Source organism: Callospermophilus lateralis, unplaced genomic scaffold (genome assembly GCF_048772815.1).
Source record: "Callospermophilus lateralis isolate mCalLat2 unplaced genomic scaffold, mCalLat2.hap1 Scaffold_45, whole genome shotgun sequence".
NCBI lineage: Eukaryota > Metazoa > Chordata > Mammalia > Rodentia > Sciuridae > Callospermophilus > Callospermophilus lateralis.
This window is the reverse complement of record NW_027514398.1, coordinates 6064471-6136559: the sequence shown is the minus strand read 5'-3', so window position 1 is coordinate 6136559 and position 72089 is coordinate 6064471. Positions and strand designations below refer to the sequence as shown.

General features: G+C 37.4%; 2 pseudogenes; both read right to left on the bottom strand.

The window, feature by feature from the left end:
* Positions 1–21535: 21535 nt before the first annotated feature.
* LOC143388976 (small nucleolar RNA U13) lies at positions 21536–21644 on the bottom strand (annotated as a pseudogene).
* An 8713-nt stretch (positions 21645–30357) lies between these two features.
* LOC143388933 (semaphorin-4C-like) lies at positions 30358–68166 on the bottom strand (annotated as a pseudogene).
* Between the last annotated feature and the right edge of the window lie 3923 nt (positions 68167–72089).

Here is a 72089-nt window from a genome sequence, read left to right as displayed (position 1 = left end):
TGAATGACTGTTTCACTTTCCATACTATACTAAAAGTTGATCCATTTAGATATTATATAATTTCTTTTCTTTGTAAAGTTTTAAAAAATATAATTTCCTCCAAATTGCCTTCAATCTATCATGGGAAATGACATTTGATTGAATTTTCATATTTCCTCTCTTGATTGTTGTTGTAATGATCATAGATCTGTAAGTATATTTTTCATTTGACCATAAAGTTGAGGGCTAATTGATGTAATGTCAATTTTATTACTTATGGCTTGTTCATTTAACCCCAAGTTTACATAAATCGATTGAATATTTTAGCTTTTTATCATTTTTATATCAGGAAGCATTTTTTAAAATTTTTAATATGTGTAATTATTTATGTACCCAGAATATTCTATAGAATTTTTAAAATAACCTATTTTGTTTATGAAAAACTAATTTTGATTGTTTGATTGGTATTACATGAAATTCTTAGATTGCTTTGGGTGCTATAGGCTGCTTTTTTTTTTTTTTTGATAACAGACATGCTTAAGCACTGAGACACATTGACAGCCATTTTGGGGGGAAGGGTACTGGGGACTCAATTCAGGAGCACTCACCTACTGAGCTACATCCCAAGCCCCATTTTGTATTTTATTTAGAGACATGGCCTTCTAGAGTTCCTTATATCTTGCTTTTGATGTGGCTGGCTTTGAACTCACAATCTGGCTTTCTCAGCCTTCAAAGCTGCTTGAATTACAGGCATGTGTTACTGCGCCTGACCAGCAGCTGGGTTTTATTTTACTTTGTGACAGTGTGTAGCTAAGTTGCTTAGGGCCTTACTTAATTGCTCATCTGGCTTTAAACTCATATGCATAAATTTTTGGATTTCACTTTCACTTTTGGTTTCCAAATTATTATGTTATATAATATTATTTATATAATATTATACTTTGTTTCTTATTTGCATAATTATTATCATCTTTACAATTTTGAATGTAACATTTGTTTTATCCTTTTGTTTCTAGTCTATTTGTGAGCTTATATTTGAAGAGAATCTTCTGTAGACTTACATCTGACATATTTAATATATTTTTAGGTTTAATCTTGTTAGTCACACTTTGGGTTCTTATTAGTTTTTCAAAATAGTTTATTTGAACTTAAATTACTGATGAAAAAGAACTTACTACCTTACTTTTCAACTTTTGTTGATTTCTTATATTTTTTTCAAATATTAAAAAACCCTTAATTTATAGTTAATAGATTTTTATGGTGATATTTTATCCTCCTTATTTCTTTTATTATCTTCTATGTCTATTTTGTCATTGCTTTGAAATTATATAAAAGTAATTAAAAACAGTAGAATACAGGCTGGGGTTTTGACTCAGCAGTACAGTGCTCGCCTAGCACATGTGAGGCCCTGGGTTTGATCCTCAGCACCACACTAAAAAAATAAATAAATGAAAATATGTAAATAAAGATATTGTGTCCAACTAAAAAATAAATATTTTAAAAATAGTAGAATAAATTGGAAATAACTTTCTTATGTTTATATATAAATACACAACCAGTGTAACTCCACAAAATTTACCACCACAAGAATAGGTAGTTATACTTTATGAATGTATGATATTCACAATTTATTTATTTATTTATTTATTTATTATTTATATATTTATTTTAATGTAGTGCTGAGGATCAAACTCAGGGTCTCACACCTGCAAGGCAAGTTCTCTAACACTGAGCCACAGCCAAAGCACTGTTTTGCATTTTATTTACAGACAGAGTTGCTTGGGGCCTCACCATTCCTGAAGCTGAAGCTAGCTTTGAACTCTTGATCCTCCTTTTTTCGCCTCTTGAGCTGGAATTTTTTGAGTTCTTTGTACATACAGAAAACTAATGTTCTGAGGTGCAGTTAATAAAGATTTTTCTACATTTTGTAGGGTTTCTGTTCCTGTTCTTTTAATTTTTTTTTGTGAGAAAGCTTTTTACTTTGTTACCTTCCCATTTATTGATTCTTGATTTTATTTGTTGGAATTTAGAAGTCTTGTTGAGGAAGTCAGTACCTAAGCCAAGATGGTGGAGAGTTTGGCCTATATTTTCTTCTAGTGGGTACTTTGAGTTGAGTTTTGTGCAGGGATAGGATAGGAGTTGAATGCCCCTGAGTTGAATCCTATAGTCTCTCCTAGTTGGCACAAGATGTCAATAAATGTGCAAAGGATCTGAACTGGTAGTTCACAGAAAAAGAAATATAATTGGTCAACAAATACATTTTTAAAATGCTCAACATCTCTAGAAATTAGAAAAATGCAAATTAAAACTACATTAATGTTCCATTCTTGTTCTAGTCAGAGTGGCAATTATCAAGAATACAATTATCAATAAATGCTGGAGAGGATGTGAGAAAAAAGTTACACTCAAAATTTGCTAGTGATGTTGCAAATTGGTGCAAGCACTCTGGAAAACAGTAAGGAGATTCCTCAGAAAATTTGGAATGGAAACACCATTCAACCAGTTATCAACTCAGTTGATGTTTTATTTTATTTTTTGCAATTTAGAAGTATTGTTAAGGAAGTCAGTTCCTAGGCTAACATGATGGAGAGTCAGGCCTACATATATAACCAAATAACTTAAAATCAACATACTAAAGTGACACAGCCACATCAATATCTAGAGCAGCACAATTCACAATAGTTAAGCTATGGAAACAACCCAGGTGCCCTTCAACAGATGAAAGGTTAAAGAAAATGTAGTACATATACACAATAGAGTATTTCTCATCCATAAAGAAGACTAAAATTTATGGCATTTGCTGGTAGATTGATGGAACTTGAGACTATTATATTAAGTGAAACAAGTCAATACCAAAAAAAAAAAAGCCAAATGTTCTCTCTGATAGTAAATATAATAAGTTAAAGTCCATGTATGTACAAAATGCACTTTTCTGTCATATATATCTAAAAAAATAAAACCTGGATAGGCAGAGTTAACATTTTTAAAATGGCCATATGACCAAAAGCACTCTACATATTCAACACGATTCTGATCAAAATCCCAATGGCATTCCTCACAGAAATAGAAAATGCAATTATGAATTTCATCTGGAAAAATAAGAGACTCAGAAGAGCTAAAGCAATTCTAAGCAGAAGAGTGCAACAGGTGGTAGAGCTATACCAGATCTTAAACTATACTGCAGAGCTATAGTAACAAAAACAGCATGGTACTGGCACCAAAACAGGTTGGTAGACCAATGGTACAGAATGGAGGACACAGAAACCAACCCACAAAATTACAACTACCTTATATTAGACAAAGGTGCTAAAAGCATGCAATGGAGAAAGGATAGCATCTTCAAAAAATGGTGCTGGGAGAACTGGAAATCTATATGCAACAAAATGAAATTGAATCCCTATCTCTCACCATGCACAAAAGTTAACTTAAAATGGATGAAGGATCTAGGAATCAAACAAGAGACTCTGCAACTAATAGAAGAAAAAGTAGGCCCTAATCTCCATCACTTGGGGTTAGGCCCCAAGTTCCTTAATAAGATGCCTATAGCACCAGAATTAAAATCAAGCATCAACAAATGGGATGATATCAAACTAAAAAGCTTTTTCTCAGCAAGAGAAATAATATGTGAAGTGAATAAGGAGCCTACATTCTGGGAACAAATCTTGACTCCTCACTTATCAGAAAGAGATCTAATCTCTAGGATATACAAAGTACTCAAAAAGTTAAACAACAACAACAACAAAAAAAAACCCAAATAACCCAATCAACAAATAGGCTAAGGACCTGAACAGACACTTCTCAGAATAGGATACACAATCAATCAACAAATACAAGAAAAATGCTATCTCTAGCAATGAGAGAATTGCAAATTAAAAGTTTTCTAAGATACCATCTCACTCCAGTAAGAATGGCAGAAATTATGAAGTCAAACAACAACAAGTATTGGCAAGGATGTGGGGAAAAAGGTATACTCATACATTGCTGTTGGGACTGAAAATTGATGCAGCCAATTTGGAAAGCAGTATGGAGATTCCTTGGAAAACTGGGAAATGAACCGCCATTTGACCCAGCTATTCCTCTTCTCAGATTATACTCAAAAGACCTAAAAATGGCATACTACAGGGACACAGCCACATCAATGTTTATAGCAGCACAATTCACAATAGCTAGACCACGGAGCCAACCTAGATGCCCTTCAATGGATGAATGGATAAAAAATGTGTGCAGCCAATTTGGAAAGCAGTATGGAGATTCCTGGGAAAGTTGGGAATGGGACCACCATTTGACCCAGCTATTGCCCTTTTCGGACTATTCCCTGAAGACCTTAAAAGAGCATACTATAGGGATACTGCTGCATCGATGTTCATAGCAGCACAATTCACAATAGCTAGACTGTGGAACCAACCCAGATGCCCTTCAATAGATGAATGGATAAAAAATGTGGCATTTATACACAATTGAGTATTACTCTGCACTAAAAAATGACAAAATCATGGAATTTGCAGGGAAATGGATGGCAGTAGAGTAGATTATGCTAAGTGAAGCTAGCCAATCCCTAAAAACAAATGCCAAATGTCATCTTTGATATAAGGAGAGGAACTAAGTACAGAATAGGGAGGAAGAGCATGAGAAGAAGATCACCATTAAACAGGGTCCAGAAGGGGGGAGGGAAAGAGAGAGAGAAGGGAAATTGCATGGTAAAGGAAGGAGACCCTCATTGTTATACAAAATTACACATAAGAGGAAGTGAGGGGAAAAGGAAAAAAAACAAGAGAGCTAAATGAATTACAGTAGATGGGGTAGAGATAGAAGATGGGAGGGGAGGGGAGGAAAGGGGAGGGGGTAGTAGAGGATAGGAAGGGGAGCAGAATACAACAAACACTAGTATGGCAGTATGTAAAGAAGTGGATGTGTAACCAATGTGAATCTGCAATATGTAAAAAGGGTAAAAATGGGAGTTCATAATCTGCTTGAATCAAATGTATGAAATATGATATGTCAAGAGCTTTGTAATGTTTTGAACAACTAATAATAATAAAAAAGAATAAGTAAAAAAAATGGCATTTATACACAGTGTAATATTACTCGGCACTAAAAAAATAACAAGATCATGTCATTTGCAGGGAAATGGATGGCATTAGAGCAATTTATGCTAAGTGAAGTTAGCCAACTCCCAATAAACAAATTCCATTCTCTGATATAAGGGAGGTGATTCAAAATGGGGTAGGGAGGAAGAGTATGAGAAGAAAATTACCACTAGATAGGGAAGAGAGCTGGGAGGGAAAAGGAGGAAAAATGGGAATTGCATAGAAGAGGAAAGGGCACCCCCTTTGTTATACAGAATAAAAGTATGATGATGTGAGGGGAAAAAAGAAGACGAAGTGGGTCACATTAGTTTGGGGAGAGAGAAGTGATGAAAGGAAATGGGAGGGGAAGGGGCAATGAAGGACAGCAGAATAAAATAGACAATAATATTGCTGGGGGTACATGCATGACTCCACAACCAATGTTATTCTGCCATTACTTTGAGAAATTATGAGAAATTATGTCCCATCTGATTCAAATGTATGATGTGTCAAGATCATTGTACTATCATGTGTAACTAATTAAAACAAATAAAAAAAGAAAAAAGAAAACCTGGTGCTGAAAAAAATTAAAAATAAGAACAGAGATAAAAAGCCTTTATTTTTACAGACATATTTACAGACAGCACATTATGGACAATTTTGGAGGAACCACCACAGAAAATGCATTTCAGATACTATTCTGCCTATATCCCTATTTACTATTCTACCAACATGACTTTACTCTCACAACACTGACATAGAAAGTTGTTACTTGACAGTGCAAACTATCACAACTCATGAATCACAGATAAGAAATAGGAAACTACAATACAGACACCATTTGGAAAAGAATTCAACATTATACATTTAGCCAATAGCATAGGACACATCATCCAGGGAAACCTATTTCCTAAGCAGTCACTCACATAAATGTGGAAAAGATATATATCCCAGAAGATGTAAAAATTTTAATATAGAAATTTAAGAAATATAAAAAGCAATGTAGCATGACTGTTTCATAGTTTATAACTCTAGTAACTGTTTGCAAAGATAATGCAATAGACAAAAATGCCAGAAAAAAATTTTTAAAAATCGTCAAAATAGTGAATTAATTCAAAGATAAAGCAAAGAAAAACTGAGTAAATTAAGGAAAATGAAGCAGAGCATGAAAGAACAATTCAGTACGTATTCTGGAAAAGAATCAATTAGACATCTTGAAAATAAAGAGCCCAATTACTCAAATAAAAATATCAGTTGAAGTCAGACCGATAGACCAGATCAAGTGAAAGAAAAAATATAAGAGCTTTAAGTTGATGATGAAATACCACATTTAGACACTATCAACAAAAATTAAAATGATTGTAAACAACTTCCAAACCCACTAGACACAATTCATCTTATATGAATCACTGGTACACACAGTGGAGAAGAGGTACAGGCTACAGGCAATGCAAGCTTTCTCAGTGAATAAAAGAAACAATTTCTTATGTCTTGTGAGTTATGGGCATCCAGGTATAAGATTTTAGAATACCAAGTGGACATGGCCAGAAAAGAACCTGTCCCAAATCATAGTATATAAAATTACCAATGGCAAACTGAAATCCATAATAAAGGCCAAAGCAATCATAAACACATCAGAAAAATATTAGATTTTGAGTAGAAATTTTAAGGCCCAATATAGTAGGAAATGGTATATTTAAAACCCCAAATAAAAAGGTTTAAAAACGGAGTAAAAATGGGAGTTCATAACCCACTTGAATCAAAGTGTGAAATATGATATATCAAGAACTATGTAATGTTTTGAACAACCAACAATAAAAAAAAAATAAAAAAATAAAAAAAAAAGCAAAGACAAAAATCTGTGAAATGAATGGAAAGGGTGGTCATTATGTTAACATGAAAAAATCAGAAACAAAAATAAATTTATCACATTCTTTCCCTAATATGTGGAATCTGGGAAGAAAATAAGAATGACTACAAAATGATGGAGGGAATATTAAAGAAGAGGGAAGGTAACTGGGGATGAAAAAGAGAGGGGAGGAGAGAAATGAAAGTAAGCAGAGTGGTCAGGATTCAAGTATTTTATACGAGTGCATTGAAATAACACTGTGCAATTCAGTAATTTAGGCACACAATAGGAGTTGATATTAATAGTTGACAAGAACACCTGTTTTTATAACAAGTCCAATTTGCTATCATGTGACCATATACGAAACACAATGTACTAATTTAAAAATATTATTCTTACTTCTGCAAAGACATAAAATTTCAGGTTCAAAATTAATATAAAATTTCTTCAAACAATATAATTTAGATGATAAATTTCCTATAATTAATTACTAAGTTAGCCTGTATTCTATATGATCAATAAAGACATTAAGAAAAATATGAATGGAATTTGAACATTTATTTTTTTCCACTGTTCTTTTGTGATCAAACCTTCTTACTCTTATTTACACAAGGCATGAACACCAAGAGTAACTCATTTTTGTAAGTATTACCTGGACTGAAATTTACTGATGTTCTAGATTGTGCTTTCATATATTGAAGAATTAGATTCCTGTTGCTATGTTTGAAAAAAAAAGTAATGAAATATGTATTTTCATACTCATATAAAAACACTGATAAAATATAATTCCATACTTAATAATGTTTTAGATCTTGTATCAGAACTTTTTCATATACTCTCCAAATTTTTATGCCCTATAAACATTTTATTAACTTGAAAATTATTTGAACAATGTTTGTTCTGTTCTGTTTTTGAGATGGCATTTCATGATAATGGCCATGCTGATCTTAAATTCCTGAATTCAAGCAATTGTCCTGTCTCATGATCCCAAGTTACTTATAATCTCAACTAGAACTAATGTGTAATTTTCACAGGTTCTATTATTCAAATGTTAAAATTATTTTAAAAATGATCAAGTCCTATTATAATTTGGGCTCTTCTTGTGCTTTATAACTCAGAGCAAATCAGCAATTAATTTATAACTTCTATTTTATAAATATCTCCTTAAATTAGAGAATATAATCATCCCTTCTGTGAGACAATAAAAACAAAGCAAGAAATTAACAAATGCCCCAAACTGGTTTGGACTACTACTATTTCTTCTCTACCTAGTTGAACAGAATCCGCAGACCTTTTTAAGAGTAGCTACATTTCTATGTTGATCTCCAACTGACATGGAACTCAAAATCCTCTTTAACACAACGAATACTGAGGAGTCATGAGGGGGCTTAGCTCTCTTAGATTCAATAAATCTGCTACATGTCTATCTCATTTCACCATGTTTCCTGACACCATGCTCTCTGCCCTCCCTTTCCTCCTCTTTGCCAAATCAAATTTTCATCACTACTTCTGGGCTAGACAAAATTATATAATAATTAATAAACATCAGCCAATAATAATAAGGGCATGTGAATCATACTACACACCCTCATTTTTTTGCTCAGTATGAATAGCTTTTTTTCTCCCTAATTGTAGTTCATGTTCATTTTTTCACTCTATTCCAATGATTATATCATTCTCATTTACTATTTTTAAATTGAGTAATTTTTACTACAATATTAAGATTTTCTTTTTAAAAAATATAGTACTATACCTTCCCTTATCATCAACTGCATGTATGTTTGCTTTATTCTTAACTAAAAATTCTACCATCATGTGTCTGTTTTTCTTTATGGAGAGTAAAAGTGGTTTTTGGCCACTCTGAAAAACAACAAAAATAGTTTATTCACAAAATTACTACTTCCCAACTGAACTTAACCTCACAAAATACTGTATGAATAAAAGCATATAATATTAATGCAAATTAAGAGTAGCCACTCCCTTCTCTTTCCATTCTGCTTCCATATGTGCTGTTCTTTCACACTGAAATCCTTCTAGACTGGACACATGAACTCCAATCATTTCTAAAACTGCTTCAAACATTTACTGTTTCCACAGATCTTTGCCTCTGACACAGCATCCATCATGGCATCTTGGAATTAAGTAATCTGCACCCACCTCCACCAAGAGTGTCTAGAGGACATGAAATATACCTTCTATCTCATTAGCCTCATTACCTAACACATATTAGTAAAGGATGTAAGTATTATGTTTAATTAACAAGCTAAATTTTCAACTCACTAGTAGGGTGAATCAATCATTTTTTAAAAAATGTCTACTTTTCCAGAAATACCAGCCCTCATCAGAAAGATTCCTTGTTTTACTCAGATAAAATGTACAGAATTGTGCATTGTATGTCTAGTGTTACAGAAAAAGCTTTACCATTGCTAAACACCTATTTTACATTGATTTCTCACAGTAGATATTCACATGTGAAGAATTCAAGTTGAAGGAATAGAGTTCTGTCTGAGAGCTTTCCAATGACATGAAAGTTTCCTCCATGTTATACAAGTCCTCTTGATTCTTTTCTATTTATGGAATCAGAATCCCAGATACCAATGTCAGGCATTCCTGCTTAAAACTGAGAGACTCAGAGTAAACTATGTTTTTTATATATATAATTGGTCCCTGTGTCTTCTCTTATTATAAGATGAAAGATATTTATCTTACATGTCAGAAATCTCAATACAAAAATATATTATTCTTACACAATTGGAGAAAAAAAATGACAGCTAATTCACTGATAGGGGTTAACAAACAGAAATAACCAAATCAAAAAAATCAACACCAAGCTGGGGTTGTAGCTCAACAATAGAGCATTCACCTAGCACATGTGAGGCCCTGGGGTTGATCCATAGAACCACATAACATAAATAAAATAAAGTTATCGTGTCCAGCTACAACTAAAATATAAATATTAAAAAAAAACAAAGAAACAACAACAAAACAAAACAAACAAAAACAAACAAAAAACACCAAGTCAATAACTGGGCAAAAGAACTAAACAGAAATTTCTTGAAAGAAATACAAATATCCAAAATATATATGAAAAACTCTTCTGCATCTCTAGCCATTAGGTTAATATGAATAATAACTACACTAAGACTTTATCTTACTCCAGCATGATGGTAATGATCAAGAATACAAACAGTGATACATACTGGTAAGAATGTGGGGGAAGGGCACACTTGTAACACTGCTGGTGGGACTACATACTAGTACAATAACTCTGGAAAACAGTTTGTAGATTCCCCAAAATCTAAGCAGGGAACCACAACAAGAACCAGCTATATATGCATCTGTTGGTTACAATTCCATGTGGAAACAGAGTCTTGGAGGGATAGTGTGGCTCCATGTCTTCTGTGTACACATCATCCTTCTCTTGCTCTCCTACCCCCAAAGCTACTGTGAAATAAACCTTCATTTGCAATCTATTTTAGTATTTAGAGGATTGAAATGAAACTAAGAGTATTGTTTTTTTAACAGAGAGTCCCAGCCAACCATAGTAGGGAGGTCTGAACTGACCAAATGAGACAAACACCATTTGCAACCTGAAAAGCTGACTTTGTAAACAGTTGAGTTGTTTTTGTACCTCACATCTCTTTTCTGTTTGTAAATGCCTCCTGATCCTGTGGCCCTATTCTTCTACTTTTGTGCTGCTGGATTGTGAACTGTTCTTTAAAAAAAAAAATATTCAATAAATTGCTTTGCTTCACTTGGTGAAGTTTCTTCATTTAAAAATGACTTGGGGATGTTTATTATTTTATTTTTTCCCAACCTTTCCCATCTCTCCCCCCTTCTTTCTGCAGCTTTTGGTAACTTCTAGTCTACTCCGAACTTCTGTTATTCTTACTTCTTATATATTTTTAGAATTTTATTAATCTATAAACTTTATAGTTTTTACACAAAGTGCTCAATTTTTAAACAAATCATGTTGGGATTTTAAAAGAACATGTATGAAGCTGTATAAATTAATATGTAAAAATACATTGTAACAAAAATATATATTCCTTATTACTCAGCCATAAAGAAGAATAAAATTATGGCATTTGCTGGAATGGAAGTGTTATGGAGAGGCACTGCAGGAAACACTGTAAGTTTGAATTTGAAATCAAAAGAGAGTTTTATTTACCTTGCCAGGGACTGTCACCCACCATAGAGACTCAACCTCTGTAGGAGGACAGCAGCTTCCTGGTCCATCCAAGAAGAATATAAGCATAAAACCTACAACTTAGTGACTTGCTGATAATCATGTAAGCTAGACAATCAGAGAAATTAAAACATTAACATGTGGGACCTGTGGGCTTTAGGCAGGACAAGAAATTTCCAGTCAGCAAGCAAGTGATAAACAGAAGCACTAATAAGTAGCTGAATAAGAAATAAACATATAGAAATAAATGTTTTTTATGTATGTATTAATCATAACCAGTTAGGAAAAAACATATAGGTAAAAACATTGCCTTCATAATAGCTACAGCAAATTTATAATACATTAAAATTTTTTATTGATCTAGAAGAAAATTATAAATCTTTTTACTGAGATGCTTAATAGACCACAAGTCCTCATAGGAGGAAGGACACAGGTCTGGAGAGGAATACCGTAAATATTTGGTTTTTGCTTAGTTGAGACAAGATTTATGTTGCCCAGGCTGGCCTTGAACTCATGGGCTCAACTGATCCTTTTACCTCAGCCTCCCAAGCAGCTGGAACAACAGGTATGCAGCACCATGCCTGGTTAATAAACCTTTCATGGCCATGATTGTGTTGTATATTTTCTTCATAGATAAATTCTTACTTTTTATAAGTTAAAAAATACTAGAAAGGGCAAGCAGCATAGGCCCTCTCTTCATTCCCTGACCCCAACTTAAGCCTCTGGAGATGGGGCTGCCCAGGGGACTCCGCTGCACAGCCAGTTTGGCAGTGACTCAGAAGCCACTTTTTGCAGAACAGAGACCTCTGAATTTCTTAGCATTCCTGACAAGGAATAGATTTCAAATAAACACTTAATTTAAGACTTTTTAATGATTCAAACTTTGAAGAAGCTGTACTTACACAATTTCAGCATTGTCTTCACAGAATAGTTATGTGCAATACTGTCTGAATTATTTTGCTCTATAGGGAAGCTGCATAAAATATTCTACATCAACCCGAATTCTTAAAAGTGAAACAGAGATAGTTCCATTACAAACAAAAATTCTGAATAATATACTCATTTAAAACATACCTATATAATTATTATGCTTAATGTAAAACAAAACACATACAATTTTTTTTTCTAATGGCACTACTACAGGCAAGGCAAAAGCTCTTTCTTGAAGAATGACAAAAAGATCTTTATTTTTATGTAAAAAGCACAAATATACATATAGTACATAAATTGATGGTGAGCATATGTTGGTATGAAAATTTCAACAAAGAAGCCCAAAAATTTTTTTAAAAAAGTGTTTCAATGAGGATTTGGTGGTTGAGACATAATGAACAAATCTGTGAAGAAATTCTATTTATGATCTTTAAATATCAACATTGGTATAAGACCAGAATTACATGAAAGTTTCTGTAAATAGATGGATTTTGCAATAGTTAGTATTTGCCAATTTTGCACGAAGAAATAAAATACTGACATTGGATAATAAGTTCAATATCAGGCTGGGGGTGGGTATGCAGCTCAGTGATAGAGTGCATGCATGGGTGAGGATAGCATGTATGGGTTCAATACTACAAAACAAAACCAGTACCAAAAAAGTACAATGTTTTTTCTTCAGATTAAGGCAAATGACAGCCCACTTTACCAGATTATTTCAATGTGAACTAGTCTCTTCCCTGGATCCTCATCATGCCTATATGTACATCATCTTTTGTCTCATAAAGTTTAGGAAAAGGTGATTGCCTAATTTCATCATCTTATTCTCCTGTCTCAATACACCTACATCAAAATACCAAATACAAAAAGAAAGTCCCCAAGAGCTCAAAACAAGTTATTTTAATAACAATTGTAGTTATAAACATGCAAAATTACAAGCTGGAGAAGGATCTACCTTTTTCTTAAGTACCTTTAAATCCCCAATATATAGAAATTCCTGCTGTCACATTGTTCTTTCAATTCAGGAGAACCCTCCTATTGCAACTGAAGTTTACTTGGTATTGCTCCTCCTTCAATAGAAGAGTACTCATAGTTATTTATTAAACTGACAGTCTCTTACTCTGAGAAGGAAACTAGAAACATTATCACAATACGCTGAAACTGACTTGTTGCTCATGTTTTCTAGTAAATGTGACATGTGACCCCAGAATCAGTGAAGACTACCCAGTCACCACCCAGTTACCAGCTCATTACGATCTCTCTCTCTACCTTAAGCCACTTTGATAAGCAGGAGAATAAGGAACACACACTTGAGTACACAATCTGATCTCTGCAACCTGAGGCCGGATCAGCAACCTACCCTTCTGGGAAGATAAGTGTTCCTCTCTACTCCTGTTACTGTCTTTCTTGCAGCCACCCTTCCCAAATGGACTTGCTCCATCACAGGAGCAAACTGAGGGAATGCAACAGAGAACAGCTGGTGAAGGCTCCAGGAGATGCAAAGCAAAGTGCCCAAACCCATATGCCCTTTCCAGGAAGGAAGGTGGAGAAGAGAGAGGCTGCCCTGCACCACCACTTTGGCTCCTGGGAATATACCACACAAACGTACAAAAGAAAAGGAAGATTTGGTGTTTATGTTTGATGTCAAGAATCTCTAGTCACATAATTGGACCAAAAGTTCCTTCTGGAAACCATCTCAGCCTACATTTTACCTTACAGAAGAGGAGAGATGTCACCCTCTGGACCTGCTAAGCTAAACACAGTCTCCAAGTTAAAGAATTTCAGGAGGAATACAGGTCTCCCAGATTCTGTTCCACTGTTTTTCTTACTACAGTAGTTCCCTCATCCACAGTTTCAGTGCTCACTGGTTAAATAAAACTTGAACATATTAATAGGAAATTCCAGAAATAAACAATTCACAAGTTTTACGTTATGCTCCATTCTGAGTATTTTGATGAAATCTCACCATCTTCTTCCATCTCATTCCATCAAGACCAGAACATGAAGTATTCCTTTGTATAGTACACCCATGCTGCATGTGTCACCTACCCATTAGTCACTCAGTAACCATATCCATTACAGAATTGATATTGCAGGTGCTTATGTTCAAGTAACCATTATTGGCCCCAAAGTGCAAACTATTAAAGTGTATTATTATTATTATTATTTTACATATTATTATTAATCTTTTACTGTGACTAATCAATAAATTAAAGTATCATAAATATTAATGTACATGGAAAAACCCAACCTATATTCAGAGGTTTTCACTTGGGGTTTTAGAACATATCACCCACAGGTTAGGGGGAGTACTATAAAATCATTGTGACTCCTTAACTTAGGAAAATTTTTAGAAAGTAAAAATTTAAAAATGCATTGCTCTAGCTTCTGAAATCAGAAAGCTTACAAATGATTGTCAGTCATGTCATGTGTGATACTAATATAAAACTGCAACCACACGGTTATCCTCTCCGTTCACTTGCACAGCTTTTTCCACCCTCTAAGTTTGTTTACATCCTGTCACAAATGGATTTTGGCTCTATGAAGATGCGTATTTTTATTTGTTTTTCTTACTGCCATATTTCCAGGACCCACCACAGTGTCTGGCACATAGTAAGTCTTCAAAAACTACTTATTGAGGGGCTGAATGAATAAATACTTGCAGCTTCTCTTAAGGGGAACCACTTCCACTTAAGTGACATGCCTCAACATCCTGACTGAAATACAGGATCATCATACTCAACAGATAATCCAAAGCCTAAAAATCATGTGTGTGTGTGTGTGTGTGTGTGTGTGTGTGTGTGTGTGTTTATTTTTCTCATCCCTCTTTTTCCCTCACTGGAACCTACTAGTTTGGCTATGCTGGTTGTGGCATCACACAGTGGACAATGGGCACTGATATTGCAAGAAGTCAAAAAGAGGCAGGCCATAACATGCTGTAAGCAAAATACAGAAGAATGCATTGGGCCTAAGTCTAAAGCAACCAAAAGGGAGGTGTCAGCACTAGACTGAGAACTCCAAGCCCTCTGCTGAAGTGTCTACACCGGCTGAGGATTTAAAATAATTTTCTCATTCCAATACCCTAGACTATGACTCTAATGCCTGGATTTGGATGTTTTGCCATTTCCAATTTTCCAACATTGATCTTACACAACCAGTCTTTGTATGGCTATCTTCCACCTTGTGCTGAAAATCCTAACACCTTAGGTGACAAAGTATTTTACATTGTGAGTAGTGTTCCAAGACACAGTGAATAAAGCACATATAAAATATAACTGCCCCTCTTCCAGTATGCATGGCTTTATTTCTGTATCTAGATACATGCTCTTATAAAAGTCTTTCACTGCAGTATTTCATTATGGATAGTCCAATTCACTTCGTTTAATAATAATCCAGAAGCAACCTGGATTTACAATCTGTAAAATTTTTAAAAGACAGATAAACAATGCATAATTTAAAAGTAGAACCATAAAATTATAAACCTTACAATCATGATAACTAATTTTAATATAAGTGAGCAAACAAATTCTTAACAAGTAATTTTGTCTTAAATTGTTAGACCAAAGGTAAATACTAACTTGTATAAGCAGCAATAAGTAAGCCATTTTCGATGATGTGCAGGGATGCCTTTTATCTCCATATTTTGAAAATATGCATAATTATATTTACAAGCAGGGGTCACAGCTATATTTTAACATTTTTTTGAAAAAGGAAAAGTAAGTAGGAATACATGTATATTATACTCATATTAAAAAAGAAGTAATGATAAAAAACAAAATAAATATAAACTATTACCTATAATGGAACAGAGAATAAATTTAAAGAAACAGAATCAAAGTCAAACCTGTTGGAATATATCATGTTACATGTTATTGTTATTGGAAACCCAGATTTCATTGTTAGAGACAAAATAAAAATATTAAAAAAATAAATTTGAATTGACATTCTAAGAATTCATGACTTTTCAAATGTATTTCCTTGTTCTGCCTAATAAAAGGGCTTAGAAGCAATGCTGTCCTAAATTTTAAGATCCTAAATGCCAAGAAGCAGGAACACAGGTATCTGTAGTCATATTATTCCTACTTTTCCAATTATTTAAACATTTTATATTAAAAAGTAAAAAAAGAATATTGGTGGGCTGGGGATATGGCTCAAGTGGTAGAGCACTCCCCTGGCATGCACAAGGTGCTGGGTTTGATCCTCAGCACCACATAAAAATAAAATAAAGATGTTATTTCCACCAAAATCTCAAAATAAATATTAAAAATTCTCTCAATTCTCTCTCTCTCTCTCTCTCTCTCTCTCTCTCTCTCTCTCTCTCTCTCTCTCAAAAAAATGGAACGTTGTTCATTGTAATTCTAGTAATGATATTATCTGCAGGTAACAATTGTAAGCCCTGGAGCAGGGGTAATGATCTGAAGTCACTGAAGTGGTGCTCAAAGCAGACAGGTCCTAAAAGACATTTGGTTCCTCAAAGAACGAAATCTCACAAAAATCCAGGTTTTCGTAGCTTTTCCCAGAGCACCTCCCACTGCTCTGACTCCTTTTCTTAATATTGGAGTGGTGGAAAGGCTCTTTTTTTTCTCTTTATCCCCATCTCCTGCTGGCTCACAATTGCCTCAGATTCTACGTATAAGCTTTTCCTTTACTAGGATATTAGTTTCTGTCAACCCACCTCCAAAGTGTAATGAACATATAGCCCTATGTGATTCCCAATCTTAAAAAGGATCTTCTGAGTGAGACATTTCCTGACTTCCCAAACTTTATCTGGTTCTGTTAAGATAAAGAAAGCTTATTACAGAAATAAGGAAAACTATTGTAACACATACTTCCTCCTATTTTCTGGTAATAAAGGATGCACCAATTAATTTTAGGAGGGGAATATCTACCAAAATGTTCAATAAAAATGTTTAATCAAATTTAGCTACATTAAGATAAGGTGGTTTTATTATCCTATGATTTGAATTTTCCCACCTACTTTTGAGAAAATGGAATAGACTTTCTGCTATACAAGAGTAGAGAATATATGAATTGCATTTGCCTTGAAATGTGGTTACTGCTTGCTACATTGAAGTGTGATGCTTAACATTATGTGTCAACTTGGCTTGAATAAGTCTCAAATTTTGATGAAATTCCCTTACAGATGTTGCTATGAAGATTTCTTTAGATGTGGCTGATATTTAAATAGATTTTCAGTAAGACAAAATACCTGTCATAATTTGATCCAATCATCTGAAGGCTTTATGAGAAAACACTGAGTTCTTCTAAAGAAGCATGATTCTGCTGCCAGACTTTCTTTAGATTGAAACTACATCATCATCTCTTTTCTAGCTCACAGAGTGCTCTGCAGATTTTAGAATTATCAATCTCAGCAAATGCCTAAAACTAAAGCTGTATCCCCTCTCCTCCCGCTACCTCTCCTCTCCTCCTCCTCCTCCTCCTCCTCCTCCTCCTCCTCCTTCTTCTTCTTCTTATTCTTCTTCTTCTTCTCTCTCTCTCTCTCTCACACACACAAACACACACACACACACACACACACACACACACGCAAACAATCTATTGAATCTGTTTTTCTAGTGAACCTTGACTAATACAGAGAGAATAGAGGGAAGTAAGAAAACTAATTTAACAAGTGTATGGATCACTCTTTCTATTAGTTATTTTAATTTCCCAAGAAACCCTAGAAAGTAAGTTTAATTATTATTGTAATTTAAGAGGAGAAAAAAATGAGTCCCAGAGAAGATAAGAGGTACTTTCCTGTATAATAGGAAGCCATGCAAAGAACCTACAATGACAGTCTTCATGCCTTCTGCCATTCTTAGATTACCTGCCTGTGAGAGACACTGGCTAGGGAAACTTGTATTAGCCAGAGACAGCACTATGCTCCAAAAATAAGAGAGACTCTTTGGATTAAAGAAGGGCAAAAATAAACCTCAGAGTTATTGTTGGTAAGCTGTGATTGTTGCTGTTGTTTTATTAAGCAATAATTTTTTCTGACATTGTGCTGGTTTTCAGAGATTATGAGATAGTCCCCATTTTAAAAATAAAACACAAAAATATATTTCTTCATTCCATTAGTGAGCTGAGAATGGTTTTTATTTTCTTTCAAGTTTTTTGCCTAATTTTCTTGATGCAGCCCCCACATTTGTAAGTTTCACTGAGGCTAGACTAGGACAAACCTTTGTCATTCAAATGGAGCATGTGTTTCTATTTCAAAGTCTGTGGCCCACGTGTACCTTGGGTAAGAACAATGAATGGAAGAGTTGCAAAAATTATAGTATCCTAGGGGAAAAGCAATGTAGACTAATTGTACTCTCTAAAGAGTAAAATAAAGAATAGGCTTCTTTGCTCAAAGCCAAAATTATTTCTATATATCTCTAGTATTTAAAAGTTCCCAAGAAAGCATTCCAAATTTATTCTTAGGACTATCGAATATGATGGCCTTAAGGCACCACACTAGAAGTAGAAATGAGTTTGAGTGGATGACATCTTTCTAAATAGAGAGAAAAAGTTTTCTGATGTTAATATAAATGTATACTTTGATTTTTTTGGAGACCTCTCAAAATATTTTAGATGAAAACATGAGTCAGTTAAAATATGATAATAAAATCAAATCTTTTTTACATTTTTATGTCACTATATTTTTATTTTGGAACTGGTTTTAAGACTGAACTTAAATTTTATAGCAATGAGTTATCAATTTATTATTTCTGCTGTTTTTTTTTCTCTTTTTTATTGATCACTAGCAAAACACAAGCTTGCAAGAGGAAATGTCAATATTTCAGACTAAGCAGAATGGAGGCTACCCCCTAACTTTTATGACCTTAAATTCAGAAGAAATATATTGATAGGAGATATAGAAATCAAAAGTGGAAAAAGAAAAAGAAAATTAGCTCAACTGGGCTTAAAATCTGAGAGTAGTATTTAGAGCTAAGAAATAAATTTGAGTGAAATGCATCTTAGAATAAAAGCAAAACAAAAATTCCAGTGAAGAAACCAAAACATATATGTAAGATGGAAAGAGTAAGACAATTCATTGGAAAAGCTAAAATTCTAGTAGAAATGAGATTAGAAAGAAAAAGAAGATGCAAAATGGATGAAAATGAAAAGAGAAGATCTGTGAGATCTGAATGCTGTGAGAGTTTCATTTAGCAGGACAGAGGCTCCTCCATTGCCTTCAGGTTGAATGAGTCCCCAGCCCTTTCTAATGAAAGAGTCACATACTGTGATTTCCTCATTTCTCTCTAATGATGACGCTTTCAAAAAGTTCCTCCTTAGCTCTGATATTTGGAACTTTTTCCCACTCACCAAAACTCAAAATAATTATTAATTGGAGAAACTGTTTTTTTATGAAAACAAATGCTGCTCTTTGATGATTTTCTCTATTCATGTTAATTTTAATGTTTTTACAACTTATTGGTGTCTTTCCCCTTACTAAACATGACTATTTTGTTTTAATTAATTTTAGCATTTACATGAAAGAATACTTTGTATAGATTCATTTATTCAGTGTTTTGACCTTAATAACACTCTCTGGGAATAAAGTTATTTTCCATTATTTTGTTATTGTTGTTTTTTTCCAAATAAAATTATGCTCTTTTTATGCATGGTATTATATTTGAAGAATGCTAATGCAATAATGAAGCCATACTCAAGCTAATTCATAGCCAAAAATGTTGTTTAAGCACCCACCAATATTGTGACTCTCTTCTAAGCTACATTTTTATGCACTTCCTTTTGTTTGCTGTTATTTCTAGGGTCTTGAATTTCCAACTAGACTATAAAATCCTCCATGATAGCAACAGTATTTTAATACTTTTATGACCTCCACTGATATTGGTATAGTGCTCAGTAAAATGTGCATTTGAAAGAGTGTGTGTTGAATTGATACAGTTCTTAAACATGCATATAATTGAGTCATGTTACATCTCTGAGTTGCCAAGTTTTTGAGTTAAAAGTTACTTAAATTAAAGTAGCTAGCTTCCTTAAAATTGATAAGATTTTTCTAAAATCTCATCATTCCTAATTCAATTTGTTAAAATAGATGCATATTTCAAGAGCCAACAATTTTAGAATATCACGTATTCAATTGCATTTTTGCTATTTAACTTTAGAAATCTTAAATAAATCTTATTTAGTATACATCTTTTCTTTTTGGCAAAGAATATACTTAAAGAGTTAGAATTACATATGTCCATTTTTGGCAAGAATTCTTACCATATTGGCAAGGTTCAGTTGTTTTTTTTAAGATATTTGTATTTCTTAAAAGCTTCACAACAAACAATAACAATATGTGAATTATGTGAAACTGAAGTTCATTCTGTATGTTGTGTATAGATTTATCTTCTCATATACTAAAATATTTGCTGTCCTAAACACATTTGTACTGGCTCTGGTGCAATATAAACCTTTGGTAGCTCTCAGTTTTCCTAAACATTTTTTTAAAGTTTTTTTTGTGTGTGTGGTTGTTCTAGCTCAGAATTCTTTTTGTCTGTGTGAAAGTTCTTGACTTAGAATTTAAAAAAAGTGTAAGAATTATAAAAACTTTCAGATTCATTTTGTCTTAGAGATTTATTCTTTAAAAATTAACTTTTTAGTACTCAAAGCTACTCTTTTTTTAATATATACTCTTTAGGTGTACATTGACAGAACACATGCCTTTATTTTTATGTGGTGCTGAGGATTGAACCCAGGTTCCACCCACACTAGGCGAGCAAATCCCAGCCCTCAAAGCTACTTTTTATGTGAAGTTGCCTGTGTGCTTCTCTCTTTCTCTCCTTCCCTCACTGAATCTTGATTTCTATGTTATCTATTTGTCAAAGCCATCAGACTTCCATCTGTTTAATAAAAATAGTGTAAATGAAACATTAGTTTTGTTATAATTAGTTGGTACCTTAATAATTTTAAAGAATTTTTTATCAATTTCTTTTGGTATTTATGCTTGTAAGAAAAAATTAACATTGACATTCATACAAATACTATTAACATTCTGAAAATGGTGAATCCACATAATGAAAAATTTGTGTTTACTTTTATGTGCAAAATACAATAATTAAACAATTTAGGGTAGTTTTTCAGGGCTGTTCTGTAAATTTTCAACCAGGAGATGAGGCCTGAACATATTTTGAAGCAACTGTGTTCAGGGAAGTGAAAATGTAATATACTGGAATTATGTGAAGAGGGTAAAGAGATCAAGAAAGGTCAGATCTGTCATTATTTAGAGTTAGACTTCATCCTTTAGTTGGTATAGAATTGTAAAAAAAATAAAAAATTGAAAATTGAACAAGACAGTATGTTAAACTGAAAATTGAACAGGACAGTATGTGATATGTATTGGAAGGTAATAAGAAAGATAATTCTTTTTGTTCTTTTTAGAAAATTTCTAGGGTGGCTCATGGGCCCCAGGAGGAGAGATCAGAGTAAGGTGGAATTATATCACTTATTAAAAAGAAATAAGAACTCAAGAGAAAAGGAAGGAGTTTAAATTTACCTAATAAAATACCTTCCTTAGCCTTTTTTTGACAACAGATAAGTAATGTGCAGATGTAGTGACAAGATGTAGAGCAAGGCACATCTCCCACACCAGCCACATGAACACCCAATAATCATCACACTTATGAACCAAAAGTATATTTATTCTATTTTTATAAGTTATAATAAAGATTGTTGTCATGATGAAATAAATGATTAAAGTTTAATTCTTTTTTATATAGGTCATAAAATCCATGCAATTAAAACAGATTGAATCATATCATAATTTTATCATAATCATATCATAACTTCATGATATACAAAGAAATTTGATGTCAGGAAAATAACTAAAAGAATGGTCTGAATACTTCTTTTCTGCTATTTTTTCCACTTTTTCTGAACCTTTCATTCTGTTATAATTCAGTTATCAATTTCATTTACCAATGGACATGTATGAAGTTCTAACATATATTTCAAAATAAATGTACTTGAGAAGTTCACTTGAAGTATGCACTTTAGTGTAAAACAGGAAGTTATATAAACTTATCTATGTCCTTCTCGATTCTGACCATCCTTATTGCTGTTCTCCTTTCAGTACTCAGAATCAAACTAAATATCTCTGCTCAGTCTTTGTCAGTGCCAGATTTAATATTTGTGCCATTTAGTATTTATTCCCTTTCAAGTTTCTTAGCCTTTTTGAGGCCATAGATTCTTCTATAAATTTTGCTTAAAAATATTTACATCATAAAGTAGTTTTGAGACTTAGATAAAAATAAAAAATTATTTAGAATATATAGTGCCTCAAAGAGATGCTAACACTATATGTCAATAATATCTTGGTGTATCTTTAATATTACTTGTTTGCATTTTAAATCCTATCAGAAATATGTTTTAAAATTTATTTTTATAAAATAGAAAAAAATCTAGCACTGACAAAGATTGAGCATAGACAAATTTTAATAAATTTGAAATTTTTAATAAAAATTTCTGTGTTATCATCATAGGTTTTTTTTTCTATATATGTTTTACCTTATCAAATTAAACAGTTAAAATTGATATTTCTAAATATGAAATTAAAACCAACTATGGCTCTACAGTGATCTTTAAAGAATATTATAATTAATGATGTTCTTATTAAGATAGTATGTCCAGATATCTATGCTAATTTTTGATTTTGAAAGCCAAGGTAAACAGCACATGCATTAAATTTGACATTAGGATAGAATAATTTTTTGTCAGTTTGCCCTTGTTTTAAATAAACTAATCCCCTTCCACTGTGGCAAAAGATGTGTAGAATTTATTCATACTTTACTCTTCAAAAAGTTCTTAAGAGTAAAGGAAATGTCATTTAATATTTTATGACATATCAGTTGAGGAAAAACTATGTGAATTCTCCTTTAACATCTAGATGAATTTTCCCTCTCCTTGCATCCCCTTAATATGTGGAAGAGCTAATTAATGTGTGTAGCATTACAGAGTATTGTATGGATTGCTGCAATTAAGTGCACATCTCCAAGCAACATAGAGCCATTATGCAAAACCATTGTGAACAGATGATACATTAAGCAGCACAGCTCTGCTGTGTATCTAGTCCTTGATACTGAGAAATACTGCACTTGAGATGGAATATGCAAATAGAAAATTCACACAACATCAGAGTGAGAAGGCCAAAATGCCACCCTTTGTTGGTTTCAAAATGAGAAATCCATTTCTGCTGCATAATCAAGTTAAAATAGAAAAAGAAATCCGTCAAAGAAAATTCAGATATTTCCCCTCCTTTTTGCTTCTTTGTAAAGTAATTCATTGACATTTGCCACTAGAGATAAATAGACGAATTATTTTCACTGTGTATTATTCCTCTGGTGTGATTTTATACTTTTATTAATTTCCTAACATTTTCCCTCTTGTATTTACTCTAATGAGAGAAAATGGTGATGAACCATTACTCAAGAAGTCATCCATGATCATTGCTTTATTTATGCTTTTCCACTCTCTGAGTTACCTTGAGAAAGAGTCTTTTCATTCTTTTCTTTCTCCATCTTAAGTATAACAATAATAATAAACAAATAAATGTATATACTTTATTTTCCTAATAGGATAAAATGATTGATAAATGGTGAAATGATTTTTATTTAGGTAAATAAATTTGTAGTTGTTTCTCTTTTGTGTTCATCTCAGGTGCACAGGGGTCATCTCATGAATTTCTGCATTTTGTCTCATGCTATTCTCCTAACTCACCTTTTTCTTATCCTTCATCCCCAATGCCCACTTCTCTGTTTATGCAGATTTCTAATGAGCTTTATGTATGTACTTGGATAAATATAAATATGTCTCACTAAATAAGTCTTCTGTGCTTAATTCATATAGCTATAATTCAATTTTATACATTTGAAATTGTACAAATCCAGTATAATTATCTTAACATTGTCTCCAACTTCTCCTGATTATCTCTAATTCTGGCATTTCTGTGAACAATGCCAAAATAAAGCAATCATGTATATGTTTCTTTCCAAACTTTTTCAAGAATTGCTCTAAACTTAAATCTATGAGTAAAATAACCGGAACAAAGGATATATTACATTTAACTTCATTTATAGTCAGAATAATTCAATGATCTAAATTTTCATTTAAGTATTAATTTTGTATACATAAATTTAGAGTATTCATATATTAAAAGATTTTCTGAGCAAGATGTAGATACTATTTATTTTATGTCTTGAGATATATGGATCTCTCTTTTTTAATTTTAAGAGAAAAAATTAGATTCATAGAAAAATTGAGGGAAGTTACAGAGACTTTTTATATACTCCTTGCCCCACATGAGCAGAGCTGCCTCAAGTTAACATTCTGTGCCACTAATAATATATTAATATTTGTTATGAGTGTGTGTGTGTGTTATAGTCCTTGAAATTATACTGATATAATCAATATCCAAAATAGATAGTTTTTCTATCTAAATAGATAGTTTCTCAATATCCAAAATAGATAGATTTTCTTTTTAACCTGGCAGATTTTTATTTTTAATATTTAAATGTTTGAATTATTAAATAGTTAACCATATACTTTTATTTCCTTTTAGCTCTCTAATGTGATGGATTAGACTGTAAGGCTTCTTGATATTGAACCATGTTTGCATTGTTGGAATAATGCCCAATTAATTATGTATTTTTTTCTTTAAAAAATAACCTTTTCCTATTCTGGTGAAGGAGACATAACACAAAATTTCCTCTTGTGATTACTATGAAGCATACAGTTCTGTGGCACCCAACTAACACCATCGTTGCATGTATTGTTTAGTAGTGCATCATTAAATTTTCTTGTCAGAATTTTGTATCTAAAACCAGAAATGAGGAAAAATGAGACCATAATTTCATTGACTTGAATTCTTGCTCACTGATTTGGGAACCCAGGTTTCCCAGCCTTCTAAATAAGCTGGCAGCTTTCACTCTGTTTGCTAGAAATCCTTGCATGGGAGCGAAAGCAAGTTTCCTCCAGGCGCATGAAGAATCACCTATAAAACCTCCCTGCTGGTGTCTCTGTGACATTTTTGGGTGCATTTGAGTGTAAATATTTTATGGTTACTTTTTGTCTGTGCTAGGCAAGCAGTCTACTGCTGAGCACACCATTCTTTTAAATATAGCCCAATGGCACTCTTCAGTCCCCTGCCTGACCCCTCTGCCAGGCCCTACCTCTGATTCACCTCTTCTGAAGCTCCTGGTTGTGTTCTTCTAACTGATACTGGAGCCGCTTTCTCTGCTGCTCCAGGGGCAAGTGGCTAAAATCCTCTGAAGCCAAAGTCTGCAAAGGAAAGAGAGGGTTGAGTCTGGAATTCTGAAGCTGAAGCTTCCAGGCGCTGCACACTCCTGAAGATTCAAGTCCACCTTCCTCCCCTTCCAAATATCTTGGGAGCAAGGTCATAGACAGAGTGAAGAAGGAGTGGGACCCAGCTGGCTGCAGGAAGCAAGCCTACGGTCCACCACCTTGCTGATGGGAGGGCCAGTGCCATCCCTCCTCCCACAGTCCTCACTTACCCCCATGGCCTCCTGGAAGAATCTGGAAGGATGATAGCCACAGATTGACTGACTTACTGATCTCACTCAATAATACCAAGGGATCATAGACATAGCTGGTAAGGGAACCCATTAGGCAAGGCCAAGGACATGACACCCTCTAGGGGGAAGAGGGTTGGGGGGGCGTGACTACCAGCTGGGTCCAGGAGGGGACAGGCAAGGAGGAGGCAAGGGCAGAAAATGAAGATGGACAGAAGGATGAACATAAGTATGGATGCAGAGAAGCAAAAGCAAAAAAGAAATAAAAAAATAGTAATAATATCCCAAATCAAGATGCATAATCACACAGAAAATACATGTAAGGGCAACACAAAATCTGATAGGTAACAAGGAGGACATTAGACTCAGAGAAAGAGGTCACACCTCTCTCTACCCCATCTCCTACATCCCTTGACTATTAGGTCTAGGGGCTGGAACAGGGATGCTATAGTCCACTGGGCTTTCTGGACTCAGTTTAGAAGGAGGTAAAGGAGGCATTTGCATGAAGAAAGTCTTCAGACACAGGCCAAAGTGGCATGCCACTCATAGAGGGCTGTGGAAGGCAGGAAAGGTCAGGGGTTACAGCTTAGGAGGAGAGGGCTGAAGACCAGAATGACTGGTGCCAGTGGGAGGTGTCTAAGGCATACTAGGGAGTCAGGAGCTGTCCAAGATATAAACTGGTGGTGTTAGGGTTTACATCTGATGCTGAAAACACACAAACAAACAAACAATACCAAAACTATAGAGCATAAGAATCCATCAGATGGATAGAGATCTGGGGTTAGGGACACTCCTAAAAGACAGGAACACAAACTGTCAGTCCAGCACAAATTCCACCAGCAGATCTTCTCCCAACATCCCGAGCATCAGCAGACAGATGCCACAGGACAACATCCTGCCCTCCTCAGTCTCAGGGGACTCCCAAGCCAATGTGCTGCTGACTTGCCTTCCTTCCCTCCAGCCCAGGAATGTAGCAAAGAGGAAAAGTATGGCCCAGGACTCAGCATTCCTGTGGCTGGGCTCAACTCATTAGGGCCTCAGCTGTCCCCACTCACTGTCTTCTCACACAACATTCTGGGCCCCCACCTTGCTCTTCTTGCCAAAAGGCCAGCGCTTGGCACAACTATGGCCAGGGCCCTGGAACTTAGGCTCTCCATCTGAGCAGGTGTCCAGGCCATTTTCTGAGTGTGCACAGATCATAGGCTGGCTGAAATCCTCAAATTCCACATCACCAGGGCGGGCAAAACCTGACTTGTGCACTTCTATGAGAATCTGGGTGTCCTGGGGGAAGGAACAGTGGGTGGGCAGTCAGGGGCAAGGCCCTACCTAGTTTGGGAGATTCCCACAGTGCCCACTCATTGGCCTACTAAGGCACCCACATTCTTGGCATCCACAGCTTAAGCAGCCACCTTCATGTCCTCAAAGCACTTGGTAATGATGAGTAACACCTGCAGTTCCATCTCTGACAGCAGCCAGTAACCTGATTTACTGATTTCACTGAAGGTGGCTCTATACTCTTCCTTGACCTGCAGTTTCTGTGGGGACAGGGAAAAGGCATGAAACACATGGGTGGAGGCAGATCAGGTATAAAGCATTCTGCAAATATGATGGTGCCCTAACTGTCAGCACTAGCTCCTGCCCAGTGTGGTGGGGAAGACACACTCCTGTAGGCGGAGCTGCAACACAGGGCTGGGGGTTGAAAATGAGTTATATAAGAACTGTAAATTGCTTCAGGTCAATTTGGTATCACTTGTGTTTTGACACAAAGTTATGGAGTATATCTTGTTTCCAATGTTTATTTAGTATAAGTGATTTCGGATCTGTATGTACTTTTTTTGGTAAATTATTTTATTGAAATTATTATTTGAAATAATAATTTTTTCATTGAAATAAAAATTTACAAAGAATAGGTAACTATCCCCAAGGAGTTTATTGATTAAAAATATCAACTAGTTGGCTATTTTATCTGCACATAATTAGTGGAAGTTTTAGTTGTTTCATACTGATTGGACTGAAGTAAATTTGAATATATATTTAAGATAAATATGAACTCTGATAAATTTTAAGTTATTCACTTCATAAATTATATTTTTGGAAAAAACCTCATGGTACTTTTAGTTGAGGAAAGTAAATGTCTTATCTGGAGCTTGGCCCCAAACAAAGAAAGGCACCTTGAGTTATTCATTCTCAGCAAGTAACATTTCTTTCCATACCTTTATTCATCCACTATAAAGCTATTGTAAATCAGTGAAACTATTTTGCAGTAAATTCAGAAGATATGAATATCTTCTTCTAACCAGTTCTCTATCTCAATTTCTTTAGGAATAACGAGCAGCACCAATGTTCCCAATGGAACCTGGAGGAAATTAACAATAATGTTGAGGAAATAGGTCCTCCATATGATTATATGATTGATTGGTTTTATATCCATCAATCAATCATTCAATAAATGTTTTGAACACTAACCAGCATTGTGTTCCACAGATACATGGTGATGTATCTGTGGAAAACAAACAGACAAACATTGTTTTTTTTTTTTTTAAATTCTTGTCTTTCTTTATAAAATTTGCATTGTTGTTAGGATAAATAAACCAAGTTATTGATTTCTTAGCATAGTTATATTCTTTAGCTATTATTTTCACTATACTTAGTATTCCAAAATAATGATAGTTAATCTCATTAAATAATGGCTAATTAACAAGATTTTAAATTGGTACATTTCTGGGAAGCCCCTTGGAATATAAAACAATAAACAAACAGAGGTCCAATATTCCCATTTGACAAGACACAATTATTTGCCTTAATTAAATTAAGATTTTCAGAATTATTGTGGGGATAAATTTGTTAAACTGGTGCTTCAAGGAATTTCAGGTTTCTTGTAGTTCTTGTAAAATCAATTCTTTTATATTATTCAGGGAATGGAAGCAAGTGCAAGTTTAGAATTTTATTTTTGTCAGGGTAACCAATTTTTGAAAAGCTAAGCTTGGTTTCTTTCTTCTGACTTATAAAATAAGAGTCAAGAATTATCTTCCCAAATGAGTATAAAATACTAAATATCAATATTTACCTCCAACTCGTAGATTTGGGCAAATAATAATTTGAAAAATTAAAGAAACTTGTTTAATGTAATGAACTCAGGGGTGTGCTTCTACTGAACTACTCCTCAGCCCTTTTTGTTTTGTGAGACAGGGCCTCACTAAATTGTCCAAGTTGTCTTGGAGCATGCAATCTTCCCACTGAGACTCTGGAGTCACTGAGATTACAGGCCAGCATGATACTATATGGAGCTTACATGGAGCTTATGGAAAGGTAAGAATAATGCATATGTGTGTATCTTATACATAAATATATGCTTAGTCTGAAATATATCTGTGTGCATAAACTGTATGTGTGTATGTATAATTATGGTGGTGCTAGGTGCTCTGAAGTCAGTGAAGGGCTATAATGCAGTGGGCAGGGATGGCCTCCCTGATAAGGTAACAAGTGAACAAAACATAAAAGTGAGAAAAGGGACCATTTGAATAGATGTACAAAGACAATAAAAGCAGCAGAAACTCCCTCACAAAATCAGACACACTGACTTATCAACTTGGAGTTATAGGACTGAAATCTACATTAAACCCAGGGAGAAAAAAATCCCAAGTTAAGAATATTATATACAAGATTGACCAAATTATGGGCATGCACAGATGTGGCATAATGAATCCTATGATTATGTATATTTACAATATACCAATTTTTAAAAGCTATTATCTAAGTTGAGTGTGGTGGTGTATGCTGTAATCCCAATGACTCAGAGTGAGGCAAGAAGATCTGGAGATCAAAGCCTGCTTCAGCAGCTTAGTAAGGCCCTAACCAACCTAGTGAGAACCTGACTCCATATAAAAAATAAAAATTCTGGAAATGTAGCTCAGGGTTAGAGTGTCCCTGGGTTCAATCCCCAGTACCAAAAACCAAAAATAAAATAACAATAATTAAAATATAACTAAAAAAGAGAACATCTAAAAGAAACCCAAAAGAACATTATGCATCAAAGATCAATAATCAGATTAACAGAAGATTTAACAACTGCTGCAGACACAAGCAGATAAAAGAGATTTCCAAAGGACTGAACAACAACAACAACCTGTCATTCTAGAGATTTATGACTAGTTAAACTATAACTAGAGTAGGGGCAGGAGAGGACAGCATTCTCCCTGAAAAAAAAACTATTAAGCTGTTATTAAACAATTAAACCACATATTTTGGTGCACAGCAGTAATCCAAGAAGCTCTGGAGGCTGATAGCAGAGGATCTCAAGTTCAAGGACAATCTCAGCAACTTAGTGTGGCTTTAAGGAATTCAGGGAGATGCTGTCTGTAAGTAAAATATAAAAAAGGGCTTGGGATGTGGCAAGTCCTGGATTCAGTCCCCAGTACAAAAAATAATACATCTGAATAAAGCAAAATGACCCCAGAGAAAAGGTATCATTTGAAGGAGGAATAATTCACACAATACAATTGAAAAAGATCTTTATCATTGTGGAATTAGAAAGTACATAAACAACGAAACAAAATGGAGTCAGGTGACAACAGTGTTCTGAGGAGAGCAAGATGAGAGGTGTGTCAGAGCAACCTGGAGGGGAAGGGCCCTGCTTTGGACAGGGCAAGTTTTCTTTCTCAACATCAGCACAACTGAACTTCTGAGCCAGAACAGTCCTTAGGGTGGGAGCTGACCTGGGCATGAAAGGATGTAGACAACACCTGCCATTTTAACAACCAAAAGTGTCTCTAAACAATATCACAGGCCCTTAGGCCTGCTACTGAGGGCCCTAGAAAGAGGTGTTCAAGAAGGCAGGGACTGGCCTGGGATGCCAGGAGGTGCAGATAGGGACCCAATTCCAAGCTGGTCCCAGCATGTCCAGGCACAATCTAGAGGGGACCATCCAATTACTAGTATCCAACAAGATCTCAAAATTACTCTTCTGTTTCTGAGCTAGAAAGGGGACTGATGTGTTCTTTGAGCAACTCCAGCTGGTACAACAGGGTCCTCTAGGCTGCCTTGATATCTTTTTCCAGATTTTCCTGAAGCCGCTGGCAAAGTGACCAAACCAGAAGAACCAGTAACACCAGGCACAGAGCCCCCAGGGCAACCACAGCCAGCCACATAAGCCATTGGTATTCCATGGGGGCCTGAACCTCCAGGTCACTGAGGGGCCCACTATCACAGCCACAAGATACCCCTCAACAGCCAGCCATGTCCCCTACTCCTCTGAAAAGCAGTTGTAGGCCCCAGCATGGTGATGTTGGGCAGTCATAACCACCAGGGCTTGGAGACGGGCATCATAGTGGATGGAGCCTGGCTCATCTGCAGGTAGGTCCTGGCCCTCAAAGATCCAGCGGGCATAGGCCAACTTGGAGGAGAGGGACAGGGAAGTACCAAATCTGTGCCCACTACCATTGTGATGTTTTTCAGCATTCACCTGACTGTAGCAACAGAGAGAGAAGGTAGCAGAGTCAGTGCAAGAGACCAAGGGCCAGGGAGGTGTGATGTGGAAAATCCACCTAAGGACCACAGCCCATCTGGAGTGGAGGGGAACACAAAAAAGCTCACCTTTCTTAGTGCCATGAAGGTCACAAAAGCCTATGGTATCTGAGATCCCCATGTTCTCAACAAGTAGAGATCTGGCAGAGGAAAGGGGTATCAGAAGCGTGGTTCCAACCACCATATCCACACACCTTCCTGGTCCCAGGCCTTGCAGAACCCAGCTCACCCAGAGTAGCTGGCCACAGACAAACAGTGACTAGTGTTGATGCTCCAGGCAGAGTAGGAGTCCCGCGCAAGGACACAGTCTGCACAGATGTGGTACTTCACAGAGTCTGCCAGGGGCAGCTGGACCAACTGAGAGCAGGAGCCAGCAAAGAGCAGCTTCTGTGGGAGAAGAGGAGTGAGAGGGTTGGTAGGGCCACATGCATCTCAGGGCTGCTCAGACCCCAAGGAGCACAAGCAGGAGAGGTGTCCACATGAGGAAGAGGCAGAAGACAGCACTGCAAAGCAAGGTGCAAGTCTCAAGAAAACAGGGAGGCTATACACACAGAAGGCATGAAACATTTTCCTCCAGTGCCCTTGGCTCTCACAATGGCACCAGCACAGCATAAGGTGTTCTCTGTTTGAATGGTAACTGCCAATCTGAGTGTTTACACAACCCCATATTCTTTCTGCCATTACTCCATGTGCTGGGGAACAATTTTAAGTGATAATAGCTGCAAAAGGCAAACAAATCATCATCCAGAGGATGCTGCAAATGTGTATGAGGGTTAAGGAAAAAGACAACACTTCAGGGGACATGGTGGGGAATCAGTGGGTCAGGCCCAGAGCACCACTGGGGACTAGGCAGAAACCAACACTGGGAGGGCACCATAAACATGTCAAAGCTGGGGAAGTCTGGCGAGTATGGAGAGGATCAGAGAGGAGGCTGTAAGCAGAGTCCTGGACCCACATAGAGGTGTCTAAAAAAAAACATGAGTTTTCTCCAGGACTAATTCTGGGAATGCAGCCCTGCAGGGACCAGGGTATACATAATGTTCCTGTGGAGTGCCAATCCTGTCAGCACACACCCTGACTTCCCAGGCTTGCCCTGAGGTGACTTAGGTGTGCTGAACTGGCCAACCATGCCAACCTGATTTGGGGATGGTGGAGTGGGTGCAATGGCAGTGCATGGAGTCTAATTAGCTACCTTGCTTGGTGACAGCACAAGGCTTTCCACAGTTTCCTTATCAAACACTTGCAGTTCCTCAATCAGGTGGACCCCAGGCCTCAGGATCATAGCCTTGAGCAGCCAGCCATCTCCTGGAAAAGTCTGGAGAAGGGAGTGTCAATGACAGGGAATGAGGCTCTTGGGTGTCTCCCAGCCCCAGTCACACCCAAGAGCTTACCTACTTGTGCCAATGAACAGCAGTGTATAGGTGGCTTTGTCAAATCCTGTAAATTGGTCAGCCACCAGGTGGGTGAAGTTGGTGTTTTCATGAGCAGGGGCTGGCCCCATGAAGGCTCTACCTGCTCGTCCATCAGTGGGTGCTTCTTGATGAAGATGAGGGTTCTGTCAACCAGCTCCAGAGAACTGGTGTGACCATGGTGATGGTGCCATTTGTTGATGCACTTGTGGGGGTAGGGGTATGGACAGGGGCGCTATCAGCTGGTGGGAGGCCACTGGAACTGACAGGAAACACTTCCTGCCCAAAGGACTCACTGAATCAGGCTGGGGGCTGGGTACTGGGTCAGTGTATTGACCCCACTTCTGCACTTCCTCAAACAACCCAGGGTTGGTTTCTGCCTAGTCCCCAGTGGTGTTCTGGGCCTGACCTGCTGACCTCCTTGTAGGGACCTTGGAACACCCACTGGATCTCTTCCAACTGGTACTCACAGACTGAAGAAAGGTCCACATTACCCCTGTTGCAATGAGAGAGGGATCTCAAGGGTCAGGTCCAATGCCCACCATAACATCTCACCCCAGCTCCAGAGATTGCAGGAATGTGGGGATCAGCAGAAAATGCTCATGTGCAGAATAATATACCAGCAGGCAGATCTAAGGTGCCACCAGGCAGGGCCTTGCCTTCTTTTCCCAGGGGCCTTTAAAAGGGGCAAGTATTCAGTGTTCCAGACACTGACCACTTGGATGTCCCTATAGGACAGCATGGTTCAGGCCCTCCCACCCACATACTGCCCTTGACCTGAACACCTGCTCATCCCCCCCCCCAGCATTCCTGGCCAACTCACCATCACATATAAAATACACCAAAGAAGGTGGTCTTGTGCCAGGAGGCACCCTGCAGGGTGTGCACAGCCTGCAGCTGGTTGAAATAGAGCTGCTGGTTGGGCACTAAGCACCCCAGCTGTGACTTCAGGAATGTGGTCCACTTCTTCTGCAGTGTGCATGCACCGGCTATGTCACTCTGGCAGATATCAAGGGGATGCAGTGGGTCAGCCACTGCCCAGCCCACAGGGTTCTCAGGGCTCATGCTGGGGGCTCAATAACTTGCAGACACGGGCAACTTGGGCCAGCAGCTGCTTGGTACAGCAGTCGTATTCCACCACCCTCTCACTGAAGAAGTACACCTTGTCGTCATCCCCTGTGATGCTCCCCACACTCTCAGGGACATAGGCAGAGGCAATGAATTGGGGCCCTGCAGCAAGGCAAGGAGGTTCAGTCATGAGGTGACAAGGACCTCACAGGTTTCCCACCCTGGGCTTCCCCAGTCCTTCTCCCTGCTCACTGTTGAGCCATGAGGCCTTGTACTCTGCCTTCATGGGGTGATAGGGCCCCATGTTCTGGAGGATGACAGGCTGGGTGCCCAGGAAGTTATTGAGGGTGGCTGAGTACAACTCACCATCTGTGGGAAATGGAAGGATAGTCAGGCCATAAACAAGTTGTAGACACCCCAGAGTGTGTCAAGTTCCAAGGGACTCACCCAAAACAGGCACAGCCACTCACCTACAAGAAGGCCAGTGTGGCCCTTAGCTGGGTCATAGGGACAATTCCCCTTCCCATCATCAAAATCTTCATGCTCCAAAGTGAAGGTGAGCATGTTCTAGAGGCAGAGGGAGCCAGTCAGGAGGATGAGCATGAGGGCAGGACCCCATACAGGAGGCCAGGGTGGCAGGCAGCCAGGGTGGGGCAGCACTAACAATATAGGTGCACTTGGGCTGAAAGGCATAGGTACCACAGACATACAGGTGGGAGGTGTTTTAAGGCTGAAGGAAGCAGATGCAGTTGAAACACTCCATCTTGGGGATAAAGGGATCAGTCAGTGAGACCCCTAGGTAAGGGCCACTAGTGCCGAGGCTAAAGAGAGGTCTGCCCTCAAATGACAGTACTCCAGGGAACAGTGCCCTGTGAGGCCCAGGAGGCCAGCAGTGCCTGAGCATCCTCATGGTTGCTTTTTCCTTTCTCAGTACACTCGTTCTTCTTCTCAGTTGGTGCCTCCCAGAAGATCTAGTGGACAAGGAATATGGTAATGTCACATGTACATGCAGAGAAGGATGATACCCTGTGAGAAATCTTGATCCTCATCCTCCGGAAGCTTCTTTCAGTAGAGGACAGAAGCCCCTAGCCACCAGCAAGGAGCCATGGCATTTTTCTTCCAAGTCGCTCAGGAGGCTGAGGCAGAAGTATTACAAATTGAAGGCCAGCCCTTGCAATGTAGTAAGAACTTGTATTTAAATAAAGTTTGAAAAGGGACTGGGAATGCAGCTCATAGAGTGTCCCTGTGTTTAAGCTCAAGTACATGGGTATGTTTGGGGGGAGTCCCATAGTACTTCATCATGGCATAATCCAGTAAGTGCCATAGAAGGGAAGAGAGAGCTTGCTGATCCTGATGGGGGTTGGGAAGGCCTGGGGGCACACTATTTGATGAGATACCATGTGGTTTAATTGGGTCAAATGGTGGTTGCATTCCAAGCTTTCTGAGGAATCTCCATATTGCTTTCCAGAGTGGCTGTACCCATCCAAATTGATTTATTCTAAGCAAGTGTCTTCCCATGTCTTTTAAGTTTAGAGGCAAGGAGTTCTTTTTCCAAGGATGTCATGCCACTTTTTAAATTATTGTTGAAACTCCAAATATGTGTAGCTTTTCATCCACCCTTCCCACACACAAGTAAATGAATATCACAGTATCTCACTGGATCTCCAGTGCCCATATGTGTTTGCAGCTGATGGCAGGGTTGAAGTTTTGTGGCAGAGATCAGACAGCACAGGCTCAGAATGTTTCTCTCCTCCTTATTTCCCATCCTTTTATCATTGGAGATGGAGCCCAGCAGCCTGCTTGAATCCTTAGGTAGTGTGACCCTAGAATATTGGTGGTATTATTTCTACTCTCCATTAGGCACCAATAGCAAAAAAGCAAATTGGGAACACACTTATAGCATCTGCAGTAAGTATGAAGTTTGTGTGCATCTGTTGAGCTGCAGTGATGAGATGAATCCTCTTTGTTAATATGTGACTTGCAACTTGAAGCCTCCCCAGTCTCTGAATTATAAAGCAGGTTGCTCTGTGGGAAGCCTTTCAGCCAGAGAACACATGGAACAGAGCAAGGGATAATCCTGGGAATGCAAAGAGCACACTGGAATTTTTTTTCCTTTCCCTTTTGGTGGTGACTTTAGGTAACGGCTTCGTCAAAACCTGGCTGATTCCATAAAGCCTTGGAAGTAAGGGCTGCTAGAAATGAGAGCACACTGAAGTATGTCAGCAAAAGAAGAACAAGTGGCTGCTCTTGTAACATGCACTCTATTACCTTGACCCCTCTCCTAAAACCTAAAAACTGTAGTTCTGAGTCAGGCGTGGTTGTGCATACCTGTAATCCTAGTGGCTCTAAAGGCTGAGGCAGAAGGATTGCAAGTTCAAAGCCAGCCTCAGCAAAAGCAAGGCCCTAAGCAACTCAGTGAGACCCTGTTTCTAAATAAAATATGAAAAAGGGCTGAGGATATGTGTCAGTGGTTAAGTGTCCCTGGGTTCAATCCCCTGTAAAGGGGGGATTTTTTTGTGTATGCTAATTATATAGAATAGTGGGTTTTGTTGTGGTATATTTGAAACTGCATATACCATAACTGTAGCATAGACAAAGGGGTCAGAGGGAGAGTTGAAGGGATGCAAGGGGAGGGTACCCTGAATGAAATATATCAATCAGAGTATCATGAATCCTATAAAGAAAGAAACTTTCAAGCCTGCCACAGAACTAAGACTCTGTCTACCACCAACAGATGGAGCTTGGGGTGGGGAGCTTATGTCATGTCCCTTTGGCTTGGAAACAAATATTTGTAAACACTTTTTCAGAACCTAACACAAATTGAGACTGAAATAGAAGACAGGAACTTATTATACTTGATCATGACCTGTTGGCATATTACTTAAGATTTATTGATTCCCTTCTTCTATAATTCCATAGTCATAAAGAGAATTGGAATCATTTTGTTAAAAGCTAGAACGCTAGGTAGTGCTTGTCCTGGAGAAAATGTACCAGAAGTTTGTGCCTCAAAGAAGTGGAGCGGAGTTACAGCTACAAACCTGTTTTCTCTGATATCCATTTCTAGGAAATTGTTTTCACAATATCTGAGCATCTCTTAATTAATTGGTAAAATGAATTTCTGAGCAGAATTGTACTGTGGTCTGATAAGCCAGAAAATCCCCTCATATTCACCCCTCACAAACACTCTGCTTAGCATTTTTACAAGGATTCTCCCCTCTTCAAAGATGAAGAATGATTGTTGTTTTTATTTTATCAATCCACATATTTAAACAAGTTTTTTCTGTTTTGTTTTATACCTGAAATTGAACCCAAGGGTAGTTAACCACTGAGCTATATCCCCATCCCTTTTTCTATTTTATTTAGAGACAGGATCTCACTAAGTTGCTGAGGCTGGCTTTGAACTTGCAATCCACTTACCTCAGCCTCCAGAGCTGCTAAGATTACAGGGGTGCACCACTGCACCTAGCTAAATGTAACTTTTTAATTCCACTTCTACACATGGGTGTATAAAGTCAATGTGACCTCAACTGATGTAACCTGCAGATTAGCCACTGGTAAACACAAACAAGATTGGTGACTTTTTAAGCAAATGGTTAGACGTCATCACTTTTCACAGTTTGTCCATGGTTAGCATATACAGTTTCAGCAAGAATCTTGCAGTTTCGGATGTAAGTTCTTGCCAAAAATTTTTATTGGGGGGGCAGGGATAGGAGCTGGGATTTTCACACTAAAGCCTGCTGTGCGTTGTGTGGATAATCCTCAGTTTTTTTCTTTGCATTTGACTGTGCAGATGACATAAAAATATTTTGTAAATTGGAAAGTATGATCACATTCCCCCTCAGGTTTCATTGAGGCACAGATTCCTAGTGAATCTAGTTTATGCCTGCACATTTTTGGGGAGGTGAAGTACTTTTGCTCTGAAGGATGCTGCAGCCATTTTTCAAGTGGGAAAAAAGTTATCTCTAATACATGTGAAATTTTTCACTACCTAAGAGGAAGGGAGTTGGAAAACAGCTTTTTTCTTTCTTTTTTTTTCCTTTTTCTTTCTTTTTTTTTTTTTGTACCTGGGATTGAACTCAGTGGCCCTCAACTACTGAGCCACATCCCAGCCCCGTCCCTTTTTAATTTTATTTATAGACAGGTTTTCCCTGACTTACTTAGGGCCTTGCTAAGTTATTGAGGCTGGCTTTGAACATGCCAACTTCCTGCCTCAGCCTACTGAGCTGCAGGGATTAGAGGCATGCCCAGCTAGGAAGCAGTTTTAAGTCACAGAGACATTTGATGTGCATATTTGTGTGAGTTAGAGTCTTACTAGAGACATTTTTAAAATAGTTTTTAAGTTAGAGATGAACTCAATATCATTATCTGGTTTATGTATTTTTATGTGGTGCTGAGGATTGAACCCCAGTGCCTCACTTGTGCTAGGCAAGCACTCTACCACTGAGCCACAATGCCAGCCCTCAAATTAATGTATTAAAGCTCAGATTTTCCTCCTGTCAAGTGGAGTATTACCAACATACTTCACAGGGTTGCAAGGAGGAGTTAGAAAAAGTGCTTAGAAGAATATATTCTCTATAATCCTTAGATATTGTGATTAATGTATCATGCACAATTTCAAGTAGCTTACATCATAAGACACAGCTAAAAAGGGTAAAATGAATATCCCCCAGGGGTAGAAAGTGGTAGAAAAAGCAATTTGACACATTCTGGAGTCCTGATACATTTTTACTCTGGAGTCCTGATACATTCTTACTCAGATCATGAATGGGGTTCTGTGTGCCCTTCCTATGGTCCATGATGGTTTTGCTAGGTTTGTATATAGTAGGAGTACAGGTAGAGCAGCAGATGATATAGCCTCAGGGCCAGGCTGTATTTATCCACATTATCTGGAAAAAGACCTGAGGTTCCTGGGGGAGGAAACAAACAGTAGCTGATAAAGTTTGGTGGTACTAAGCATGATTCCAGAGAAAGCAATGCTCCCCAGCTAGCTGGTGACAGATTCCTGCTTGTTCTTCCTTTAAGCTAAGAGATGAGCAGAGGTTGATGGGAAGGGAGTGGGCGTGAGTTTGATTCTTCCTCATGGCTTTATCTTTGTGAAATAGTTTAGGGAGATTGTTATTTGGACCTTCAGGATATTTCTGTACCCCATAATGAGCGAGTCTGTGCTAGTCAGATTGATAGCACTCCATAAATAGAGATGGCCCCCACCTTATGATGGGTTGACTTAAAATATTTCAACTTTACAGTGATGTCAGAACAGATCTTGGCAACCACTCTGTTTTTTTTTTTTTCACTTTGAGTTCAATATTCAGTGAATTCCATGAGCCTTACAACACTGTGTTATAAATTGAGCTCTGTGCTGGGCACAGGGGTGCAGGCCTGCACCTGTAATCCCAGCAGTTTGGGAGGCTGAAGCAGGAATATCACAAGTTCGAGTTCAGCTTTACCAATTTGGTGAGGCCCTAAGCAACTCAGCACAACTCTGTCTCTAAATAAAATACAAAATAGGGATGAGATGTGCCTCAGTGGTTGAGCGCCCCTGAGTTCAATCTCCAGTAGCCCCTCGCAACAAAAAGAGGTATGGCATCAGTGATTTTGCTCTGCAGAAGACTCACACCACTGGATTTTGTTTAAGGCAAGGTAGGCTGAGATTTGATATTTGGTGGGTTAAGTGTATTGAATGCATTTCAATACAATGTTTTTAACTTCCTGTGGGCATCCTTTTATTGTAGATTGAAGAGCACGAGTATTGGTTAGTGGGTTGAGGATTAGGGGACAACCTCTAAATGTTTATGTCATCTATAGAAAAGCAAAGAATTGACATAAACTAGTCTGTGTTAGTTACATATTAAAATTCTTGATGTGCCATATGCTGATAAACGTATAACAAATTATTGCTGTAATGACTGATAACACTCAGTTTGGAATTGGGTAGACATGTTAGCATATGACTCTTTGGAGCCAGTACAAACTTATAAACTCACACAACTAATTAATAACCCTTGTGTGATGGGTACTGTGCTAAGTGGTTTAGGTATATTTGTTCATTTAAACATCACTGTAACTTTTTTTTTTTTTGGTACCAGGGATTGAACCCTGGGGAACTTAACTACAGAACCACATCCCCAGCCCTTTTTTTATAACAAGAGCCACATCCCCAGCTCTTTTTTATATTTTATTTAAAGACAGGGTCTTGATAAGTAAGTTGCTTAGGGCCTTGCTAAGTTGCTGAGCTGGTTTGAACTTGCAGTCTTCCTGCCTAAGCCTCCAGAGTTGCTGGGATTACTGGTCTGTCACCATGCCTGGCATAGAACCTCTTTTGAAAGGAGAAAACTGAAGTTCATAGAGTTCAAGAAGCTAGCCCAAGGTTACATGAGTTGTTAGTGACAGAATTTCCATGGGGACCCACACAGCCTGGCTTCAGGGTTCATGCTGTGGACTCAAAACTATACTGTCACCTCTCAGCAAAATTTCAACATTGCTAATCTGAAGTTTCCTTAAGTTAGAAAAAGTCACACAAGAGCACAGTCTAAATCAGAGCTAAACTTGACTAAATCCTCTTGCTCTGTCCCATTTGCAAGCATGTGCAGCTGTAGGTCGGGGAAATAGGTTCCTTACTCCCTTTGAGTGTCCAGAATTACCCCTTGAAAGCCACACACTCCTCCTGGCTGTGTCTTCTCTCCCACAGGCATCCCTCTTTCCCCAGACTGTGCCAAGCATACATCACTCTCTTCATACAGGAGTCTACAAGGGCCTCCAAAAGCATATTTAAGTGTTACCTTATGGCTAATTTTCTCCCTGGAATCAGCCACTGTGGAATTCTGAGGAACCAAACACTTGCTTTATCACATTGTTTACACTATATAAGCCATTTTATTTTATTTTATTCTTGTACCAGGGATTGAACCCAATGGTGTTTAACAACTGAGCCACATCCCCAGCCCTTTTCTTGTATTTTATTTTGAGATAGGGACTCGCTGAGTTGCCTAAAGCCTCACTATATTGCTGATACTAGCCTTGAAGTTGACATCCTCCTCCCTCAGCCCCCTGAGCTGCTGGAATTACAGGTATGCACCACCACCCCTAGCACATTCCCAGCCCCCTCCATCACTCAGACACTCATACTCCACCCCAACTGTACACTTTTGAGTTATTTTTAAGCTACCCCCTAGAGCCCTCTTCTTCATAGGAGTGCTCCTTTTGTCACCAAATAATGTAGATCAGTGCCTTTAAAATAAAAATGTCTTAATTTGAAGATTATTTTTCCCTTTGGTCATTCTAGGCAAAGAAATGGCATTTCTTCTCACTGTGAACCATCAGGATGCTGCAATGTAGGACACATTCTTTGTTGATATTTTGTTCTCTCAGTGGGATCATTGTAGATATTTCTGCCACATCAATCTGGGTTGTGTTATCCATCTGGCATACACTACGGAGGATGGACATGGTCAGGAAGAAAAGGGCAGTGGTGTCCAGGGCTTATCTCTACCTAATGGTGGACCGTTATAGTGGCCTGAAGCAAAGGGTAGAGCTATTGCACCTCTGAAGGGTGCACAGCTGCCTACAGATTCACCTGTGATAGTTTCTTACCCTGAAGTGTACAGGGTAGACCAGGCACAGTGGTGCATGCCTGTCATCCCAGCATCTCAGGAGGTTGAAGCAGGAGGATCACAAGTTCAAAGCCAACTTCAGAAACTTAGTGAGGTGCCAAGCATCCCAGGGAGACCCTGTCTCTAAAAAAAATACAAAATAGTGCTGAGGATGCGGCTCAGTGGTCAAGTGCCCCTGAGTTCAATCCCGGGTTACCCTGGTCCCTCCAAAAAAAAAAAAAAGAAAAAAAGAAAAAAGCTGCTGGAAAGGGTTTGACATCTTTCTCACTCTGGGTAACGTGACTGTCCTGTCAGTATTTTATCCTCACATCAGTGATGCCCAGGCAGCTTTATCTATTGATGGTCATCTCACATGGCCCCAATTGTAGCTTGTCTTATGTCTTTTGCATAACTCAGTCCTGCACCATCAATGCTGCTTGATGTTGATAGTGACCATGAAATAATAAGAAGGTGGGGCATGATCTAGGTGGGTACATGCACACTTGGTGGCTAAAAGTTTTCATGGTTCTGTGTGTATTCATAAAGGACCATGAAAGTGTCAAGAGCATTGATTTTTGAGGTTACAAATTAAATCTGGTGGGTAGGAAAATTTGCACAGATAGAAACTATTAATAATGAGGATTGAATGTCTCTCTCCCTGTGTGTGCAGCTGGAAAGAGGAACCACTTTTGTGATGCAGTGAAAAAATCCCTCACCTACCAATTTATACACTTTAGCTTTGGCTAAATCTCCAATTTCTCTTATCCTTCTGTAAAATGGAATGATACCATAGGGATTTATGAGCATTAAATAATTTGATGACCTTAGAACAGTAGGTAGTTGATACATATGTGTGTCCCCTGCATAGATAGTATTATTTTGGTGGATGTGGGTGGTGGTGATGGTGACGTGAGTCTTGGAGACATTAAGCATATATAATAACTATTTGGAAGACTATTGTGAGCATTCAATAAAATATCCTGCTGGATAGATTTTGGTCATCTTTGAATCCCAATACAATTGGGAGCAGTTTCACAGTCATGGAACAGTATAGATATCGCTTATCATTTTCCTTCTGATTATAAGTATCACCTAGGATATGTAATTTTTTTTTCAGTATTGAGGGTGGAACCCAGGGCCTTGCATATGCTAGGCAAGTGCTCTACCACTGAGATGCATCCCCAGCCTATTCTGATTCTCATTCTTCTTCTTATTATTATTATTTTGAGACAGGGTCTTCCCAAGTTGTTGAGGCTGGCCTGAAATGCGTCATCCTATTGCCTCTGCCTCCCAAGATGCTAAGATTATAGGTATGTGCTACTGTGACCAGCAAGAAACACAAGTTTTTTTTTTTGTACCAGGAAATGAACCCAGGGGGCATTTTATCCACTGATCCACATCTCCAGTCCTTTTATATATTTTATTTAGAGACAGGGTATTGCTAAATTTCTTAGGGTCGCACTAAGTTGATGAGGCTGGCTTCAAACTTTCAATCCTCCCCCCTCAGACTCCCAAACTGCTGGGAATACAGGTGTAAACCACTGTGCCTGTCAGGATATAGAAATTTCCATGGATGTTATCTTTCCATGAGAATTTTAAAGTTCCTCACTACTTGGCATATTATAGTTCTTCTTAATAGTGATTATCAATATTTTGTCTTATGCCAGTCATTCATGATAGAGTTGATTTGTCTGTGGGGTGACACATGGCAATGTTTTGCTTGTCACAATTATGCAGAGATGCTACTACCATCAAGTGAGTAGATAACAGGGACACTGCTAAACCTCCTGCAATGCACACACCATGCCTTACAGCTGGGACAGCCCAGAATATCAATAGTGCCAGGGCTAAAGCACTCTGCACTAACTGAAAGCTCCTTGGAAGCAGCACTGTGTCCTACTCCCTGTCCTGAGCCCTGGCATGGATCCCTATCAGATCTACCTTGGGTCCTTAGGTACCTCCTGAGTTACATAGTCTACAAACATTTAGCCCTGGGTTTAGCATTTCTGCAGATTAACTTTGTGACTTCTAGGTTTCAGGATTCATCCACAGCCATTTTTAATATTTTATTCAGGACAGGGTCTCAATGAATTTGTTAGGGCCTCCATAAGTTCCTGAGGCTGGCCTTGAACTCATGATCCTCTGGCCTCAGCCTCTTAGATGCTGGTATGACAGGTTTGTGCCACCATGCCCATCTCTCTTCTGTTTTTATTTTACAGTTTTGATGACAGAGATCTAACACAGGACCTTGGACATACACATATAACATACACTATAAATATAATTTTATCCTCTTAAAAATATTAATCTCATAATATCACAGACATTAGGAAAGAAAACAGTATAAACACAGCTCAAAGCACTGTCCGTGGACTGCCCTCACTCTGATGAACTGTTGATCCCAGGCAAGCGAGTACAGAAAGTGAGAGAGTTCAGAAACTTGGGGAGCCATGGGCCAGTGCTTGGTGGTTTCTGTTCTCTGTAGATATCTGTCTTCACCATATTCAAGAATATGAATTTCTTTTACAATGTATGACCTTTTAGTATTTAAACTTTGCATAATAGTTAAAATTGTTGGATAATTCAAAGACATATTTTTCCAACTTTTATCATGTAAATGTTAAAATGTACAGAGAAGCTGAGGGAGTTCTAGAGTGAACAATTATAGAACTACTAAAAATGTGGATTGGGTTGCCATGCTGCTGCTTGCAGGTCCCGCCAGTGTGGAAATAAAGCCTCTGTTTGGAAAGGAACTTCTTCTGGAACAAGTCCTGCTCCTTATTTCATGTATTGTTTCTGCCTGCTGTTGTACCACTCAATCAGGACTGAGTAGTTTCTACAGAGAACTTTAGGTTCTGCTCCTTCACCAAGTAGCAATACATGGTTGTTTCAGAAGCACAGAGAACATATATTTGGATCCCCAGTTTTAGCAGATATTGACATTTAGGTGTCTTAAGTGCACATTTATATCTCTTTCCCAATCTTACCCTGTCACATCCTACCCCCAGTCTTCTGCTTATTTTATGGTTTTCTCTTTTCATTCACCTTTTGGTTTATTCTGATCCAACTTCTTTCCTAAATTTATTAGAATTTTTGGTAATTTTTTTTGGTCTTCGTGTGTGTATGTGGGAGTGTATTATGGGTTTTTGTTTTTATTTATTTGCTTTATTTTGGTGGCAATAAAAAAAGATGTCCAGAGACAATTACAATAATAGTAAAACAGAAACACTTACAAGTGCCAGATGCAAGGCATAGTGAACTATGCCTTACATCAGATTGAATCTGTCACCCCCTATTTTTTTTGTTTATACACTTCAGTGAAGGAAATAGAGATATGTTTGATGTCTTCGATTACATTTTTACCTTCCATAAAGTAAGATCATTATCGTATTAAAAGAATTTCTTATAAAATGCAGGACACACAAAAAAAAGATTTCTCCTATTCATATTTAAAGCTTGAAAAACATTAAGTGCGCTGTATAACAGAAAGAAAGTTTCAACAGGGTGTTTTTAACCATTTAAATTTTTTCTTTCTATAATGTATATTGTGGGAAGGGACACTTCAACAATTGCTTTCTGGTCACACATAAAACAATTCTACCTGTCTTCTGTGAGGATTTCTTGCAACATTTATAAGGACCTTCTTTCCCGAAGAATTCCTGCCAAGTATTTCCTGTGGGACAATAAAAATAGTTATCACTTGTTAGGTTTATTTGTTAAGAAACTAATCATGATGAAATGATGAAGATAGTTGTGTCTTAAGTGTAGTTTTAAACTGATTGTTTTTTTTTTTTTTTTGGTAACAGGCATTGAACCCAGGGGCACTTAGGCACTGAACCACATATTCAGCCCATTTTTTACTTTTTATTTGGATACACGGTCTTTCTAAGTTGCTCAGAGCCTCAATAAGTTGCTGAACATTGCTTTGAACTTGCAATAGTCATGCCTCATCCCAGAGTTATTGCAATTGCAGACATGAACCAGTGTGGCTGACTGAAATTAATTTTGATGAATCCTGGGGTCTTTTGGAGATCAGAAAGCTAATATATCTTGCCTAGTAAGTCTCTCCATGAACCCTGAGAAAATTCTCATACTTCTATCGGCACAATACTCTTTGTTTTAAGATAGCTTTAGAAAATTGAACATCAATGTTTATTCTTTTTTTTTTAGAGAGAGAGAGAGAGAGAGAGAGAGAGAGAGAGAGAGAGAGAGAGAGAATTTTCTAATATTTATTTTTTATTTTTCAGTGGACATAACATCTTTATTTGTATGTGGTGCTAACGATAGAACCCAGGCCGCACGCTTAAGCGCGCTACCGCTTGAGCCATATCTCCAGCCCTCAATGTTTATTCTTAAATTGCAGTTTTCACAAATGTACTGGGTGAAAAAAACACAAGTAAAATATCTAGTAATTTTCATAAAGATCCTGAGTTATATTAAAATGCTATATCCACTTTCTCAATAAGTAGAAAAAAATGGAGTAAGATGGAATATATTGATTTTGTATTTTATTTAGAGAGAGGGTCTCACTGAGTTTCTTAGCACCTCGTTTTTGCTGAGGCTGGCTTTGAATTTGTGATCCTCCTGTCTCAGCCTCCCAAGCTGTTGGGATTACAGGTATGCACCACCATACCCAGATAGAATATATTGTTTTAAATGAGTTTTAAAACTTCATTTTTTCTTGTTAATGTAAGAACGTGAATCTAAGAGAACACTAGTGACATGGGAATAACAAGTCTGTAGTTGCATTAAACAAATTTTACATTTTAGCAAATTTTTCACTGTAGGCAAATTTCTTTAACTATTCCAAAAATGTTAGACTACAATGAATTTTGCTGATAGGTGATGAGCCAAGTTTCAGGGTCTTGGTGATATTATGTGTGTTTGCCTCCAATTCCTTTCTGGAAAACATCTGATAAGAATTTAACTTTTAACCAAATAGAAGTATCTATACAAATGACTCATTTATTTTTCTTGGTCCTATCCAATTTTTTTTTTCTTGAGGAATTTTAAAATTTTGAATATAAATGTTTATCTTGACTATTTTAATTAATCTTCTAACATTTGATATGTTTTTCTCCTCACTTTTCTAACTTATCAGAAATTGTTTCATACTGCTTATGGCTATTTTCCCCAGCTTGGTGAAATTTCATATATTTGTGGAGCATATTCATCACAGTGTAATAAGTGGAATAACTTGATATTTTCATTTCTTTCAAGAATGTATTCTCATCAAACCCTAGAATATTCAGTGGAGCAGGGAATAAATTATTTATCACTACCCAATAGTAAGGGAAGGTATAAAAACTATAAAAATGAAAATTTACTATTTAAGAAGGAATGGAAATTTTTTGGAGAGAGAAATGGTAAAAAAATTTCTTAATGATTATAACAAATGAATGATTATTATTTAAAATAAAATCAGGTTATGTTTTTGAATAACATTTCAGAAGACTCCTCAACTTATGCCACTCCCATTTTGGGGTGTAATACTTTTAATTATGTAATTATACAATTTTACTATTCAGTATTTTGTATAAAACCAGTAATAATATACCATATTTTTAAATCAAGAATATGTATCAATCTACATATATATGCACAATTTACAGGCCATTGTAAAGCTATCTTCAAAATCCTTTCAAGATAATCGACATTCAATCAGTTCTGTCAGCTTTAAAAGTATGATAAGAAACATTTAAACAACAGCAACAAAAAAAATCAAAACAATGATCAAAGACTGATAAACCATTTATTTTTTAAAACTAATAATCCGTTCATGATTGCAGATTATTAGTCTGCAAATTATTAATATAATACTGCATTACTCTTCTATGAAAGTTCTTCCATGTGATAAGGAGGTAACTTCCTTCAGAGAATGGGCAAATTGTCCCATGTTTTAAACACACCCCATAGTAATTGCACGTAGAGATATTGTTCATTCAAATTAAGAAGAAATGGAAGAGCAGCAGTGAGCTTCACTAGAACCTTTTAGTTGACAAGAACTATTCATCAATTTTTTTTTTTTTTTTGGGCGGGGGAAGTTTGGTAATCATTACTTTTTAAATGCTATAAAAATAAGAAAAATTAAAAAAGCAGGTGGTTCCTTCTAGAAAACATTACACAAGAGTGCACTGCTCATCTGTCATGGATGGCAATTCAATAAAAGCAAAGACTCAAGGTACTCTTGGCAGAAGGCTTCCAGAAAATTTACAGTCTGTGTTGCCTGCATGTCTGCTTCAAGCCCCCAAAGTAGACAATAGGACTTCATGGGAACACTGGGAATGCTTCTGAGACTAGTCTGCACAAAAGCTAAGTGGAAAACAACCCTTAGTAAGCAGTAGCAATGTGAGTTTAAGTCAAATGGGGGAGTTGAAAGGCTCAAGCTTATAACTGGAAAATTCTACAGAAAATTAAAGCCACCACTCAGCACAGGCAAGGGTGCCTGTGAATGAAGTATGGCTTACCATCAACCCTCTCTGTTGTTGAGAACAGTGTTCTAGTGTATTTTATACACCATGATTTTCTCTATGCTAGAGGAGCATACTTTTTAGACTCTCAGCTCTGGGACTCTTCCTGATGGTTGATGATTTGAGTGAAGTGCACCTATGAATATTTATTTCTAATTTTAATCCTAGTGGAAGTGCTTTTGGTGTATATTTTAAGGTATTTCAGGCCCATTAGTTAGCAGAATCACTCTACCTGAAATGTACTCCTTCATTTTCTATAGAAGGAAGGTCTCCAACTGAACTCCAAGTTACAATCCTTGAAGATGTGTGTATTTTGTGGTTTCCTGTTGGATGGAGTTTGCACTTATTTGTTGCAGAAGGAACTTTCCATGTGTCAGACCCAGAAATTTTCTGGTTCATACACATGTCCCCAGTAAGCTTAATCTTGTTGCTATAAAATTCTTTTGATGTAATAGCATAGTCATCTGGGAATCTGAAGGAATGTGCCTTCAACAAATCCAAAGTGTCCTCTGACTAATTTAGTGAACTACTTACATACAGTGATTATGACAGTGATTTTAGCTGGAAAGTTGAGAAGCCAACCCAAAAAAGCAACTTATAGAAAAGCACTGTGGTTACCAAAAGTTTTGACCAAGTCCCCAGATGGCTGTGCACTATGAGGGGCCAGAATATGGCATGAGCCAAGGTGTAAAGAACATCTACTCATTCTGCTGCAGGACATAACCATCTGCTGCAGATGGGCATATGGATTGGCATCCACTGAGATTAGTTATGGAGGACTTGGCCTTTACAAGTTTCACCCTGAGTCACAGCAGTTAAGTCCTGGGCACAGCTCAACCATTTTCTCAGCATGAAACAGCACATGGAATGGTCCTCCTTCCACCCAGCTCTTAGCCTTTTTTGCCTCAGGGACAAGAATACACTGCTTTCCTTGATCTAGTCCCCAGGTTTAAGAAACTGGCAAGATCCTGCCCGCTCAGAGTCTACTGCAGAAAGAATTGCCCATAAAGATATGGCCATCTGACTTGTGCCCTAGTTCCCATTCATGTCATGTTTCAATCCAAGGACAATTTATCCTGTCTTGCTACAACTTTGAAAATAGGCAGCTCTGTGCATTCAGGCTTCCTCACACATTCACCTTGTCTTTGAAGAAAAGCATTGCCTGCTATCCCCCCTCCCCCCCCTCCCCTCTTCTCTCTCTACCACCTAGATAGTAGATGATAGGAAAGGCAGCAGAATACAACAGACACTAGTATGGCAATATGTAAATCAATGGATGTGTAACTGATGTGATTCTGCAATCTGTATACGGGGTAAAAATGGGAGTTCATATCCCACTTGAATCAAAGTATGAAATATGATATATCAAGAACTATGTAATGTTTTGAACAACCAACAATAAAAAAAAGAAAAGCATTGCCTGGTGTTGCCTTCCAAAAGGACCTCCGTCCAGGATTCAGACTAGGAGAGGACAGCATGGTTACGATGGATGGACAGTGTTCACTTCTTAGGGAAGTAACCAATGTGGTTGCAAAATATTCTTTAATTACAAAAACCAGTTTTTTTTTAGCAGCATATGAATAATTTCTCTGACAATTGTGCATCACACACCTGGCTGTGTTCCAGGAAGGTTAAGGAAGAAGGCACTCAACAATTAAGTGCTGTCTGTGCCAACAACTGTAGCTCAAAATTAACGACTTTCACTGGAATGTCTTCAGTGTGATTACACAGAAATAATAATCCAAATTGGTACTGGGAGACCATGAAAACTATTGATATTATTTCTTTTTAAAGCCACGATAATGTGGGATTGCTCTTTGCAGAGCAAAGCCCAACAGTGAGTGTGTATGTGTGAGTGTGTAAGTGAGTGTGTGTGTGTGTGTGTGTGTGTGTGTGTGTGTGTGTGTTTGTTCATATGTGGAAGAAAACAAAATTTTAATTTTACTGACTGGGATACCCAGTAATGCATAGCCTTTTGATACTTTGATCCCTAAGTAATATCAAAAAGGAAGTTCCTTGGCACAAGGCTTCCAGGAAATTTATAGTCTGTGTGGCCTGCATGTCTGCATCAAGCCCACAAAGCAGACAATAGGGCTATATGAGAACACTGGGAATGCCACTGAGACTAGTATGCACAAAAACTAAGTGGAAAACAACCCTGAGTAAGCAGTAGCAATCATCTTCCAACATAGAAAACAGTTCTGCCTCCTAAGTTTTCTAAAGTATCCATAAAAGTTCCCTGGCAATGTACTACTTGGTGTTACAATATGAAACAGTGTTTAAATGTCATTTTCAAAGGTTCTCTCTTGTAAATCATGCTTTTTTGAAACAAAATCAGTTGAGTACTTCATATAGTGAAATTCACAACAATATTTCAAAGAGAAAAGGCAGAATGGTTAAATTGAATAGTATCCCATTTGGAAATATCCATGGCAGGAGCATCTGCTGGGGTCACAGTGTAAATAAAAAATAAGAACATCAAAATCTCTCATTAGATACACTTCTGAGGGTCATGAGTGAATATAATTATCAGCAGAAGGACAAGATGCACCACACAGACTGGGCAACACTCCGGATGGTGAAATGTGTGCTACTTTCACCTGAAAGTAAGTTGATAACAGTGTTTTTGTGGTTTAATTCAGACAAAAGTGAATCAGGCCCTTCATGTCACTGCTCAAACCTCAGATTCTGAGTTACTGAAACTCTAGTGGATCTTTTCTTGTTCAGATAAATTTCTAAGGGGTAAAGCAACTAAAGAATCTGAAATTTTGTTTTGTTCTGTGTTGAGAGCCAGGTCAGTCATAATGACGCCTAGCATTTGCCTGAGGGAATGTTTGAAAGGTGACACCAGCGAACAATTTAGATGATGATTTGAGTTAAGCTATATATAATTGCTGTGATGCTGGCTTGATTGTATTGTATATTTGACCTTTACCATCTGGCAATGGGGCGGCTCTTGATGCCTCGAGGCACCAGCTACTTTGGAGTTCTCCTGGGGATTCCAGGAGAGTTCCCATCGGTTGGGGAAGTGCCGGAGGCAGGATTTCTGGTGTGGGGGGTCTCTGGAAGGGCTGCGTGGGTGACTTTGGCAGAAAAACATGACTGCAGTGCCAGTGAGAGTTGAAATAAAGTAGTTGCTGTTTGAACCTACAAGGTTTTGTGGCAGCTCGGTTATTCTTGTCCAGCCAGACTGCGGCAGTTCTGAAAGAAATTTTTCTAAATCTTTTCAGAGTTTTCTATTCCCAGATTCTTTCTTCAGTTCTGATCACAACTTTTTATTTCATGCAAAAATGTTAGTCCTTGTTAAAGAGGGACTACTAAAACTGCTTTTCCTCAAAGCAGATTACTTGGTTGTTTTAATAAAGTTACATTCAAATGTTTAAAACTGTGAAGTGTGTAATGAAGAATTACTATGGGTGATATAATGTTAGATTTTGATGGTATTCAGCTTTTCAATGCCCCAATTCTATCACCTTGTGGAACTCCATTTATTATGTCACCATCACTACCTTGTTCAGGTTTCTGATTGTCTTGATTTTCCACACTGCTTGTTGAAATACCACCTAAGAGAAGTCTGGTGAAGATTGATGCTGCTTAGTGTGCTCCATTCTTCTGCCTCCCTATCTTTTGCTGAATATGGTCTCTATCCAGCCAGACACTGGTTTGTTTCATGACCAAATCCTTCTGCTGAGGCCTGATCTCTGAGCTGGGTCAACAGATTTGGACCCAGGAAATAGTCTCAGCTGCTCTCCTCCCATAATGCTTTATGATGTGGCCTATTTGAGTGGACATTAGATCAAGGCAGACTTTACAGTTGATGGAAATGGCACCTTCCACATTTTCATACATACCCAGAAGTTATTTTACAATGGCATCCATTGGGGTGCTATCATCCACAAGGAAAAAACCATGGTGATCAAAGAGTTGAGGAACATATATCCTTTTACTCAGAAAATAATATTTTCTGAGTAACATTTTGAGTAATAAATGTTAAAAATAATAAAAATAATAAATTATTAAAAAATGAATAATTTATAGTAACATTTTGAGTCTTACTATCAGGAGAATGTTGTGTATATTGCATAAATTCTGCAAAAGGTGGTCTGATATTTTCCATTTTAAATCTCAATTTTTTGCTATTTCATAGTGTTTGTATTTATCAATGTCAAATGTGTTGAAATTTAAGAAGCCATAATGTGTTGCCTTCTTCATTATATGAGAACAGTCAAGAAAGTAATATAAAAGTTGAAACTCCATAGGCAGCAACTCTGAAAGGATTAGAGGATGTATTTCCATTGATTAATATTTTATGTGCATTTCCTGGACTTTTTCCAAATATAGAACCATATCCCATATGCAAAAAAAGCAGCAGTAGCTTTTCTCTTATCAGAGCTAGTAAAATGAATAATTCTCCTCCTTATTCTTGTAATGCAGTCGAATTTCTTATTTTTGTTGCAAAATCATCTGTAAACCATTTCTGAATTAAGTAGTTTGAAATCTGCATAGAAGTCCTCATGTTCAAGTTTATTGCCTATGAGGAGAAATGTCAATTTGATGTACTTTTTTGGTCTGCTATAGAAAATGGCAAAGTGATGGCAATTAATAATGTCCAGGTATAGATCATTGTGAAGGTGATGCATGTTCTGCAATATGAAGCTATAACTCTTCTTCACACTCAGGAATTTCAATAAATAGTGCCATGAACAGGGGCATGAATTGGCCCAACTCATTTGCCCATAAATCTTCCACTTCATGGACTTATCCATGGCCCAAAATAGAGTAACAGCCACGGACCATGCATATGCATGCCCAGGAGGCCTATACCAGCCCCAAGCGAGTGCTAGTAGGCGAGTGTGAGATGCTTCCGTGGGGACATGGGGTGCCAGCTGAGCCCAGGGAAGCAGCTTAATGTATGCAAGTCCCTTTTGAGGGCATATGTTTGATGTTAAATATATCTCCAAAATATTTTTGGAATTATGCATTTCCTCTAAATAAATGAGAGTATTTGCTATTGAGCCTAGTTCATGCTTCAGATAATTACTGGAATAATTGGAAATGTATCATGAAGTAAATATTCACTTAAATATTTCTCTAGACAACTGAATACAAAAATGAAAAGAACAGTACCCACCCCTACAAAAGATGCCTAACTGGTCAGGAAGCACATGACATTAAATTCAGTTACTCAGGAGACTGAGGCAGGAGGACTACAAGTTTGAGTTCAGCCTTTGTGACTTAAGAAGTCCCTGTCTCACATTAAAAAATAAAAGGTTTGTTCAGTTGTAGAGTGCCCCTGGGTTTAATCCCAGTCTGCATACATCTGCGCTTGCACACACACACACACACACACACACACACAGCCTGAACTTATTTTATGTTCTATTTGTCAACTATGCCAAAATTGTTGTGTGCTGAAATGGAATTTAGATTTTAATACAAGATACAAAATCAGGAGGCTGAGGCAGGAAAATTGCAAGTGCCTGGCCAGCCTCAGCAACTTGGCAAGACCTTGTTTCACAGTAAAAATTAAAAGAACTGGGGATATAACTTAGTTATTGAGGGTCCCTTGGTTCAATCCCTAGTATTGTACAAAAAAGGGAGGGGAAGTTAGCAAAGCAAGTGTTCCAGAAGGCTACAAATATGGAATTCTGCATACCTGGAAATAGTAACACATCTATGATATGGCTTCAGGTTTTTTTTTTTTTTTTTTAGCTCGTAAAACATCACAAATAAAACATGTAAGAGTCTTCCTTAGACAATGTGGTAGAGAGAACAATATATCACATTGTCCACAGTAAGGCAATTCTGGGGTCAGCACTGGTATGAGGACCTTTGCAAAGTTTTCTTTAGGGATGGAATTTAAAAAATTATTACAGTTCCTTTGCCTTTATTAACATAAACACATGAGGAGCAGATAATGTAAAAAGAAAACAGCTTTTACTCATCATCAGTACTTTCAGTTCCTGAAACTGTGATTTTAGGGAAGCAAGGCAAGACAATTCAATGAAACTTATTTCCAGATACACACATAAATAGTTCACAGAGTCACAATTAAGTTTACATTAATTGTATAATTTGATCAGTAGGACTACTTTTTTTTGTACTGAGCCACATCCCCAGCACTTTTATATTTTGTTTTGAGATAGAGCCTCACTAAATTGCTGAGATGGCCTCGAATTTGTGATTCTCCTGCCTCAGTCTTCCAAATTGCTGGGATTACAGGTGTGAGCCATCAGGCTTGGGGTAGGACTAATTATTCTTTAAAGTATAAACTAGAAAACTGGAAGAGAATAAATAATCAAAATTTTGACTTCTAACAAAATTTTGCTTAGTACAACCATTAGATAATTTAGTTAAATTGTTAGAAAACTAAAACATGAATAATATCTACAAATTTAGCTGCAAAACTATATAATACCCTACAGAGCCATACAATTGAAACTTTTTGGTTTGCATTTTAGTTATGCATAGAAATTACTTGCAACTTATTAGTTGTACACAGGCTATCATCTAACATCAGCCTGGACCTAAGTCAGAAAGAAATAGTTAGATAAAGTTTTCATCTCATAAACTCTAGGATAGTACTGTCAAATAGGAATATGAGATAAATGTATATAACTTTAATTTTCTGCTAACTACATTTTTAAAACTTCAAAAAAATAAGTGAAGTCAGTTTTTTAAGAATCTTTTTTATAATTGTAGAAGAACCTTTTTATTTTATTTTTTAATATGTGGTGCTGAAAACTGAATTATTCTAATATATTAGTATAATTCAATTATATATATACATTAGTCTAATTCAGTTATATAATATATATAATTATAATTCAATTATATATAATATATAATATATTAGTATAATTCAAATATATATATATATATATATATATATATATATATATATATATATTTCAATTCAGTTCTTCAGTTGTACCAGCCTCATATTGAGGGCTCAACACCCACATGTGGCTACCATACTGGACACATCTAGGTCCTGGAGCACAAAGATTTTCAGGAGATCTTGTAAATGTTCCAATACAGACTACAGAAAAGGCACATGGCAAAATTATTCCCTCAATTACAAGATTTGTATAGATTGTATTTGAAAAACTGGATTTGTAAACAGTGATATGGCACTTACTGAAAACTCTGGGGATGAGGATCTGGAGCTAGATTTAGTTTGCTTTGGGAAAACAAAACCAAAAATGATGTGCCTTTCTTAAGCTCTGCAGCAGTATTTACTCTTTAAACAGCAGTCTAGAATCTTAAATGTGATTGTGGCTATTTTGTCAGACACTTTATTGTTCTAAGTAGCAGCATAATGGAGCTTTTAAGTTCAACTGCACTTCACCTCCTGCCTTTTTTATTCAGTCCTAATTCATAAAGCTGTGGGATAGTTTGGATGCAAAAGGACACCTGTGCTTGTCAATTGGATGGCTCATGTACCCAGCCCCTTCCAGTCAGTGGACTACAAAGTTACATGTTAGTGAATGAGAGAGATGCTACAATTTCCTTTGGTCTATTTAGTAAAGTGAACTAGTAATTGTGACATTTTGGCTTTGTTTTATAAATTCAACTAGGGAGAAAGAGATCAAAAACCTTTGTGTTTTAGATGAAAAATCATGGGGTCCATTTGCCACACGTTACAGAAATTCTAATCAGTGATTGACAACTGGGCTGGGTAATTTGCATATGTTGTCTTTAATGACAAGCAACTCTGTAAAGGGATAATCAGTTCTCTACTAGAAGCAAACAGTGTCAATAAGTTTATGTCATTCAAGCATTCAAACTCAAGATTAATTGACTACAAATATTTTCCAATTCCTACTATTTTTGTGCCACCTCCTAGCTATACTGAAGGGATTGATCATAGATTTAAGAGCACTGGCAAACAGATTATCCAAATAATAAACGTCTCTGGGGTTAATTTTAAATTCAACAAATGTGGTTCACACAATAGATGATGGCAGTCCCCAATATATGTAAAACCTCTTGTTATATGCTGGGAAGTCTTCTAAATCCCTTGGAGGTAACTAGTCCACTTGATTTTTGCAATAACAATTTTATTCTAAACATGAGCATTTGTCACTTGCTCAATGGAAAGTCACCACAATTCCTGGTAGATTTCCAGCAAGGCTTCATTGACCACCTAGATGGGGAAGTACTCCTTGAGAGACTCTTGGTCTCTGGAGTATTTGAGTTCTTCTGTCTGAGTCATGTAGTAGTGTAGATCCCAGGCATTGATTTTTTCCATCATATACAAAACATCTTTCTTTACATTCTGTTTTTTTTTTTTTTCAAATTCAAAATAAACTCTATTTCTGCCTCACCTAAAGGGTTTTAATTTATGGCTTAAGTCATCTGTGAAGTAATTGGAAAAGTTAGTGGTCTACTGCTCTCTGGAGCAAGCCTGTTCTTCCATATTGCCAATATGTTAACAAGGTACTAAACATATGAAAGCCATATTATAGCAGCAGATTTTTACTCCTTAGGGTGATTAACAACTCTGCCTTTTTTCTTGAGCACCACCAAAACCCAACCTTGACTCCCTTAGAGCACCAACAAAATTGATGTTTACCTCAAAGAACTGTAACTTGAGGTTGTAATCCAGGGATCAAAGTAATAGTGAAACTAAACTCATGTGCACAATTATTCTTCAGTGAGATTAAGCTGTTAAGAAATCCAAGGGAAAGAAACCAGATGTGACCTGTGGTCAATATTATCTATAAATTGCTCAACATATCCGACAGCCATGAGTTTAGTTTCACATTGCCCATTCCTACAAAGGAGAACGATTTGGATATAGCAATTCTACATTTTAGATGAAGAAACTTCTGGGCATCAGGCTTTATTTACTACCTTCAACTGTTAAATACTTGTTTTTTCTTTGGGTAAATGAGTTAGTGCTTCTGTATTCATTTTTCACAACTTGTTACAAATGTTAAGATAAAAGTATGCTTGGGTTTGCGAGGGATATGGGAATTTAGAGGTTGCCCCACACTGAGATGGAGGCAGTAGTCTGAAAAATGCCATGAATAAAAAGGAGGACACTCATACAGGATACAAAGTGATATAGTTTTGATTAGCCTTGTTGAGAGTTAGATATGCAATTTTGTGCAAAGGCCATGTGCTAAGGCTTGTTTGCCAACCTATGGTCCTATAAGGAGGTGGAACAATCTTTAGGAAGTGGGGCCTAACTGGAGTAAGTAATTCACTGGGGAAGGCTTTTGAATGATACATTTTGTATTAAGACCCTCCTTCTTATGTGTTCTCTTATATGCTCATTCTCTCTTTCTCCCCCCACCCTCCCTTCCTTTCTTTCTGGCTGCCATGAGGTAAGCAGCTTTGCTCCACCTTTCACCATGATGCTCTTATTCAACACAGATCCAGAAACAATGTATAAACCTTTCGTTCCTTAAGTTGTTTTTCTCAGGTATTTTTGTAACCAAGACAGAAAGCTAATTAACACAGTTTGTGAGAGAGTATATAATAGCAGGCAGCAACAGGACAATTCACTTGAAAATAAGCCAATTTGAAATTAGAGGGAAAACAGGTACAAAACCAACTTAATCATGATGTGCAATCCTCTTAATTTATTTTGTAAATGATTTGCTAAAATTTTAATAAGAATTTGTGGGAGTTAGGGTTGTGGCTCAATGGTAGAGTGCTTGCTTATCACATGTGAGGCACTGGGTTTGATCCTCAGAACCACATTAAAAAATAAGTAAATAAAATAAGGATATTGTGTCCTTCTACAACTAAAAAAATATTAAAAATTTTTTTTTATCTATGCTCATAAAATATATTTGTCTATACTACCCTGATCTTCCTGATATGTCCCTAGGTATGTGGCTTATAGTAGCTTCCTAGGATGATTTTGGAAATTTCTATGCTCCACACACTTTTTCCATTTCATTGAGTGATTTGAGAACTATTAGTAATAACTCCTTAAAATTATGGTAGAATTCAGCTGACACTCGGTTTTTTTTGTTGTTGTTGTTTTGTTGGGAGGCCTTTAATTACCAATTTAATCTCATTTCTTTTTATTTGGTTTATATTTTCTATGTGCTCTTGATTCTATTTTGGTAGGTTGTATGTTTATAGAAATGTATCCTTTTATAAAGATTTTCCAAATTATTGAAACATATTTTCAAAATAGTCCCTAATGATTCTCTGCATTTCAGTGATGTGTCCTGTTACCTGGTTTTTCATCTCCAATTTTAAAAACATTGTGTTTATCTTCTCTCTGTTTTGGTTAATTTGGCTAAGTGTTTATTAGTCTTATTTATCTTTTCAAACAATCAACTCTTTTTCACATTAATTATTTATATTGCTTTTTAATTCTCTTCATTAATATCAAACCTGATATTATTTCCTTTCTTCTGCAGTTTTTTTTATTTGATTTGTTCTTGCTTTCCTAGAGCCTTAGATTGTTTATTTGATATGTCTCTGTTTTGTTTGTTTCATATTGTTTTTATGTAGGTACTCACAGAACTAAACTCTTCCCTTAGAAATACTGTTGTAATTTAGGTAGGCAATGACATCCAAAAGCTCATGTGTGATACAATGTAGTAAAATTTATATGTGAGTTACTGAGTTATGAGAAATTTAATTTAATCATTGCATTAAACTCCTGATAGGGATTAACTGAGTGGTAACTATAGGCAGGTAGAATGAGGCTGGAAGAAGTGGTTCTTTAAAGGCATGCCTTCAAAATATACATATTTCCCCATTATTAGGGATCACATGTTTGCCTGCCTCTCAATTCTTTTTCCTTTCTGTTTCCTTCTCCTGAGCTGCTTTCATCAATCACACTCTTCTGACATGTCTTTCTATTTCACCTGAGTAATTAAGTGGGTAATTTTTGAACTAAGACCTCTGAAACTATGAGGCTGAAAATAGTTGTTTTTCTTTAAAATTGTTCATATTGGTTACTTTGGTCAAAATGGTGCAAAAGATGACTGAAAACAAAATTGGTACCAGAAGTAGGGTCATTGTTGTGACCAATATGACCATGTAATTCAGAAGATTTAGGAGATTTGGGGGATTTGTTCAAGGAATTTTTAAAAAGTTTAGAGATGCAAACTGCAAAAAAAGGTGTTAATTTTTTATGTGGATCTTAGTGAGCAATTCTATTCAGAGCTCAGAAGACCAGAATGATGATAGTATGGTAAAAAATGCCTTTATGATGTTTCAGAGGAGAAGGGAGACTCTTGGAAATTGGACAAAATGTCATTCATTTTATATCTGGCCAAGAAGTTTTTAATATTTTGCCCATTTCTTGACAATTTTTGTGAGGCTGAATTTAAAAAGATGAATTTGTTAATTTGGTGGAAAAAATTTCAAGGCAGCATTTTATTCAGGTGTTGACATGGGTATTGCTATCAGCTTTTAGCTAAGATTATTGTGATAATCATGAACAGAAAGGAGAACAGGAAGATTTTAAAATCTTGGAGTTTGGCCAGAAAACAGAGTAAAACTGAGGCTAAAAATATCGGTAGTCATGGGTCTGTGGATATGGCTCAAGTGAAAGCGCGCTCACCTGTCATGGGCACGGTGCTGGGTTCAATCCTCAGCACCACATAAAAATAAGATGTTGTGTCTGCAGAAAACTAAAAAATAATGTTAAAAAACTTTCTCTCTCTCTCTCTCTCTCTCTCTCAAAAAAATATGGATGGTCATTAAAAAACTTATAGCTACCAAAGAGAGACTGTTAAGTACCTTACCCAGAAATAATAAGAAAGTTGGCTTGAGGGCATCTCAGTGGATTGACCACACTCTTCCTAGGGATTGAATCCCTCTGTAGGGATTAAAAGTAAAAATTCTTTTGAGAAGGAACCCTAGGTCACCCTTTTTGTGCTGGGAAGCCTTGGGAGTTGTTTCACAATGCTCAGTTACCTAAGCACTCAGAGGCCACTATACCCATGATACCTAGAGACTTATCTACTTCTTAAGAGGGCAGCATATCTTGGTGTTAAACACATTGTACTTGTTCTGCAGGATTACAAGATACTGGATTTAGAGTGTCATAGATTCTTCCACAGATATTTCAAAAGAAGTCCTAGGAGGTCAGGCAAATTGCAATAGGATTATATTCCCTGAGAACACAATGTGTTAAAAATATGAGTAGTAAACTAAAGTTACATAAGAGACGGGATTTGAAAGTAAAATGAAGTCTCCCAGCAGGTCTTTCATTTGCAATCCTCTGAACTCAATTTCCCAAGTTGCTAGGATTACAGTTATGTATTAAAGTGACTCTAAAATAGATCTTTGTTGTTGGTAAATTTGTGTGATACTCATGTAGATGGTGTCAGGGGTCTTCTATATGACCAGGCTCTTATTTCTCTGGGTTTATTATGTCTATTAGTTAATACCCTGTGACCTCTTCTCAAACAACTCACACGGTTTGTTCTTTATAAACATGTGGACATGAGCCAGGTGTGGTGGTGCTTGCCTGTCATACCAGAAGCATGGGGAGATGATGCAGGTAGATTGCAAATCCAAAGCTATACTTAGTAAATTATTGAGACCGTAAAAAAACTTTTATAGACTATGGGTCAAAATAAAAATAAATAAATAAATAAATAAATAAATCTGAACATGTGGATCAGTGGTTAAATATATATAAACTTGAGGATTGTTTCTTGCAGTCTTAATGTATCAGGTTATTTTTCCACATGCTGATATATGTCTTATATGTCAGAAAGAGAGAAAGATGAAGATGGTTTTTTTAGTTGTTTCAGCAAAATCTTGTATCTATGATCTCTAGTCTCAGGTCTGAGATCTATGTACTAGTGCAAATAAGAGTGGTTTCCAACAATGAACTTCATACAAAGCAGAAGTGACAACTGAGGCCTTGTGAAATTGATCTCACAAATCAACAGGTAAACCAAGATTAGATTCCAGATGAAATGAATGGGCAATAAATAGAATCACATGTGCTAAAAAAAAAAGTACAAGGACTGGTTGATTGTGTCAAATTTCATTGACTTAAGAAAACAATAAGGTGTTGAGTGATGGTTCAGTTGAAGAGCGATTGCCCAGCATGTGTGAAGCACTGTGTTTGTTTCTCAACACCACATATAAATAAATTGTCCACTGTTTGACTTGTGCATCAAATCCCTGATGAAAGATTATAGAGTTCAGTCTGTCATGTAGCCAAAGAGAGTGTGTGTTACAAACCTTCTGGGGGATTAATAGGCAAGTATTATTTTTAACACCTTCTCTGCACTATTGCTTGGGATTTTAGCAGCCCATTGAGAAACCTGTACAGCAATGAGAAATGACTGGATTGTTATCTAGGGGAGATTTGCATGTGTTCAGTAAGCTTACTCCCAGTGCTTGAGGATTTAACATGGCTTTATATTTGGTGTCCTTCAGCCTAAGCCTCTCACCATTCTTTTGCCAAGTGTTTTGTTTTATGTGAGACAATTAGTTTCTTTCATTGAATGGAAGCTATTAAGAGATAGTACATTCAGTGATGAAAAAGTTTCATTCTGGAAATAATTGGCAGTCTTATGATTTTTACAGGGGAAAACCCAAGATTGGAGCTCTCTGTTTGCTGAACACTCATAAAGGCAGAAGCCAAGTTCTTTTGGATTTAACTTCTCTCTCCTGATCCCAGGAGTTAAAGCCCATGGAGGTCCTTGCCTGAACATAGACAACTATCACTTTTTCTCTGATGTTAGCACTTATGAATGTGTAGATCCTTTCACAGCACAATGTAAATTAAAATAGAAAGTACAATAGAAAGTCTAGTTAGGGTATCATATATATGGTCCCAATCTTGCTTTTCTCAGGGTGACACTGGCTGTTGATGTTTCTGTTTCAATTATGTAGCATACTGTCTAAGGCTGGACTAAGGCCTAAGTCTACCCTCGCTTTTTTAAATCATTAAGTCATATGTTCCCAGTTGTGCACAGATATAAATCTCTCAACAAATAAACACACACACACACACAAAAAAAAAAAAATGATGAAAGTGGATTAAGAACAAAGATTTGCTTTACCAAATCTATCCCCCAACAAAATGATTAGCCAAAAAGCAAAGAAAGCACTGAGACCTGTGGTGGTGGCGGCGGCGGCGGCGGCGGCGGCGGCGGCGGCGGCAGCGGCAGCTGCTAAGGCAGATTTCTTGGAGCGGTGGGTTTATTACAGGAGTACTCCTGGTTGGATGTGAAGGCTCCTCAAGCATATGCTTTTTTCTCTTTCCTCTCTCTACCTCCTCCCACCCACCTCCCATAAGTACTGATGGGCAAAATGTGACTAAGGAGAGGTGGGGAAAATATCTTTGGCTGATGATATCAGAAAGCTGTTTGAATTCTCAGCGAGGAGGGAGGAGGGAGGTGAGAGATGTTGAGAGGCGGTAAAGCTCTGTATTGGCTGTGCGTGCTGGCGAGCTGCGCTCCATCTCCCCGGGGTACGCGCTAGAGAGGTGCCCGTCCCCAAGCTCGCGCCCGCAAGATGTCCCCCTGCGTGCTCCTGGGCGTGCGCACCCGCTGCCAGCACTCGTTCTGTGCGCTGAAACGCTGGCCTGAGGCTCCTTGTGTACCGCGCGGTTGGGGAACCTTCTAGGAGCTCTGTCTCCAGAGGGCGGGTGTGTGTGAGAGCACGTGAGGAGAGCAGCTGGGTGGGAGAAGAGGAAGGGCCCTAAGGGCGGGCGGGAGAGAGAGAGTGGTGGGCAAAGAGAGCAAGAGGAGCGAGCAGGAGAGAGAGGGAGAGGGGCTGGAGGGAGAGGGGCAGGCGAGAGAGAGAGGGGGTGGGCAAAGAGAGAGAGGGGGTGGGCAGGAGAGAGGGAGAGAGGGAGAGGGCAGGCAAAGAGAGAGGGGCGAGGGGGAGAGAGAGGGAGCTTGCTGGAGGAGTGCGCCATGGAGATCCAGCCAAGTCCGAGGTGTGCCTGCAGGTCACCACTACTCAAACCCAGGCATGTGCCAAAAGTGGTAGTTTCTGATTCTGGGAAGGTTTTGTATGCTTGGTTCCTACGCTCAGGCTGGCAGCTGTAAGAGAAACTCTGTGAGGCGGGGGTCGGGTGGGGTGGGGGTCCTATGGTGAATGGGAAGGCGACTCTGAAGGGTGGGAAGTAAACGCTGGACTTGACCATCCTTCTCTTTCTCCCTTTCAGCACATACCTTATGCAGTGAGAGAGCTGTCATTTCAGCATCAGGATTCAGAATTGATCCAGGCCGCGCAGAAGGAGCTATATATCAGCTTCCATTGTTGTGGGTCTTGGCCTGGAAATAGTAGTTTTTCTCAGCATGGACGCAATTAACATCTAATTTTTTCAGGTTCGGTACAGGTTATGTAGGGACTGTAGTGAAGCGACCTAGGTTGGTAATCTTGCATTGATTTCTGCATGGCAATGGGATCACGGTTGTGACATCTAAACTTTTGTTTTGTGGTCTTAATGTATCTTTTTCTTTTTGAAGTTTCCCCTAGTAACAAGCTTGGGGAACAAGTGGGAAGAAACCCGGGAAAACCAAGAGAAGGACCTGATTCTCCATGTAACAGGGAAGGAAAAGATAAATTTCCACTGCCCCGCCCCATATTTTATTATTTATTTATTTAGCCTCCTAAACTGTAGGCTCTTGAAATATTTGCTGAACTAGCTTCAAATATGGGCTGCAAAAATATCATTGGGCTCCTTACTATGTCTCTGCTAGTAGACTCAGTTGGTGGTTTGCAAAACAAGTGCTCAAATAGTGCAGTGATGTGTGGGAGGAGACAATTAAGAGTAATTCATTTCAAGTGTGTAGTCTTTTTAAGGGTGAGTTGCTTCAGCCACAGGTAAAGTTGAATAAAGCAATTAACCATCATTTTGTCTCCTCACTCTTATGCATTGTTATTCTGCTTTTATTCCTCTCCCCTGGGGCGATTGTGTAACCAAGAGAAAGATATTTTATTTAAATGTTAGAGTGAAAACAGCTGAGTGAAAACAACATAGTGGTTTGAAATATTAAAACTGGCCCTTTGCTTCTTAATACATGTTAATAGAATGACCCTCTTCAAGGCTTTCTTTTCTAGGATAAGTGTTTAAAGAAAAACCCTGTAAGGGAAACGTTAATCATTCCCTAGCTGGCTTTAAGAGTATTTGCAGGAACAAATCACCAGTGAGAGAAACTTGTGTGGCATTTTTGTTTTGTGTCATTTTTGGTTCATTAAAACAATTTTAATTCATTGAAACAAATGTGCAAAGAAAATATGGTTTATATGTTCAGGGCAAACTCTGTAAAACAAACACATTTTTCTTAAAAAAACAAAGAACATTCAGCAATACAAAGAAGGTACACATTTTATTTATTTCAACTTCCAGAGGTTGGAATCATGGTATCTCCAAAACATTTTGGTCAGTTCTGTTATTTTATCCAGAGAAAAATACAGATTAATGATAGATTTGTAATAAAAATTGAGAAAAATGCTTTGCACAGTTTGCACTTTAAAAAAATGAAAGAAAAGGAAGATTTAAATATGCTTCTATTTTACATTTAGTGGTTTCTCACATTATCCTTTAACATAGTGATTTTGATGTTTCTTAGAAATTCTTAATTGTCAAAACTCAGTGATGTAAGAATAACATCCAAAGAGAATTTTAAAAAGCTTAATTCTAAATGGAAAAGAGCACTCATTCTTGGGATCATTTCTATTCAAGTAGAGTGCAGGGCAGTGTCAGAAAAGAAAGCTACCCTTAATAAAGTGTTTCAGCCTTCACACTGTTTCCTGTAACCTTCATAAATCACAGGTTCCTGAGCTGGCCTGATGATGAGCCTGCTGAGGTATATTTATAGCAGATGATTTGTAGATGATAAATATGCCAAGAAAGACATCATCTCCAGTAACCCCAGGCTCCACTGAGTTCCTCAGGGGTTCATAATTAAGACTCATAAAAGAACCCTGGATGGGTAGAATCTGTTCTCTGAACCCTGACAATAGCACCATTCCAAAGGCAAACCAAGGAGTAATCACTTTGTTACATGTTTGCACAATGTTTCACACAAAAGCTTTGCCTACATATTGACTCAACAACCAAAGAGAATAGCAGTTTGCATACCCTAGACTCTGTGTCTTTTCCTTCCTATTGACATAGGTACCTTTTTATGCTTTAAAGTGTTTTAAAATCACCATTTCAAATTATAAGCTGCTTAACCTCTTAAGTCCCAGTGCATGTCCATAACATCTGTATGTGTACAAACACATTTTCACACACATATATAATGCACATATATGCTTCTATTGGAATACATACATATATAAATATACATGCATGTTTTCCACTTGGAACACGTTTTTGAGGATGTTTCACGACATTGCTTTGTGTATCTCTGCTAAACAAATAAATTTTACCCCCAAATTGCCAAATTAATGGTGCAAACTAATTTTGTTTCCTTTTGACTTTCAACAGAACCATTGAAAAATCAGTTTAACACATCAAAATTTGGACTGACATTGCATTTTAAATTAGCCCATGTAATTAAGTTTAAAGTCAATTAAATTAATCTCTCCTATTATATATTCATTTGGCTAAGATTTCTTTAGAAAAAATGACATTTCTAGGTGTATTTTTATATATTTTCCTCTTATTTTTTTGTTAATTCTTCTATATTTGAGAATAACCTTATTCTCCAAGATTCCTACTTAAAATTCAGTGTCACCTGCAAAATTCTTCTACACAAAAATATGTTTTTCAAACTGGTTTACTCAGTTTTAGAAAGTTTTTTCTTCCTTTGTTCCTCCCATATCTTGGATGCATTAAGATTTTCTAAGTTGTTAGTTTCAATAAGGCTTTAGAAAGGAGAAATAGGTTTGTAGATTATTCCTTGTTCAACATCTTCTGATATATCTGTCTTTATTGTCTCCAATATGCACAGAAATGGCTTCTGGAAATAATTTCTATAATTAAAAGACGAATTACCGGTCAACACATTGTTTCCTACCTTGTCCCCCAAGAGTCTTAAGGTGCATAGTTTAATAAAGGTATTGTGAAGAGTTAGGGGAAAAGAAAGTTTTACCTTTGTTGAAAGAGGTTTTCCCAAGATTTTGGACATGGAACAATCCCTACCCCATTTTTGCATGACATCTGTTAAATTTCTGCAAAATTTGTGTTCTTTGGAAAATACCTTGGGGACTATTGACCTAACCCCAATTCTGAATTTTACTGATGGAGAAACCGACACCTGAGAGGGGCTGAAGTTCTTAGAGAATGTTATAGGGGAAGTTGAAACTAGAACCCCATCTCCTGACTATTTGGCCTAAATGGTCATCTGTACCCTAAGATGGGTCGTAAGATGCCAGGCATCATGAGTAGTGCTGTGAACCTCTTACTCCCTTATGAGTTCTTCTTGGGTTGATTTGCTAAAACAGAGTTTTTTGTATGTTCTTTTAAAAATAGTATCTATATCCTATTCTTATATAATAAATCTTAGGATATCTGCCCAACACAGCATGGCTATGACACTGGTACTTAGTAAATACGCTAAATGAGATGGAAGTGAAATCTCCTAGAAGGGCTTTAAGAGGAGGTTCATCACAGGAAGGAAGAAGGAAAGGGTCAAGAAATGAAATCAAGTGAGAAGAAAAAACATGAAAAAAATAGAGGGTTGGGGAGAAAAAGAGCCTCTCAATGGAAATGAGACTGAGAGAAGAAAGGATGGTTGCAGATGATAAAGAAAATCATAAAACTGAGTGGGAAGCTGTGATCTTAACATGTAAACATGACCCATGAGGCTAATTCAGATGCACTTGTCTAAATGATGGGGAAGACTACCAACTGTTGCAAACCTTTATGAACTCGTATCAAGATGTATTCATTGCATGGGTGCATTAAGTTAATGAGGCAATTTATTAGGCACCACAATAATAACGAGTGAGACAAATCTTGTCCTCATCAAGGTTACATTCTTGTTAGGGAGAAGAGTTCCGACTGGGACTCATATAAAATAAAACTAGGTAAAATTTGATCAGGGCCTCTGGTACTGGGAGAAATCAGGGAACAGGAAAACAAATCATGAAAATTATGAGGCAGAATAACAACTAAGTGGGTGCGGCATGAGGCATGGATAGGATTGCACCAGGTAGAGATGGAGTAGGACAGACCCATATCAAGGTGATATGATGAAGAAAATGGGGAAGTATATGTAGCTGTGTTTGATACAAGTGGGTTGAAGTCAAAGTGGGTATGTACTGGAAAGAGCACAGAGACATGGCCAGAAAGCCTTCAACCTCACTTCGGTTCTTGAAAGTTTAGCTGAGGTTCTGACACTCCAGAAATTGATCAGAAACTAGTGAAGAGTGTTTTATTTTGTGCAGAGAAATAGTAGCACTAGAGGTGATATGTAGGCATGGTGAGATTTAAAGACAGGAGAAAGAGCCAGCTGGTAGGGGAGGAGGCAGTTAGTTTTGAAGAGACCAACACACCACTCAAACATTGTCCATCAGACAGCTTGTGAGGAAAAGTGACAGAGACCAGCCACAGGAGACTGTTTCAATACAAAAACCGCCTGCATGGTTGAGAACCACAGCCTTGAAATTCTGTATGGGTGCATTTGAATTCCAGTAACCTGCCTAATTTGCAAAGGGACTTCAAATCTTATTTTAGTCTCTTTATCTGTGAAATGGGAACTATTTCTATATCAAACTGGTTGTGGATGTTCACAAATAGAAACTTCTTAGCATGGGAACTTCACACAGCCAAGGAGTGAGCATGGGCCACTGAGAGAAGGAACTGGAGAGTTGGGGTTATGCCCTGAGGCGGTCCGGAACGAAATTTGGGCCCTCAGGAAGCCCAAAACCCTGGCTTCAGCTGAGTCTGTTGAACGCCTTCTGGAGAGAATGGGTGAGCTGGGGCAAGGCAGCCTTGTCCTAGCTCCCATCCCAGGGTCTTCCCAGGTTTCATCCAGACAAGTGTCCCAACAATTCGGAGCTGATGGAATCCCATTGCCTCCACTGTGAGGAGCCAAATGAGCAGGTGCCCTGCTATGCCCCTCCCCCCAATTCCCTTGAGCACTCTAGCCCTGCAACTATGATTGACCAGAGGACCTCTGTGTCTTGGCCAATAAACGCTGCTGTGTGCACAGCTTTTACTGGGTAGAAGAATACAAAAACTGTGAGAGGGGCCCCGGTGGCCCGAGGTGGAAGCCGAGGCTGAGGAGCCAGGTCTAGGCCGGAGGACCAGGTACCTGGGGAGTGGTGGCAAGACTGAGGGGTCAGTACAGTGGGCACGGCTTGTCGGTTCATGACTTTGCCCTCTCCCAGAGCTCCGGACCCTCCTCAGAGGCCACAGCACCTGGGGAGGGTGAGGGGGCCTGCAGGCCGTGGGGGGGTCCTGGCCCAGCGGGTGGACAGGGATTCTCCGCCCACACACGTGGGCTAGTGGTGGTGGGACTTAGGGGTCATTAATGTTGGGCACGGCTTGCAGGCTTGGGAAGACCATGTCCTCTGACCCCGTCCTGGCGCCTCTTCGGAGGACACCACGCTGTGGGGAGGGGAAAGGGGCATGGAGGATGTGGAGGGGTCCTGGCGCGGGTCCTGGCGGGCAGGGTGCGCCACCTGATCCAAACCCACCTGCAGGCCGGCCTGTCCCATGGCCCTGTGCTGCAGGGGGTTGGCGCTTCCCCTTCCCCCAAGACCTCTCCCCACCTACCAGGCACTTGTGGGTGTGGGCGCTTTGTCCCGGGGATGCAGATTATATTTGAATCAAGAGTTTATATTTGCAGCAGAGTTTTAATTTTGGAGAAGGATCGCAGTGTGTTTCCGCGAGGCTGAAATTCTGGGAGTATGGTTGGATCCTCAGCACCACATACAAACAACTATGTTGTGTCCGCCAAAAACTGAAAAATAAATATTAAAATTCTCTCCGCCCTCTCTCTTTAAAAAAAAGAAATAAAAAGGAAAATTTGCTCCAAAAATTAGTGATTATTATATACTGCTATATACAATGACTAAGTGAGTACTGGGAAAGGTGATAGAGTATGAAGACTGAGGCAGGAGGTCCACAATCTTAAGACCATCCTCAGGAATTTAGTGAGGCCCTGTCTCAAAATTAAAATTTACAATTGCTGGTGATATGGCTCAGTTGATAAGCATTCCTGGGTTCAACCCACAGTACCAAAACAAAAGTTTTTCATGTATAGGTAACTGTTTCTTGTCTTCACTCTCCCTTACAATATCCACTAGGCATTGGTGGCTATTCTGAATTTAGATTCAGGTGAAATCTCAAATTTCATATTGATTGCATGTTCAAATAATATTATTGTTAGATTGGGTAAAATATTTTAAAATTAATTTTACCCATTTTAATTATTTTAATGTGGCTACTAGCAAATTTTAAATGATGTGACCTAGATGTCACTTCTATGAGAAAGCATACCTTTAAGCTTTATAAGTTTGTATTCTTACTACAAGAAGACCTCATTAAAACTCATTCTCCCAGTACTTCCTTGAAATAAGGGATTTAGTCTTTAATATTTGGATAGCCAAGAGGCAAACTTTGCAGTAAATTCTTCCTAGAGCATATAGTTCAAGTTAGAGACAATAGTATTTTAATACAACTTCTACCTTTACAAGTTTTTTTTACTATGAGGAAGTAGGTTATTTATGCAACCTTCAGTTTCATTATATATAAAATGGGAGTATACAGTTTTACAAATTTATTTTTAGAATTATCGATATATTGTATATCAAGCATAAAAACTTTTAAGGTATGTAAAATACTCCAAATATTGTTACTCTAAGGTTGCCACTCATTGGAACTCCAGAATTGGAAATGTGATTTCTGATACTTTGATCATATAAGTGGAATTGGTTAATACTGAAATGTCAGAGAATTCAGAGAAGGAACTAATTCAAGTAGAATACAATTCTGAAGATACCACCTTCTCTGTTTTCAGTTTTTTTTTCCTTTTTAATTTTATTCAGTCAGATTAACAGTTACTTGACTTGCCCCAAATTTAGGTAAGTATGTTTAGCAAGATATCAAAAAAGAATTGATTTAGGCATGGGTGAAAAATTATAAGATTATTAGAGAAAAATAATGCTGAAGACACAGAAACACATATTGAAGATGGTGTTAAAATAGTTGGAGAAAAGAAATTCAAGTATGGGAATACATATGTATAAATTAGATACTTTAACATTTCAATAGAGTTTTAACACCTTTATTATACTTTATCTTGTGGACCCTCTATAGTTTGTTAACAGAATGAAAGCAATATATTTCAATGATATTTTAATATTTTAATGATGTTTTTAACCACCCATTCTTATTTGAAAACTCAATCTAATATGTCTATCTCTGGTTTTTCTCCTTTCCCTTATCTTCTGTTTATCTTTCTCTACCTTTACTCCTTTGTTTATCCTGTCTCTTTAGCTTTCAATACTGCTGTATTCTAGTTTTATATTGTCTGTAGTTTTATGAAATTTAAAATGTGGGTTTGATTCCTGGTCACAATTCTTTCTAGATAGGGCAAAATTTCAGTAAAATAATTTCTTTCTGTAAAGTGAGTTTAAACTTCAATAACTTCTTTATAGAGCCTTGTGTGGCTTATAGACCATATATAGAAGTGAATGGCATGCAACCTGGTATACAGTGTGTACCAGGTAGTATAGAACCTGATATCTAGTAGGTTAACAATAGTAACTGTAATGACAAAATAAGTAATTATAGAAGTGCTACTAAATACGATAAGCTACTCTTGCTAGTTTTGTTATAATGATGTCTCATACATGTTCTTGTAACACCAGCTTCCATGTCAAAAACATTGTAAAGCATTATTTTACTATTCCAATATGCTAAATCTCTTCCATGTGAAATAATATTTTTAACAGTGAACCATTATTATTAACTCCAGTTACCACACTTAACCTTTTCCAATTAGCTTGTCACTGAATTACTGCAACATTTTCTTAGCTGTCACCCCCATCACATTTTATGTTTTTATCTCATACATTTTATATTCCTCCCTGCAACTTATTCCCTGAACACCTACCTATTATACCAAATCTAAGGTTTAACGATTTAGATATGTTTTTAGTCAGCAGTAATACTATAAGGTAAGCAGGGATAAGATCATGAATTACTTTAAATTACAAGGTACAATCTTTGCATTTTTAGATAATGGGAAAAGCTTTCAAAGGGTTTTCTGTGTTGGCATATTTTGGACAATGAGTCTCTTCTGTTTGGAGGATATTTAAAAGATTAAAGACAGTAATACTACTTGTGAGAATAATGGGAAAATTTGATTTCAAATAATGTTTTTATTTTTTTAAATTTTTTTTTGTTTATTTGGACACAGTACATTTATTTTATTTTCATGTGGTTCTGAGAATCAAACCCAGTGCTCCACATGTGGTAGGCGGGTACTCTACCACTGAGCTATATCCCCAGCCCTATTTTGTATTTTATTTATAGACACAGTTTTACTGAATTTCTTAGAACCTTTCCCTTGCTGATGCTGGCTTTGAACTCATGATCCTCATGTCTCAGCCTCCCAAGACACTGGAATTACAGGCATATGCCACCATGCCTGGCATGTTTTTTTTTTTTTTATTACAATGATGTTTGGTATTAACTTTTATACATTATGTCATGAATTTTAAGTGTTAACCTTTTTAGAGCTTGATTTAAATTTTTTTTATTTCTACAACTTAAAATATATTAAAGCCCATGCACATAGATCTGATGCATGGTAGTTTTAAGTAGGCATATTTAAAAAACATTTAAGATCTGGAAATAGTGGTGCACATCTGTAATCCCAGGTACTAGGGGAGTAATCCCAGGGTAAGAGGATTGTAATTTCAGGACCAGCCTGGGCAACTGAATGGGACCCACTCTCAAAATAAAATAAAATAAAATGGATGGTGGATGTAGCTCAATGGCAGAGTGCTTGCCTCACATACATGTGGTTCTGGGTTCAGTCCCTACTACTGAATAAGAAAAAAAAACTTTTTGTGCTCTGACTTGAGATAACCATTGATGAATAAAACCAGCATAGTGATAAAATAGCTTTTCTGATTTAAAAAGTTTTCAGAGCAAAGATTAAATGTCTCCATGTGATCTCCATGAACGTTTGAGTTGCCAGAATGAAGGATGATTTGCCAGGTGTTGGTACACAGTAATCACGGTTGTAGCCTTTTTGAAAAGCAAGGCTGCTTCAAAAAGAAATAACAAACTGATTTTCAAGATGTGTTAGATGAATGGTATATGACTCTTAGTGTAGCTGTGACTATAGATTTGTTACAAAAAGTCTTCATGGAAGGAGTCCGATTGAGGTATATACTAAAAGATTTGAATAACTGAAAGAGCAAGGATGATATTAATAGGGGGACCATAATGAACTCCAAATTTGTTGCTCTCTTTTATGTTATATTGTTCTTAGGCTGGAAAGTTTCTTGAGTATGGAAAGTGTAATAATATGTGTCAAATTTGGGGAGATTATTAGAGTTTATAGATGAAGGACTTGAAAGTAAGCCTTATCTTGAAGGCAGTGGACCATCTACAGTTGAACTCA